This window comes from Prenolepis imparis, unplaced genomic scaffold, assembly GCF_030444845.1.
Source record: "Prenolepis imparis isolate NDT839.2.m4 unplaced genomic scaffold, iyPreImpa1.0 SCAF_6, whole genome shotgun sequence".
In the NCBI taxonomy this organism is placed as follows: domain Eukaryota; kingdom Metazoa; phylum Arthropoda; class Insecta; order Hymenoptera; family Formicidae; genus Prenolepis; species Prenolepis imparis.
The window spans coordinates 19606241-19667188 of record NW_028141164.1 but is presented as its reverse complement, the minus strand read 5'-3'; the positions used below and the strand labels follow the sequence as shown (position 1 = coordinate 19667188).

Sequence of the window (60948 nt, the reverse complement as noted above, 5' to 3'; positions counted from 1 at the left end):
ACAAAGATAGAAACAGTCGACGCTCGAGTGTCGCCCCATTGCAAAGTACTCTCTTATCGTATCTTGCTTGTCACATGCCACGTCATCAAAGATAAAAATGGAATTCGGAAGCGCCTCACTCGGTGGAATGACATCGCTATTATTAGAGAATGTAAAATAACCAATTTCTTCTATCGGTGATAGCAAATTTTCCAAATATCGATATTTCGGTTGTTGAAGCGATTTCGAGTATACGTACACGTTCTCGAAGCAAACGCCGTGCGGGCTTTCTATCAAACTAATCAATGCGTTAGTTTTACCACAATTCGAAGGACCGCAAATGATTCCGCGTATAGTATTCGGCAGTATGTTTCCATGTCTGCGTATTTCTTTATCCGACATCAACCGTGTTTTATCGTCGAAATTTGTAACTTTGATTATCGTCGATTGCTGAACGAACCGCATGTTTTCTCTCGAATGAATGAATGAGTCATGGAGAGCCTATTTATAGCTGCGCGGAACCATGAATCACTCAGTATCGAAAAAATGTTTGTTCTGCTAACAAGTGCTTCCGATATTCACGGTTTAAGCGCCGAACAGCTGCAATTTGTACCAAAAGCATTTTTATTGCGATATGAAAATCACATCCACTACTTGTGGGACAAGCTTCCGGAACACATAAAGGCGGATCCAGAGATTCAGACCTGTCGTCGATGTTTCAAACATTACAATCGACCGTGGCAGCAAACGCACATCGACGGTCCAGCGCCAATGATAAAGGATTGCAGCGAATGTCAACGAAAATAGGTAGTGGTCTCTTTAATCGCGCGATAAACGCGCTTCCGATAGAATTACATATCCCCGGCTATCAGTTTTGCGGTCCGGAGACTCATTTGGAAAAGCGATTGGTTAGAGGTGATCGAGGCATTAATCCATTGGATGCTGCGTGTCGCGAGCACGACATTGCATATTCTCAAAGCAACGCCCTCAGAGAACGACACGTTGCTGACAATATACTCGCTGCAAAAGCGCGAAAACGTATTACTGCGAGAGATTCGACTCTTGGTGAAAGAGCAGCTGCTACGACTGTTTGGGCAGCTATGAAAGCAAAGACAAAATTCGGTATGGGGATGAAGTCGAAAAAATCTTTGGAAAAGAAGAAGAAACGAATACTGCCTGTGGCGAAGCGTGGTGGTATCTTGCCAATTTTACCATTGTTGGGAGTTCTCGGTTCGTTGGCCGGTGGAGCAGCGGGAGTCGCAAAGGCTGTGAATGATAGCAAGGCTGCGCAACGTCAGCTTGAAGAAATGCAACGTCATAATCGCGCTATGGAAGGTCGTGGAGTTTATCTCGCTCCATACAAGCGTGGACAGGGATTCTCAACTAAGAAAAAAAAAAAACGTCAAAAAAAAAACGCTAAAAATGCCTGTGGGTGTAACAACTAATGTACAATTAGAACAACTGGCAAGACGTATGCATATACCATTCTTTAGAGGTGTTTTCATGCGCAATAATTTACCGATAAACGGTGTGCGACAAAATGAGAGCGGTATCGTCAATTTGGACGACGTTGATGGTCCCGGTACTCATTGGGTAGCATATGTAAAGAGGGGAAATCGATCAATATATTTCGATAGTTTTGGTAATCTACGACCACCCAAAGAATTGGTGCAATATTTAAATGTTGCGAAAATAGAATACAATCACACATCCTATCAAAATTATAATCAGAATAATTGTGGACAATTGTGTTTACGATTTCTTCAAACGGTTGATATAAAACCTGTCAATCTATCATCACGATTCAGTTTGACAACATGTCGCTAACACTAACGTTGACTGGCAAAAGTAGCGTTCTCGCTGTAAGCTACTTTCCAGCTATAGATTTATCGAATGGTGATTATGAGCTCGGTTTAACAGATTTTGAAACTTATCATACGATTCCGAATGTAAATTCTAAGAATAATAAATTTTACTTTGATAACGATGACAAGGAAATTACAATACCCGAAGAATCATACGAAATACATGCTATAGATGAGTATCTGAGACGTGCAATTTCACAATATCCTTCCAATAAAGAGCAGAATGAAGATGCAATAGCGCTTCGCGCCAATCATAATATTCTAAAGAGCGAAATCAAATGCATCTATAGAATAAACTTTAATAAACCATACAATATAGGATCGTTGTTGGGATTCTCGTCGAATCGTATATTGCAACCTCACAAATGGCATGATTCGGATTTACCTATAAATATTATTAGCGTGAATATTATCCGTATAGAATGTAGCGTCACCACTGGTGCGTACAGTAATGACAAGTGCGTACACACGATACATGAATTTTCACCGAGCGTGCCGCCAGGATATAAGATATCGGAAACGCCTGCACAGATCATTTATCTCCCGATCGTCGTACGGAGCATTACTGATCTAACGATACGCATTGTTGATCAAGAAGGACGATTGTTGGATTTTCGAGGAGAGGAAGTTACTGTAAGTTGCACGTACGGCGTCGACAAAATTAGCGTGTGATGCTCGTGCTAAATGATACGGAGCACGTGAGAGATAATAATTTTACGAGGGACATTACGAGGGACAATACTTTTGCGAGAGCAGCTGCGGCAGTGAGCGACAATAATCAGAGATCTCGTTACACTAAAAAGAAACTCAGCGCATTGAATCGCGAATTTTTAAAATCATTGGGATTCATCGTACGAAAAGATGATTGATATTTTGAATATTGGTGGTGAACCAGTCTTTGATGATCGTATCGTCAAGGTTGAGACACATACATACAATCCATATGCTAACACATCGCGTGGACATAGCGACGAGATACGGATACCTATACACCACCAGGATTTGTACACGTTGCCGTGCGAAAGCTTTTTGTATGTCGAGGGAAAGTTGATGACATCTAAAATAGATGCAAATGAAACGATGATATTAACAAATAATTGTGTTGCGTTCATGTTTGATGAAATTCGATATGAACTCAATGGTGTGGAGATTGATCGCAACAGAAACGTTGGAATAACTTCAACGATGAAAAATTATGTTTCTTTAACAACCGAGAGAAGTAAAATTTTGAAGAATGCTGGATGGGATATGACACATAATGGGTCATGTAATGAAATTTGTATGTTCAACTTTTGCGTGCCGCTCAACATGCTATTGGGATTTTGCGAAGATTACAAACGTGTTGTGATTAATGCTCGCCATGAATTAATTTTGATACGTTCGCGCAACGACAACAATTGTCTGTATGGACCTGCTGAAGCTGCTATTGAATTACTCAAGATACAATGGCGTATGCCTCATGTACTATTGAATGAGGTTAATAAACTGTCCTTGCTACGAGCATTGGAAAGCGGGCAATTCTTAAACATGAGTTTTCGCGCTTGGGATCTATACGAATTTCCTCTGCTACATAGTACAACCAAGCATTCATGGACTGTGAAAACTGCTTCTCAGCTGGAAAAGCCGCGATATGTGATCTTTGCACTGCAGACTGGTAGAAAAAATATTATGACAAAAGATGTTACTGTATTCGATCATTGTAAATTAGCCAACGTAAAGCTGTATCTAAACTCGGAATCTTATCCCTATGATGATTTAAATTTAGATTTTGAAAAAAATAGATTCGCCCTCTTGTTTGATATGTACTCTCGTTTTCGCAAATCTTATTACGGGTGTGATATTGAGAAAGTACTAACTAACGCGAAATTTCTATATTGCGGTCCTCTCGCAATTATTGATTGTTCGCGACAAAATGATTCTGTCAAAAATTCTACCGTGGACGTGAGAATAGAGTTTGAATGTAAGGAAGATGTACCGGCAAATACTACAGCATATTGTCTCATCTTGCATGATCGTATTGTCGAATATTGTCCTTTGTCCAACGTAGTTCGTAAAATTACATAATCAGCAATTATCCCCTCCTCCGATGTAATATAAATGATTGAGATTTTTAACAATCGACATCAGTCGTCCAACATTCTTGCAACAAAATGGTTGTACCGACGTTTGTGGATCTGCAAGGATTTATTCTCAATAAACGATTTATCGTGAAGGAAGCGGCGATTCTGAGAAGAGGATTTATTGTTTCACATTATTTTTTCGCATGCCCCGTACCATGAGGTGTGCTCATAAAATCGGAGAGACGTCAAGCCTCATGGTTGACTCTAAATCATCATGGATTGCAATGGGAAGATGGAAACGTTCCATACTGCATGGCTCAGCGTTTGATTACAACAGCTATCGCTGGTATGATACAAGAAGAAGAGACATCCTCTTTGTGTACGTAAAAGGCCATGAAAAGAATGGTTGACCAATATAATGGACGATGCGAGAAACGGTTTCATTATTGAGACCTTGGATGCAAACTATGAAGATATTCCTGCATTAAACAACTTAGATACTATAGCCTACGTTGCGATAAACATGTAAAAAATTGTGCTTTAGAAAATGTATTTAAAATATTTAATTGGTGGTCAAATCATCGCAATGATTCGCCACACCCTTTTTTTGAATAAATTAATATTGAAATAATATTATCTTTGTTCGCTCATTTTCCTCATACGCATACAAGTATTATATGTCCACACGTGCTCGTATTAATTTCAGCATGTGATAGCATTCTTATGTTATAATTTTTAAATGTAGTCGATTGAGGTTTGAATGTGGTTGATTGATGTTCGATCGAGATACGAACATGGATCGAAAGTGGTTCGAAGGTGGTTGATTGATGTTCGATCGATGTTTGAACGTGGTTTGAAAGTGGTTTGAAGATGGTTGATTGATGTTTGATCGAGGTTCGAAGGTGGTTCGAAAGTGGTTGATTGATGTTCGATCGATGTTCGAACGTGGTATGAAAGTGGTTCGAAGGTGGTTGATTGACGTTCAATCGATGTTCGAACGTGGTTGATCGAGGTACGAACGTGGTTGATTGACGTTCGATCGATGTTTGAACATGGTTCGAAAGTGGTTCGAAGGTGGTTCGAACGTGGTTCTATTGACGTTCGAAGGTGATTTCAATTTTAAATATTATTCATATGCTTATTCTCATCATGAAATCTTTGTTTCGGACCATCTGTTTTCTTATCTCATGTGCCGAGTAAGCGTTCAAGCTATTATGTCATACATCCCCTACTCTTTTTAACGTGAGCGGGTCTGTCTCCGCGATGTTCGTCATAAAGTTTTTAGCGTTTGACACGTTAGTATCTTGAACAGTTTTAAAATGAATTTTGAAGAAATAGTGCGCCATGACGATCGACCCAGGTGGGTCGATATGATATTTCGTGACGATCGACCCATGTATCGTGACTTATGGTACGAGTCGGTGCGTGAGGTGGTGGCTGCCAGGTGGGTGCGGATAAGTCGGGAGTATGACCGATACTATAACGATCTGCTGTGGGGCGACATAGAGGAAGAGGTCCCTGATGGCGAATAGGATGATGTGTGCTGCCTTCGCCAGTTGTTCAGGGAGGAACCTTATCTTCCCGAACATGTCCCGGAGCCATTATGGGCCTAGTAAGTATTTCTTTTCATTTATAAATTATTAAAATAATAAATTGATTAATAAAATAAATATATTTAATAAAAATTTCTGTTATGCAGGAGTTCCGCCCTGCCGCCTCGCAGCCACCGTCACCTCGCAGCCACCACCACCTCGCAGCCACCACCTCACGCACCGCCTCGTACCACAAGTGGTGATACATGGGTCGATCGTCACGGAATATCATATCGACCCATGTGGTTCGATCACCATCGCTCAACACCGCCCCACATCCCCCTATACTTTTTATATTTTTATATTATTATTATATTTTAAATTTTACACACACACACAAAATTGTATGATTGCACACACACATAGTTATATAATAAAAATTATTTTAAAAATTATATTAAAAATATATAGTTTATTTTAGATTAGATCTTCTCCCCTTCCTCATCCTAAAAATATTAATTTAAAAAAAAATATTATTAAAAAAAGTCTCTCTCGCGTCCGCCTCTCGCGCTCTCGTTCGCTGCATCAGCTCTCGCGCTCTCCATCGCCGCATCGTCTCGCAACATCTCTCTCTCGCTCTTGTGATATCTCTCTCGCTCTTGCATATACGCCTCGCTGCAACACCTCGCGCTCTCAATCGCCGCATCATCTCGCTACCGCTATCTCTCTTTCGCGAACGTCTCTCTCGCGACATCTCTCTCTCTCGCGTTCGCCTCGCGCTATCCTTCACATTCCTCTCTCCCCGCGGACTCCTTACCCAAAAAGTTTCATGCGGTCTTTCGCGGATTCCCCTCTCCCCGCAGACCCCTCACCAACAAAGCTTCATGCGGTCTTTCGCGGACGCCTCCCCCTCCCCGCGGACCCCTCGCGGACCCGTCACCTAAATCGCGGACGCTTCCCCCTCCCGCGGACCCCTCGCGGATCCTAACCTCGCGGACGCCTCCCCCTCCCCGCGGACCCCTCGCGGACCCGTCACCTAAATCGCGGACGCTTCCCCCTCCCGCGGACCCCTCGCGGATCCTAACCTCGCGGACGCCTCCCCCTCCCCGCGGACCCCTCGCGGACCCGTCACCTAAATCGCAGACGCCTCCCCCACCCCGCGGACCCCTCGCGAACCAGGCACAAAAATCGCGGACGCTTCCCCCTCCCCGCGGACGCCTCCCCCTCCCCGCGTGACGTCATTCCCCCTCCCCGCGTGACGTCATCCCCTCTCCCCGCGTGACGTCATCCCCCTCCCCGCGTGACGTCATTCCCCCGCGCCCTGGGTTCCCCTCGCCCCTCACCCTCCTCTTTGCCCCTGAGTTAGAACTCTCCTTATATCACTACTGACACGATCTTTTGATTGATTCGGAATAATCGGAAGTTCGATTTTATCGGGACTCTATCGCGATCTGACTTTAATTGGGCGCCAGGTACGGGAAACCGTACCGTTACTCACCGGGAAATCCGCGACGCGGTCGACGCGTACGTCTCGAATATGGCAACACTCGATCGATTACCCACTCCAAGAGATCGTGGCGATCACAAGCACGGCAGCTCGGCCGACAGAAAGGGTTCGTTTTGCGACCGGAAGAGTGAGAATAACGGGACAAAGCTTTCTGAATTTTCATGAGTGTATTTCGACAAAAAAAATAATTAGAAAGTTAAGCAAGACAAAAGAAAATAAATAAGAATTACAATAATAAAATTTAGGTAAAGACGACCAGTATTCGGTGGTCGTCTCGCGGTCGCCCGCTATCGCTGATGGGTCTCGATTCTCGTGTCCAAGGTCGAAGTCAGGCAGACAACCACTATTCCGAAAACAATAGTTTCGAGGACGATTCCTCGACACCGTCATTTTCGCCCCGCGAGGCTTAACCGGGCCCCGGCAGCTAGAATCGACGCTTCAACGTCGGCAATTGCCTTGTTTCTCCGCGACGATCTTCCCCGACACGAGAGAGAGAGAGAGAGAGAGAGCGGCTCTCATTAGCCGCCGGAACGCTTTACGAGTCAATCGGCGAGATTCTATCTATCGAGATTACGTGGTGTGTACCCGGATCATATCGAAATTTTCGTATATTCGGCCGTCATTGAGACACGTGTAAGCCGCGCGCTAAGCCCGGAATCTGATTCTACAAAACACTTGCGCCCACGCGCCGGGATATCAACTTACACGCGCCGCGCACGTGATCCGTCCGGTACCCACTACCCGCGTGAATCTCGAATCGACTACCTCGCACTCGCACTAATTACAACAGTACGAAGGGTCGGATCAATTTCGCGTCGCCCTTCGCTCACCCTTATGTAAAGAATGCTACAAAAGAAACACACAAAAATCGCAATTACGAACTCACCGACCGTCTGCCAAAGCGGCAGCTAGGGTCGATGCATTAATCGCGTCACACATGCAAGAGATCGAAGGACTTTACATTACTAGAGCTCGGACTGTGGGTTTCGCAGAGAGAGAGAGAGAAAGAGAGATTATCCGCGAAAACAATAGGGTTCGAACGAGTCGTTTCACCTGAGGCCGTCACCAGGAAAATCGCGTAATTTTACTATGTTACGATTACCGTCATTCCGGCAGCTAATTTTATTAATTACGGCTCCGTTTTCTCGGTGCGACTCGTTCGAACGTTCTACCTCAAATATCTGGAGGTGTCGGGGATGACGACGACGTCTCACCAACTCTCGTCCAGCAGGATCTCGCGCTCTCGTTTCGACAATGATCTCCCGATTCCTTGGCTGACGATAGGACCTCTACTCTCTCCCGAGTCTCGCCAGACAGTGACGAGCGGAAGTCCCGCCGGAGACATGCTGGCGCCGTATCGCCGAACTAGGCCGATCGGGGCGCTCCTGTAATCAGGGCCGTGAGGCGGCCTGGAGGGTCCCCGTGGTCGTTCTTATTGCCCTTCGTTTTCGTGTTCCTTTTCCCGTCACCGGAGTCATCCTTCCATTCCCGTAGGATACCGGGCGGGAAATTCTTTCGGCAGCTTACGGAGGACCCGACGTCGGCAGCCGCGGACACCGGATGTCGTCCGCCGCGAGTCTTCAATCGATTGTGAATCGCATCCGGGTCCAGGCGCCGGGTATGCTATCGGGTCCCTTGCCGTAACTCCGTGGCGGGCTCCTGCGCACTCTCGCGCGGAGTGATCTTCCCCTTTCCGCAGCTCTCGATTCCTAGGGAAGAGGAAATTGTCTTCAATGTTTTTATGCGGCAACTACTGTCCCGAAAAGCAATCAAGGTCGCGATAGTTTAAAAGCGGGCTCACCTAGCGTGTTCCGTATGGCGTGGCCTCCCCTCGTCCTGTTTCTCTCTCTTTCGTCGCTTTTTCCTCCGGATGAGATGTCGTCGCTTCCCCCTTGACCTCCGCTAATTTCTGTAATTGCTGCCGCAGCAATCACCAAAAAACCTTATTGGCTACGGCAGCACGCGAAGCGGCGGAATCGCGTCCGATTCCGCGCTCGGATCGCTCTCTCTCTCTCTTATTCTAGAGAGAGCAGAGGCCCCAAATCCTTCCCGGTCGGGTCTTTCGACCCTTGTGACGGACGGATTTTAAAATGAACAATTGTCACGTCTCAAAGTATATAAGTATAAGTATGTTTTTTTTTTCTTTAGACCGTTGGTTCAACGTCTGTGGTGAGCTTTGAGGATAGGTCGGCGTGGCCCATTTGGATGAGTGCGTCTCTGAAGTTATATGCTTGACTGAGAAATTTATTATTATTGTTCATGTGCAGCTTCACAAAGGCTGCTCCTTCTCTTAAAGGGTGGACTATATTTATCCACCCTTCTTGTCCTTCTAGGAGCAGTCGACACAGTTCTCTTGTTTTTCTTTGTTGCACGTTGTTTCTTTGTTACGGGACGTGGTATGGGCTAATCCGCATAATAAGGCTTGCCAAGATAACTTTATAAATCAGTCTTCGAGGTGGTAGATATCGGGCGACGACATACTACCCTTCCCCAATCGCCGAGTATTACATGAACCGTTCCTGTGCTCTCGCTTATGTTTTTAATAAACCCTCGTCGCCAAATTTTGTGATCCTTTACCACAACATCCATATTTTCTTTCATGTGTTCTGGGAATATTAATAACGAGTTGGCTCTTCTCTCCATCCGGAAGTGAAGTTCCTCTTTCATTTCCAGGAGATCCTTCTTACTATTTTTTAACTGCACCCAGAAGAGGAGCGGTGATTCTGCTCTTACTACAGTTACCTTCAGGCGACTACGAGTCAGGAAGTCCGTGTCGATGTAGGGTACTTCCATTTCTGTAGGGATCGAAATACAGAAAAAAAATTTTATTGTGATGTTGATGGGTAACCTGTAAGCATTGCTGTATATATGCGGAGTGAGAATGGGGGTATTTGTAATGGCGGAATACCTTTCTTCTTATATGACTCCGGTTTCTTGGCCGTTGTTAATAAATTTTTTCTTGTAAAATTTTTTTTTAAAATATATTTTTAGTTGTAGGGTGTAATTAGAGGTTTTTTTGGTGGGAAGAGGAGGGTAAGTGCGGTTGTGTTTTGGTTTTATTTCGGCGTAAATAGGTTGTTCCTTTTCGGTGTTTAAGACTGGAGCTGTGGCTTCGTTCGCTGGCAGTGGTCTTTTCAGTTTTAAGTGTAATTGTAACTGTGTGAGGGAATCCCATATGACTAATACTCCCAGCAGGTATAAGGACCATCCATATACCATATGCAAGGCGTAACCGTGTACTATTGTATCCAGTATTAATTTGAAGATTCTTATTCCTAAATAAATGCCCATTATTCCTGCGCTGATGTTACCGAAAATTAAAAATTTGTTCCAAAATTTTTCCCATGTTGAAATTGCAATTTTTTCTACAACGTTTCTGTCTAGTAAATTTGAGAGCGATCCTCCCTGTATAGGCGAGGGTCTTCCCAGTACGCCCCTTGCTATGCTATTTAGCACAGCAGGTTGTTCGGCTGGAAACATTATGTGATCTCTAAGTTCTTCGAGATCATTTTCTGTATATATGCCGCTTGTGTGGCGAGTAATCCTGGGCTTGAGTATTTCCAAGTGGGTTTGGTTAATGGTTTGGTAATTTCATAACTGCCAGCGGCAATGTGTCCACAGGTTTCGGTGTAAATTTATACCAAGGATCTTCTAAGAGATACATGGCAGGCGCAACGCATTGCACGCTGTTTGTATTCCTTGTCGTAACAAAATATGAGTTTGAGGGGTCAAGAAATATGTCTCGTTTCCTCTTAATACTGGTAATTCATCGTAGCATTCTTCTGTTCTTGCGATTCTTACTTCGACAGGTACGCATTTTACTATGTGAATTACTTCTCCCGCTAGCAGGGCCATATATCCGGGTCCTTTCATTAAATGATACGCGAAGATATCCGGCTGTGTCGCTATCGCTAGCGCGTTTTGCAACATTTGTTGTTCTAAATTACATTGTTGTAACAAGATATTTCTGTATAGTTGATTTATTTGCGTATTTAGAGTTCATATACATAAATATATCGAGATTTGCTACGCGCGTTTGTTTTTTAAAGATTGCAATCCCAGGTGCAGTTTCAAAAATAATCAATTTTGGATGCTCCGTACGTGTAAGAGTGTATCCGCAGGTGACGTATTTTCCCTTGCTGGTTAAAGCAAAGATGGTGTTTTGTGTGGTCAATGAGTAGACCACTTGAGCCTGTTGATTTATATTGTCGACGATTTTTTCCGCATAGCCTTCGTATAATGTTCCGTAGCTTGAAAATTTACAAGTGTCTGCAGGTACGGGATCCCAAAAGGTATCCCCTCCTTCTATGTCTGACAAGGAGAGTACCCCAACTTCCACCCGAGTTTTTTAATGAGCTTTGGTGTGGTAGTAGATGAGGAAAATATAAGATTACGCCTCCAACATTAGCCGTAGATATGCAGTAGTTTTCGAGAAATCGAGGATTGAAATTAGGCGAGCACGTTATGTATCTTAAATTTAAATTTAAATTTTATCGCAGCATTCGGTTAGCCGCGCGGCAAACGCGTTAGACTTACGATCTGAAGATCATGCGTTTGCGTCTCGTCGTTGGTTTATTTTATTTTTTTTTATTTTTTAATTTAACTTATTTTTTATTGCAAATGTAAATTATTCTATTTATTCATAATTATTTATTGGCATTATTAATTATTTTAAATGGAAGAAATAATTAAAATCCTTCTAATATAATTATATATTATACAAATTTAAAAGAATCTTTCGAGAAATAATTTGTTTCGAAATAAAATTTTCAACATTTTATAGCGTAACCTCGACTGTTAAAAACATTTTGTTTTTAAAAATTGATAACAATTAAAATATAACTAAAGGTCGGATTCTAACTTGAAACTAATGTTAGAGACGACCGTTTAAACTTAACAAAAGAGCCGACCGTTCTTCAGGTATACGAATTCTCCTTTGTTTTCCCCTCTACTTGTGCCTTCTCTCCTTTATGTGCGAATCTTTTGTGGCATCCTAGAACAGACTGGTTTTGTGCGTAATATATAATTTTATTAGAACAATTTTTATTATTTCTTTTATTTAAAATAATTAATAATGCCAATAAATAATTATGAATAAATAGAATAATGTACATTTGCAATAAAAAGTAAGTTGAATTAAAAAGAAAAAAAAAAATAAAATAAACCAACGACGGGACGCGAACGCCTGATCTTCAGATCGTAAGTCTAACGCGTTCGCCGCGCGCCTAACCAAATACTGCGATAAAACCTTTAAATTTAAGATACATAACGTGCTCGCCTAATTTCAATCCTCGATTTCTCGAAAACTACTGCGTATCTACGGCTAATGTTGGAGGCGTAATCTTATATTTTCCTCGCCTACCACCACACCAAAGCTCATTAAAAAACTCGGTTGGCAGTTGGGGTACTCTCCTTGTGAGCAATGAGTGGAGCTGAGCTCGCACGCTATTCCGGATCTGAATTGTACTTTATTAGTGTTTATACGTACGTCGGCTATGTAGTCCTATCGTCTTGTGATATCTCTTCGACGTATGCGTACTTTCCATTAAATACATCCATAGTGTGAGAAAACATTCGACATTTTTTTATTAATCGATCTATTTCCACTTTACATTGAATTACTTTTACGAATTGAAATTCGTTGATTTGAAGGAGTTGAATATAAACTTTGCTTGAATTTACATTTTGTTGGGGTATGTCACATTCTTCTATATTTAGTAGTGATGGCGTAGTAAGATTTGCGGATGCCGATCCGCAGTCGTAGCCTATTATTTCATGCGCCGATCGTAAGTCACTTATTAAGATTAAGATAATCATTCTTCTGATTCCCTCAGCCATCTGAAATTTCCATTTGAAGATGTTATTCGGTTGTTCCTTTATTTATTTATTGTTTGTGTTTCCTTTTCTTTATTTTTTTTATACCCCACCCCCCCTTTTATATATATATATATATAGGAATATAACTGTAATATTATGAGAAATATTACAGTTACATTTATAAAATGTAAAAATAAAATATTCAGTAATTGTTAGTTTTTCTTCGTTTACTGCTACAACGCTACACAAGAAGTCAATTGTGCACATGCGTAACTTTTATTTCCACGGCTGCGCGCTGCGCATCACTGTACTGTTCATGCTCGATGATATAGTTTTACGTTCTACGTCATCTGCCAGCAGTGCGAAATTTCAAGTGCACAATATAAAGTGATAGTTGATAAAAAATACAACTTTAAATCGAACAGATTGGATCAACATGGATAAAAGACAAGTATATATGAATTATTCGTATAGTATTTCCTTGCTTTTTTGTACAGCATACGTCTTTTTTTTTTTTTTTTTTTTTTTTTTTTTTTAATTAATGTGCCTTCAACCAGTTTAGTCCAATTGTGATTATTTAGGCACTCAGTTCACTTTTTCTTTTCAGTATAGTCTTATACTCTTTGTATCATTAATATTTCTATTTCGTACAGCATACGTCTGTTGTGATTGAGGTTAAGGTAAGATGTTCTTCTCATGGATAGTGATGATGTTATATATTGCTGTTTTCATACACACACACACACACACACATTCGCTCTATTCACAATCTATAATAATATATATTATATAATAATAGATTTGTGGTACTACTGGCAGTTCAGGCCGTGAATGTCGGAATGCAGCAATATAGCATGAGGCTCTGTCACAATGTCCAATGCTTGTGCCTAATTTGTATATATATAAAAAATAATGTCCAGAGGAGGTTTTTCTCATATTTCTTTAAGTGTCCGTAAGTATACATCATATATCGTATAAGTTTTAAGCACTTATAATAACGTAATAATAAAATAAGAAAAGCTACATTGTAGCGAAGAATGAAACATGACATGAGATGAACATGATAAATATTTAAATATATCATTTTAAACAAATAATCTGAATTTCCTAACATATATTGCAATTATAATCATTCAATATAGCAATGTGCAGGTTCTGATATACACTACCAGTATTGAAAATATATAATGTACGTAATGTAAACTATAGATTTCAGTACTAACACAATGTATATCGGAACATGCCCTACATTGGATGATTATAATTGCAATATGTTAGGAAATTAGTATGTATATATTCGGACACTTAGAGAGAGGGGAAAAAATATTTATGCGAACAGTTTTGCTATAGTCTTTGAATTCATATAGATGTGTGATTAAGTTATAAAATGTTTATTAATAGAGAGTAAGATTGTTGTGAAGATAGTTTGTATTATTATGCACTGTATTTGTAGTATTAAAGTCATTTATTGAAAGTACTGAAATTCACACACAGAATATCTGAATATTGTAAATTGCAGATTATATGTAGCCTCAAGAATATTTAGATACTCATGAACAAATACGATTGAATATCAGCATAGAGGGATTGCCTTTGGATAGAAATGGAAAGTTACATTTTTGGCCCATTTTAAGATCCTTGGCTGACAAGACTTGTGAGCCTTTTATTATTAGTGTTTATTTTGGTACAGAGTCAAAGCCCTCAACACTAGAACAATTTTTAAAAGAATTTATTAAAGAGGATGGAGGAACTTTCCACAAATGGTTTTGAATTTAATGATCATATTTATGATGTGTCTATACATAACTTCATTTGTGATGCTCCAGCGAGATCTTTCGTGAAATGCACCATTGGACATAATGGATTATTTTCTTGTGAAAAATGTGAGGTTGAAGGTGAATGGTACCATAACAGGATGGTTTATTTGAATAATGGACAGAAACGCACAGACCAATCATTTATTGACAGAAGAAATCCTGAGCCAAGAATCCATCAAGGATTATCACCATTAGAAGAGCGACTCAATATTAAAATGGTATCCCAATTTAGGCTTGAATATCTTCATCTTGTGTGCCTTGGTGTGATGAAGAGATTTTTAATGCGATTATTAGAAACAAGAAACCGAGGCAAATTAATAGATGAAAACAGAAGCTTTTAAAAATACTTCAGCATGGATTAGACAGTTTATTCCCAGAGAATTCAACCGAAAGTCTTATCGATTTAAGAAGGTTGCTCATCTTAAGGGTACAGAGCTTAGAAGATTTTTACTATATGATGGTATTAAAATAATGAAGGATCATACTCCTAACAGAATATATTACACTTTCTTACTCTTCCATTGTAGCATTTATATTTTAGCTTCTCCTTCACTCGCGCAGAATAATGCAATGAGAAATGCTGCTAGAGAATTTTTGAATTTATTTGTACAATCTAGTAGCCATGTCTTCAGCCGTGATTTTATTTTGTTTAATATGCATGGACTTATTCATCTAGCTGATGAATGCGATGAACATGGATTCTTGGACTTATTTAGTGTGTTTCCATATGAAAATTATTTGAAGACAATCAAGCAATCATTACGATCAGAATATCACCCTTTGCAACAATTAGCAAGAAGAGATGCTGAAATCAATGGACACTTGTCAAAGTCGAAGAATATTATTGAGGGTATACAGTTGAAAGGAAATCATATTGATCCCAATGAAACTGTTCAAGGGGAACACTATAAAATGCTTACAAGCAATAAATTTATATTGAGATGCGTTGCTCCTGATCATTGTTTTAAGACTGAGGACGGATCAGTGGTTTTATTGCGAAATATTGTTTATTCTGAAGACAATGTAGTGATCCTACGTGGATAGAAATTTCAGACACAAAATAATTATTATCAATATCCAATGGACTCATCCTTGATTGGCATCGTTCTTGTTTCCCAACTAGATGAAACAGTTAGATCCTGGGAGATGAATCATACAATTATGAAATGTATTCTTATTCCTGAAAATATAAGGTCGTATGTATTCCTCTTGCGCACAGCTCTTGTGGTATATTATGACTACTGATAAGGGTAAGGTTTGTTCTGTTGTGCGATTATTGTCTGTTTATGTACCTGTTATATGCTACATGGTTATTGTTGTTTTCTACTACTGTCTCACATAGTCGACATTAGATATTAATCTAGTTTATATTTTATGATATGGTTTACATTTCTATTTTTACTTGTGATTTGTGATTAAGATTTCTTTAAAAAATAATCAATTCTTGTTGAGATAAAGTAAAATTATAAATAATCAATTCTTGTTGAGATAAAGTAACATTTCTATTTGGAATTTACTATATATTAATGTTTTATGTTTAGCAATGTGTGTTTGAAGTTTATAGCAATATATATATATATATATAATGTATATATATATTTATGAATAAGTATATTTTTTGAAAAATTTATTGTCAACATTGTTTGTGTAATTTGTTCGATTGTCTTGGATAAAAATGTATGACTTCTCTTTCTTCACTTTATTAAAGTATCTTAATTATATCAAGCATTCAAGAATGTTATTCAAATATTTCTTTAAAATATTAAATATTTATATTTATATGTTATATATTTATGCATTTATATCGTTCTTGTGTAATATATCATTTCTTTGCTGAGCATTATATATAGTACTTTGACATTTGTGCACTGTTTTGAGTATATATGATTTTAAGTTAATTGTATTTTTTTATTTTATAATGTGTGTTATTGTTTTCCAGTATGCCGTGATGGCCTTCATAGGAGAGGAACAAGAAGAAGGAGAAACAATCGCAGTAGTTCATGGATCTGTTACATGGATTAACAAGCCTGACGATAAGATTACTGATATGTTCTGGCCTCCAAAAAATTGGCCTGAAAAAGGATCAAGACCTGTACACTTAAAGAGAGCTGTAAAAAATTGTATTGTACCTAACATTCATTGGCCTCTTCATAAAGGATCAATTCTTCACTTATACCGTAAGTTTGTTAAATATGATATGTCAATTTCTTTTCATCTATTCTTCATTAAATTAAGTTGTATGTAGTAAATATAAAATGTTTATTTATTGTGTTTCTTTCCTGTGATAATTGGAAGTTTAAGCTGATGCTTTAAGTTCTAATCGAATTTTTTAACATTACTATTACATTAAATAACTGTTCTTTAATAGCGCTATATAGTTGAAAATCTGTTGAAACTATTATTACTCTTACATTTGTTACTGCAGGTGAGTATGATGATGCAGTTAAAGGTTTGAAAAGAGCTGAGGATAAAACATCACTTGAAACAGAGGCAAATGATGCTCCAAGAAAAAGAAAGCCATCAAGGCGATACGTAGACTCATCTAATGAAGACAGTGAAGATAAGGAGAACAATATGCCACCTCGAAAAAAAAAGGTCCTCGTAAAGGCAAAGTTAGAAAACTTAGCGATAGTGATGATGAGAGCGACTTCAAGATTTTGCCTCAGGTGAACTCCGACGTTTTGAATGCAGTTAAAGAAAATATGCATCAAATACAAGATAAAGAGAGTGAGACAATCTTCAGAAAGAAACCTGTCGAGGAAAATTTTGAGTTTAAAAGAATTTTCCTTAAGAAGTTCCAAGATAATCCCAGCCAAGGTGAACGAAAACAAAAGCAACTGCAAAAGATTTGCAGTGATCAATCTCCAAGTATTATCTGCAAAAAGAACGAAAATCGGCGAAAAATGGATTATACTGGGCGGAAAAAATCTATGTCAGTGCCAAGCAAAAACTATGCAACATTTTCGAGTAGTAAAGCTTCTTCAATTTTTTCTCCCATTAAGGGGATCCTAAAGCGTCTGTTTTACCGACCAAAACGGTTATATTTTTCTATATCGAGAACTTTTTATTGGTTTAATAGAATAAAAAAAGCTTTTCCAGGATTAAAGTGAATATAGTAATCTAGGGCGAAGTGATCCGAATTTAATGTAAAATGACAAAAAATTAGAAAATTCAAGTTTTTTTATTAGCTTCTCGTGACAGCTCACAACAATACTTATTTAATATAAAAGTTTTACAATTTGTACATTCGAAATAAGAGAACTTCGCCCTAAGGATTGCATGAAGGAGTATCAGTGAACTTGCAGAAATGAGTTTAGAAGTCTAATAAAAAAGATTTCGATATAGAAATATTTCATTTATATGTGTGTGTGCGAGATGAGGCTGAGGAATAAAACAGAGCAAAAAATTAGTTGCGTGATATCGCGATAGAGAGAGCTGTAATCGGTGTAGTTGACAAGGACAGACAATCATATTATCTTCGTCTCTTTCATGCAGAGTTATATACATGTATAGGGTAATATACATGTATACATCACACACACTAATATTACTGCTGCGTGTCTTCTTTCTCTTTCTCACGCATGCACGCACATACGCACGCACGCTCGCACACACACACGCACTATCCACGCACGCACGCACGCACGCACGCATGCACGCACACACACACACGCACGCACAGTCTCTCTCTCGAAAATCACTCGCTTATTTTGAACGAACATTTTGAGAGAGAGAGAGAGACAGACAGAAAGAGAGAGAGAGAGAGAGAGAGACAGTGAGAGAGAGAGAGAGAGAGAGAGAGAGAGAGAGAGAGAGAGAGAGAGAGAGAGAGAGAGAGAGAGAGAGAGAGAGAGATTTGTAAACTTGATATTTATTATTTATAATGTGAGCATGTATCAGAGAGAGATTTATTTTTTAATCAATTTTATTATAAATGCATACATTTTTATTATAAAATGTCTACGCGTTCACATCATTTTTTTTTTTAGAGATTTATTTTTTTTATTTTTTTTAGCGCTTTCTAAAATCTTGTACAAGGCACTCTTATAATAAGAATGTAAGAGGGTAATCGTCATCGCTATGATTGACTCGAAAAATAGGGTAAAAAATGTTGAATTACATGCGATTATATTTTTAAATATTTCTTTTAACTTTTATATAGTTGTGTATAAAAAGTAAAAGAAATATGTAGAAAATATAATCGCATGTAATTCAACATTTTTTACTTCTTTTTTTCGAGTCAATTATAGATGACGATTACCCTCTTACATTCTTATAAGAATGCCTTGTACAAGATTTGTACAAGATTTAGAAATAACGTAGAAATCCTGGCGGAGCGGGCACGTATCCTGGTGCTGCCGCCGGAGCGGGCATGTATCCTGGTGCTGCCGGCGGAGCAGGCACGTATCCTGGTGCTGCCGGCGGTGCGAGCACGTATCCTGGTGCTACCGGCGGTGCGGGCACGTATCCTGGTGCTGCCGGCGGTGCGGGCACGTATCCTGGTGCTGCCAGCGGTGCGGGCACGTATCCTAGTGCTGCCGGCGGTACGGGCACGTATCCTGGTGCTATCGGCGGTGCGGGCACGTATCCTGGTGCTACCAGCGGTGCGGGCACGTATCCTGGTGCTGCCGGCGGTGCGGGCACATATCCTGGTGCTACCAGCGGTGCGGGTATATACGCTGCTGCTGAAGGTGCGTGTACGTATCCCGGTGCAGCGGGCGAAATATACGTACGGCGCCGCTCGACGTATCTCCGCTGCCGCGCTCGTTCCTTACCCACTGCCTTGCGTACAGCATTATTAATCCGCTGCAAGAAAAGAGTAATATTTTAATATTTATATATATTTTGGTCTATTTGTGTACGTTTCGGTCCTGGTATTTTATTGTAACAAACACACGCACGCAATTGACACAATGTATCAGAATGTACATATATTATATATATATATATATATATATATATATATACACACATATAAAATATCTTTACAATATTACATTGCATAACTTGTAAGATTGTAACATATTATTGCTTCAATGTAATTGTAAAATATTCTGTGCTGTAATAGGGTATATAAATCACAAATTGTACCATTAATATATAATCATTTTGATATCAAAATGACATCAAAATGACTATATATATGTTATAATGAGTTTTTGTCATTAAAATTATTATCTAAACATCTGTTTAGATAATAATTTTACCTTTTCACCTTTTCTTATATAATATTTTGTCATGCATGTCAATTATAGATGATGTCAATTTTTCGTCATATAAAACTATTTCCTTGACGCAATGATGACAAACGACGGTTTTGATGTCATATTGACATCACTTTGACTAGATTGTTTTCACTGGGTAGCTCTTATACGTATAGCTCCCAATAATTGCGGGGTCCTTGCGGGGGATGACGTCATGCGAGGAATGGGACCGCGACGCTAGGGACCATGAGAGAGGTAGCGCGAGAGATGATAGAGATAGCGCGAGGCGAACGTGAAGGAGAGAGATGTTGCGGCGAGGTACATGAAAGAGAGATAGCGCGAGGTTAGGGACTGCGAGAGAGGTAGCGCTTAGGAGAGAAAGAGAAAGCGTGAAGTGAACGCGAGAGAAAGAGAGGGCGTAAGGCGAACGTGAAGGAGAGAGATGTTGCGGCGAGATATATAAAAGAGAGATAGCGCGAGATTAGGGACTGCGAGAGAGGTAGCGCTTAGGAGAGCATGAGGTGTTCGCAAGAGAGAATTTTTTCTATTAATAATATTTAATAATAATTTTTAATAATTTAAATAATGTCGCGATGGGGGAGAGGAGAAGGACATCTTATTCTAGAATAAATATATTTTTTTTCTTTTAATATTAATAATAATTTTTAATCATATATGCGTGTAATACATGTGTGTCTGAATATAAGATAATATAAGAAAAAAAATTGAATATATAAAAATAATATATATAAAAATAATTGATATTAAAATGAATAATATGTAAATATAATATAAAAGGGGAATAATATAAGAATATAAAATTTAAAAAAAGAGTATCGAATATAGAATTTCAAATATAATAAAAAAATATATGATTATTAATAATATGATATAAAATATAAAAAGATAATAGATAATAAAATGAATTAATATTATAAATGATAAAATTAATAATAAGAAATAGACTCCCAGCAGTGGATGTGATAACGGCGGTGGGGTGGCCGGGCGGTGGGGCGGCAAGCGGAAGTGCGACGGCGGCGGCATGGCGAGGTGGATGCGGTTTCTGCATAACAAAAAATTTTTTTATATTTTTAATTAATAATTATATATTTTTATTTATATTTTTAATTTATTTAAAATGAGTACTTACAATATAATCTCGGTCCCCTCACATCCGACTCATCGTTTTCTAGGTCCGAATCCGGAATATTATGTTCTGGCAACACATCTGATTTGGATGGCAATAGCAATAGTGGCAATGGTGGCAATGTCATATCCATTCGACCAATACAAACTTTCTTTTGTCCACTTAAAAAATGCAATACTCTTGATATCGACGCTGAAAACACGCGATTCGGTTGTGTTTAGATGATACGACGCAGTATTACATACGCCAGTTCTTATTAATTTCTTTTCATGATTGCAGAAAATGGGTCATATCTCTTGCTTGAGGTTTTTGCACACCAAGTTCGCGATTTCTTAAATAATGCACCATTGAAGTCACTGGAATATTCTTCAATCTTTCCTGAGACGCCATCTTCACTTTCAGAGTTCTCACTTTAAGTGTTTTAATTTTTAAATAGTTTATTGTTTGCAAATAGGGCACAGATTGCACGATACTATTTGGTACACTGAACTTCTACACTCACTGCAAGTTTCCCCCAAAAGATAAACGTATCTTTTACTCTCGTGTTTACGCACAGCACGAGCACGTGTGAACAAGTCGTTTACTTGCAGGAAACACGCTGTGCAAAATTTGGTACCATAATCAGTTTCATAATAAAAATAAATACCACACTTTTTTTGCAATTCATCGATGTCTCTAACGTCGGCCAGTTTTAAATTCTGCACCTTTTTCTCAATATTGCCCTTACTACACTCACTATCATAATCTGAGTCTTGTAAAACACGTATTTCATCGTCATCGGATAATTCTTCCTCTTCATTATTAACTTCAACATTTATATCCATCTCTTCATCACTGTCTTCAACTATAATCACATCTTCATCAGAAGACTCGTCTAATATTCTCTCGAAATTATTATTTTCCATTTCTTTTTAACTCACTACACTATGCCACTGACACTTCGCATAGGACACTTTAACTCGTCGAATGCTAAAGACTTTTTGACGCGGAGACCCATTCTCCATAAGTTTTAGCCCCATCTCCTCAAAATTATCGCAATTCTTCTTAGAAAAAAAATATTAAGGAAGATGTTTCGCTCTCGTTTATGGGAGATTTTCTGCGAGGGTACAAAACTGCCGAACGTCAACGCTTTTACATTTGCACCTATAAAATGGGAAACATAGTTTTATGGCTTCTAGAGTGCACCGGTTACGAATTCGGGTAGCCATCAATCACAAAGATAATCAGTTGTCGAACATGCTTAGGACCCATTCCCCCCCGATTCTGCGACCCCCTCGCCTCCGAGATACCCCCGCGCCCCGTACCCTCCTCGGAGGACCTGAGTTAGAACTCTCATAGTCGTACTACTGCGAACGCTATCTTTCTTAACGAAAAAATGGTATTAAAATTATTAAAATCATTTAAAATTATTAAAATCATTTTAAAAAATTCTTATTGCGTTATCTCTCCGCGATATTTCTTTCTCACCTTGCAGGTCTCTCGCGTTATCTCGCGCTCTCCTTCGCGAACATCTTTCTCACATGTGCCTCTCGTTCTCTCATAAACGCCTCACGCTCTTTCTTCTAAGCGCTCTCGCGCTATCCCTTTCTCGCGTGCACCTCTCTCTGGCGGTCCTTAGCATCGCGTTCCCCATCTCTCATAAACGCCTCGCGCTATCTTTTCTAAGCGCTCTCGCGGTCTTTAAGCCTCGTATTCTCCTTCCCCACATGACATCATCCCCCGCAAGGACCCCACAACTATTGGGAGCTACGTATGAGAGCTGGGGACTTTTAACGGGTAAGAGGGAGAGCGCAGATATTCGGCCACTCAAATTTATTATAAACAGATAGCGCCCGAGTTTACTACGATTTATCTGAGGAGATGAAGAGAGGCCTATGGAGAGAGAGTTTGTCTCTGCGACTTTCGTCACAGTCTCGTGAAGTACGAAAATAATGGAGTTTGAGTATGATTTTTTTGGACCAAGTTTTTGGAGGAACCTGTTTAGAAGGATATTTACAAATGTTCTTTTCCTAGGGTCGAAGGAGATTTTTAAAGATACATTTTTTGAGGCGCGGTTTTTTGAGAGCGTCATTATGACAATATTTTTGATGTTTGTTTCGCCTGTAAGTATTGTTTTTATTGTGTGTATATTGAATTATTAAATTTCCTTATGTTACTTATATAATAAAAAAATTTTTTTTCCAGGACGCTATAACAATGGACTCTGTTAAAATATATGGGTTTATGAACATTGAGAATCGTCAGTGGATACGCATGGTGCGCCGCAATGATAAGTATTGGTTCGATCACATGTGGGGTGATACTGTGGACGCCCGCGAGTGGGAGGAAGACAATCCGTGGATGCGAGTAGATATATTTGCACTTTGCGAGCTCTTCGGATTGGAACCATATCCTGAGGATATAATAGAAGATTGGAATCCCCAGGAGCCCGAGGAGCCCGAGAATTTGGCGGTGAAGAGGGCAAGATTATATTGTAAGTTTTAATTTTATAATAATAAATAAATAAAAATATATATTAATTAATAATAAAAAAAAATTTCTGTTATGTAGAAGTTCCATCACCGCCGCCCCACCACTGCAGCAGCAGCCACCGCAGTCGCCGCCACTACCACCACCTCGCAACATCTTGCAGTCGCCGCCGTCTTATTTTTATATTTTAAATTTTATATTGATTTATATATACCTATTATTTTTAAATTTAATATTATTGATTTTTCTTATATTTTTATTTCAATTCACACACACACACACACACACACACACACACACACACACACACACACACACACACTCATGTAAATACACATTTATAGTAATTAAAATATTAATGTCAATATTAAAAATAAGTATTTAAAATTCCTCTTCTTTTCCTTTGCAAACCTCTCTCGTAGTCTCTAGCCTCGCGCTATCTCTCTCTGTCATGTTTCTCGCCGTGACACCTCTCTTGCGGTTCCTAGTTTCTCTTCTAAGCGCTATCTCTCGCGGTCCCTAGCCTCGCGATCCCTAGTCTCGCAGTCCCTAGCCTCGCGATCCCTAGCCTCTCGGTCTCTAGCCTCGCGGTCCCCTTCCCAACATGACATTATCCCCCGCAAGGACCCCGCAACTATTGGGAGTTATACGTATAAGAGCTAGGGAACTGTTTACGGGTGGGAGAGAGTGCGGATTGGAAATGCGTGCAAAGAAATTACATCATAATTTAAACTTAAAAATTCTTTATTATTCTCTTTTACATATTTTACATATTATTAACTAAAAAACTAAAATTGCCAGCTCGCAATCAATGAGCTGATGCTTGTTGAAGGTGTTGCTAGCGTATTATATTTGATACTTCTTTATTATCCGTTACAGTGGACGCGATATTAGAAAATTGTGTAAACTTGACATCGACTGTCTCTGTAATTCTAACCAATCGATCTAACAAATCGAAAGTTACATTGATATATGGATCGAGATCGAACTTACGATGTAACGTCGATTCGATCATCATCATGCGTACATTTAAAGATTCGAGATTTATGAGTTTAGCGTCGTTAATCGTATGAACTCGCACTGTTAGCGGTCCAACGCTTATAAAATTGTAGACATTTTTAAAGTCGCTCCGAAGGAAATTCTGAATATTGTGACATTGCTCTTAGAGTCCCTTCCATGTTTCGAGAGATAATATCAGTTCCTTTCCTCGATGATCTCCTATAACGGTCTCCACGTAATTCGGTGGACCCACGTTGATACCAATTTCGAGGAATTTGAATTCGGTAGCTGTCAATGCGTATCGTCTGCCTAGTATACGAACCGCACGACGCTCCAACAAAATGCTGTAAAAATAAAATTAGTTTAAAAATAATATAATTTGTAAAAAATATAAAGATATAAAATAGAAAAATAGAAAAAGTTAAACTTACTTGTCGCATTTGTTCTCAAACGATGGAGTTTCATCACAATTCGGTATGTAATTATTCACATGTCTGCCGGAGCCGCTGCTTCTTTCGGCGGAGTACATTTTTTCTATGTTATTAAAGTGAAACCACCAGTACGAACGGCTATAAACAGTTATCGAACGGCTACAAGCGGTTATCGAACGGCTATCAAACTTTAATAAGCGACAGTGAACGAGTCAGAAGCGGCTACGAACGGGTCAAAAACATCTATCAAACAGTTATCTAACAGCTCGAGAACAGGTCAGGAACAGCTGCGATCGGGTCAAGAACAGCTCGAGAACGGGTCAGGAACGGCTACAAACTGGTTAAAAACAGCTACGAACGGGTCAAGTACGGGTCAAGAACGGCTACGAACGTCTACGAACGGATCAAGAACGGCACAAGAACGGCTCAAGAACGGCTACGAACGGCTACGAACGGATCAAGAACGGCTCAAGAACGGATCAAGAACGGATCAAGAACGGGTCAAGAACGGCTCAAGAATGGGTCAAGAACGGGTCAAGAACGGCTACGAACGGCTCAAGAACGGCTCAAGAACAGGTCAAGAACGGCTACGAACGGCGCAGGAAAAACAGTAGCGCGCAAAAATATGGTTTTGTGAAATGGCGGGACGTCACACCTCCCCCCTTATTTAAGAACAATTTGCGATGTATTCGAAGGAATTTGTTCGAGATCTTTTAAACGATCCTTTAAATTCTGATATGTATTAATATCGGAAACATTATTAGTAGTTGCTGATTCGATGTTGGATGAGGCATTATCATTTGTTTTTGAAAACCCATTAACGATTACGGTAGGATCCTTGAAGAGGTCTTCAGGGGCAGAAGGTGATGGTGGTCCCTTGGTTTGTTTTTTGTTAACGGTCTTATCGACAGGTCCTCGTGCGAGATGAAGTAGCAGATGAGTGAGAGAGCTCCAAATGACTCCAAGCAAATGCATGCTCCATCCATAGGCAGAATGTAAGGCATAACCGTGAATAGCTGTATCGACGAAAATTTTTATGATGCGAATAATTATCAGAATGCCAAGGATTCCAGCGGTTGCGGATCCGAATGAAATAAATCCGATCCATACTCGTGAGGTGGCACTTTCGGCAATTTTATTGAGAGAGGCTTCGTCCAATAAATTATACATGGAGATTGCATCGGAGAGTATCCCGTAAATCCTCTTGCAACTGTATTTAGAAGAGCGGGTTTCTCCGCGGTGAACATAATGTGATCCCTCAGTTTTTCTATGTCTTCTTCGGAGTATATTCCGCTGACAGCGAGGGCTCCTGGCATCAAATAATCCCAGGTTAATGTTGTAATTGGTTTTAATTGTTGCGGAGGTAACTGTCTGATTTGAGGTTCATGTGTAAATTGAACTCAGGTATCTTCAATACGGTACATAGTTGGTAATTCAAAACTGCATTCCCTTTGATTTCCGAATTTAGAAATTATTCGGGATTTCGGGGTGAGAAACAAGGAAGTGTTGCGGGTGGTTACAGATAATTCCGTATAACATTCCTTTGTTTTCCTTACTACAACATCTACAGGTATGCATTTGACGACGTGTGTAGTTTCTCCGGTTGTAACTGCCATATAGCCGATTCCTTTCATAAGGCGAAATGCGAATTCATCTGGTTGAAGAGTAACGAAAGACAGGGCGTTGGTGATTACCTGTCTTTCTAATTCGCATTTTTGTTGCATAACATTATAATATAATGAAGTCATTTGTTGTCTGATGTGTTTTTCCACGTACACGAATTTAGAATTCATATACGTGAATATATCCAGGTTGTCCACGGGAATGATACCTCGGCTGGCGAAGGTATCTCCCTGCTTTGTTTCTAGAATAAAGAGTTTTGGGTGCTCTGTGCGAAATAAGGTATATCCGCACAAGGGTTGTTCTTTTGTCTTCGTGAGTGCGAACGTGACTCCTGCGTAGTCAGGCTATAAATAATCGGAGAAGGAGGATTAGTTGTATTATCTGTAATTTTCGTTGCTAAACCCTCATAAAGGACGTCATATTGATGGAAATTGCAAGCAGATGTTGGCACGGGTTTCCAATACGAGTATCCGTTTTCTGAATCGATGCAAAATCTTTCGCTCAAGGGACAAATGGTTCCGGATTTTAATATTATTTTTCCGGAGTTTAATTGTAAGGGGACGTGCGATGTCCTCAAGGAGATCTTGACAACGGCTTGAACGATGGCGTTGTCCCAGGTTCCGTGAGGGTCGGAGTACTGAGTGCCTTTGCAGGTTCCGTCGTTATTAGTATGTCCGGCTAAGGTGAGACTATGATAAGTGGTCTGATTAGCTCTTAGTCCATGAATAATGTTGCCATCCCCGAGGGAGAATGTTCCATCTTGAAATGCCCTTCGGCACACTGTATATCCGGTTTCGTGGATATAATCTGCTTTTCCGTTATGGACTACGGAGACATGCGAGTGCATTCCACAGTGATAGATTGTCCGTGATATTTCCACCTTGCACTGGATAACTTCTGCATCATTGTAGTCCGAGAGTTGTAGGAGTTGCACATAGACGTCGGTTGAATTGGGTTTCCGTATATCAAGATTGCATTCACCAACATCGAGCAACGATACCGAAGTAATATTCAGGTGTTGTCCGCCACAATCGAATCCAATAAGAGCGTGAATCGAATTAACGAGAATCGCGAAGTACGACGACATGTCTGTAATAATGCATAGTGAAGTATATACAGGGTGTTTCATTTTAATTGACGCATTGAAATAAGTGGAGAAAGACACGTGGGATTGAAAAACGTTTCAGACAACAGTTGTATGGTTCGGAGGGGGAAATAAGATGGCCTTATTTCCCCCTCCGAACCATATAACTTTTGTCTGAAACGTTTTTCAATCCCACGTGTCTTTCTCCACTTATTTCAATGCGTCAATTAAAATGAAACACCCTGTATATATGTATATAGATATTCTTAATCTAATTATTTGTGTATATAATATTCCCTTAAGATTATGATTATATTTGTATTCATATAGCTTTGCAATCAAGTAGAATATATATATGATTATAATTGAATATATGTATTCTTATTCTAATAATACGTATATACATATATATTGTTTATTTTGTTGTGTGTTTTGTTTTTTTTTATATATTATATATATATAACTTCTTATGTTAGATATCCTTTTGCACAGGGTAAGATATGGGATTATACTTGAATATATGCACGTTTTTATTCTAATTAAAATTATGAATATGTAAATGAATTTTTTTTCTTTTTATATAATATATATGCACATGTCTTATAACTTTATTTTGCAACTGAGTAGGATATAAGAATTGTACTTGGGTATATGAGTACGTTCAATAATTAAGATATATATATATATTTCATTAAATTTAAAATTACTTAAATAAGATCAGATTAGAACCAATGTATAGATGTTAATCGATGAAAGTGTATTATATTAGCTTACATAGACGCTTAATGATAAAATTAAAAAATTCTCTTCCTTTTTTTTGTTATTTTTTTCGCGAGGACGCTTTAGTTGTAGCTTAGTAGTTTGTTAATTTCTTGGGATCGGGGCCGCTAACCCATGTAGGTCTGATATTGTATCCATATGTGTAACTTTTGCTGGGAAAGGTTGTGTTTTAACGTCTCTGGGTAAGAGTTAGAAAGGGCGTGGAAAGTCGTAAACATTTCATAGGTGAAAGTGTATGTGAGTAGAGAGGGAATGGGAGGGAAAAATAAATGGTTTTCCACATGCGGATCAACGAAAAAGAATCGCACAGTCGCATTTTAGTTTTTGCAGTGGCAAGAGTGTCGCGATAAAAGTTGCAATGGAAGTTGAAGTCCCGTGCTCGAAAAAACAAGGATGGTCATCAAGCGGCTACCGATGATCCTGAAAATTAAATAATGAACAACCACAAGTCTACACTGCTACAGAAGAAAGTGTAAAATCGGCTGGAAAAGGACAAATTCACTTAAAAGTGAATGCGTCAAGTGAAATTAAATTAAAAGAAGCAATCCTGGTGCCAAAATTCAAAAGCAATCTACTATCTGTGTCTACTATGACAAAAAATGGATATAAAGTGATCTTCCAAAGAGACAGTGCAATAGTGAAACGCCCAGATGGATCAACTGCTCTGAAGGCGAGACAAGAAAACGGACTATACACGATAAAAGACACCTCAAACTAAAACACAGTGTTATTGAATAAGCATGAAGAAACTTTAGTGAAGTGGCATCAAAGACTAGGACATTTAAACTTTAATGACGTACGAAAATTAAAAGAGCAAAACATCGTTAAAGGGATTAATGATAAACTAAACACAGAAAACCCGACGTGCGAAATATGTGAAAAATGTAAGATACATCAATTACCATTCAAGACAACAAAAAAAAGGGAAAAAGAGATACTGGGTCTGGTCCATAGTGACCTTTGTGGACCAATGAGTGTATCATCATTGGCGGGAGCAAAATACTTCGCTACATTTATAGACGACAAAAGCAGATATATAGAAATCAAGCCATTGAAGAGGAAGTCGGACATGTTAGAAGCCTTCAAAGAATACAAGAATCGAGTAGAAAAGATGACAGGACATTGCATAAAGAAACTACGAACCGATAACGGGAAAGAATATCTCTCTAAAGAATTCGACGAATTTCTCAGAAAGGAAGGCATCGCAAGACAGCTCACAGTGGAATACACTCCCCAACAAAATGGAGTCGCGGAGAGAGCGAACCGTACTCTCGTAGAAATGGCCAGATACTTCTACAAGCACAAGCACCACTTCTACTTCTACAAGCACAAGCACCACTTTCCTTATGGGCTGAGGCGATAAACACAGCAGCGTATGTACGGAACAGATGCCCGACCAAAATATTAAATGAAGTCACACCATATGAAGAGTGGACCGGGGAAAAACCGTACGTCGGATATATGAGAAAATTTGGAAGTAGAGTAATTGCGCTCGAAAAAAATCGCAAAAATAATAAATTCTTACCAAAAGGCGAAGAATACACATTAGTAGGATACTCACAAGAATCCAAAGCTTATAAACTATGGAAGCGTGGCAAAACAGTGGTAAAAAGAAGAGACGTCCGATTCATCGAAGATCAATTCATACAACCAAAAGAAATAGAGTTATTCGAAGGACCGACAACTCAAGTCGAAACAGAGGAAGAAACAGAAGAGGAAGAAGATGAAAGCGAACAAAAATTTAAAGGAGAAGAAGAAGAAGAAATAAAAATACCAGGACAACTAGACACTCCAAAAACACATCGCACACCGACCAAAAGGGGACGAGGACGCCCCAAATTGATAAAGGATGGAAAACTGGGCAGACCAAGAAAATTGTATAACGAAATAAAGCAAGAAGAAGACTACATAGAACCAAGAAACATAAAAGAAGTAATGGATAGTGCAGAAAAAGACTTGTGACTATCCGCCATGGAAACAGAACACGAGTCTCTAATCGAAAACAACACTTGGACACTGGTAGACAGACCGCAAGATGAAAAGGTGTTAAAGAATAGATAGGTGTTCAAAATCAAAAGGAATCAGGACGGAACATTGGAAAAATTCAAAGCAAGATTAGTGGCACGAGGGGATCAACAACGCGAAGGAATCGACTTCGACGAAGTATTTGCACCGGTAGCAAGGTTTGAAACGATTAGAACTTTTTTAGCTAGTTGCGTAATAAAACAAATGTATATACATCAAATAGACGTGATATCCGCGTATGTTCAAGGAGACTTATTTTAAAATATATATATGGAACAACCGGAAATGTTCGTCAAACATAATAAAGAAAATAAAGTGTGCAAATTAAATAAACCGTTATACGGGCTAAAGCAGGCAGGACGCGAGTAGTACCTAAAATTAAATAACTTTCGAGAAAATATTAACTTCAGAAAAAGCGCGATCAACCCTTGCGTATATACAAATTTAGATAAAGAAATAAACACTGTAATAATAGTATACGTCGACGACCTATTAATTGCCTCTACCGATATTGAAAAATTAAAAAGAGTCAAAGATGCGTTGCGAAGAAAATTTAAAATGCACGATTTAGGTAAAATTAAAGATGTACTAGGCATGCATATAGATAGAGTAGGAGAAACAGGGGAAATAAAAATAAATCAAAAGAAATACATAAAAGATCTATTACAAAGATTTAATATGGAAAATTGTCGCCTTAAGTACCCCACTCGAATCAAATGTAAAATTCACTAAATCGGAACAGCCCGAAACGTCGGAGGAAATAAAAGAAATGTCAACAAAACCTTACAGAGAATTAGTAGGTAGTCTAATCTATTTAGCTAACGCAACTCGCCCGGACATCGCGTTTGCCGCGAGCGCATTGAGTCGCTTCTGCGAAAGACCGCGTTTAATTCATTGGAAGATGGCTAAACATGTTGTAAGATATTTGCAAGGTACACTAGACTACAGTATTAGGTATGTAAAAGATAAATGTAATTTAGAAGGATACGTCGATTCCGATTGGGCTGGAGATTTGGAAGACAGACGATCTTGCTCCGGATATATTATGACGTTGGGAGGCGGTCCCATCAGCTGGAGTAGCAAAAAGCAAAAATCTGTGGCTTTATCCACAATGGAACCCGAATACATGGCCCTTTCGGAAGCTACTAAAGAAGTGATCTATTTGCGAGATTTACTCACACATATGAGATTCAAATGTTTTGCAAAAAAGGAAACAACTCTATATTGTGATAATCAAAGTGCGATTGCGTTATGTAAAAACAATGTACAACATGCGCGCAGTAAACACATTGGCATAAGATATCATTTCTTACGCGAAGCGCTAGAAAGAGGAGATATTAAGATAATTATATATATTTATAATTATAATATATTTAAACACAAATCAAATGATAGCGGACATGTTAACGAAATCGTTACCAAAGATAAAGCACGTCAAATGCGTTGAGTTATTATATTTGAAAGACTAATTAAAGAAATTTGATATTACTTGAATATTTTTTTTTGGTTTTAAAGGTCGATTCTCTTTTGTTATTTCTTTTTGTTTAAACACATTGTCATAGGGGGAGTGTTGAATAATAATGGAATAACAATGCGTTATACATGTACGAATGTATGGACATTTGTATTTGCCCCTCGTCCATATATGCGCACGCTCCGACTACGTAACGAATTCCAAAAAGCCCCACCACTAGGCCTTCTGGCATCTGACTGTAAATAGGATTCTACATTCATATATCGCTGCGTGGTCGTCGACACAAGATGTACGCGTGCTCACACAATCTTTCTTATTCTTTACTTATCATTAATAAACTGTGTGTAAGTTAAACAGTTAAAAATGTCGTTCAATTTATTCAGTAAAACCCAACATTAAAAAATACATATATTCTTATGGTTAGTGTTCGTCAAGCCATATTTGTCTAAGACTAATTATTTGTCGTAATGTAATTGTTTCGCTAGGGTAATTATATTAGTAAGATTAGAAGAAACTAAAGATGCACTTTATCGTATTATTTATCGTATCAATTGTCGTATTTTCTAAGATTAAATAGGACGAGCACTTTAAAGTTTACGATTAGGATTAAATAAATCAGATATTTGTCAACCATATTTGCTTAAAATTAGTTATTCGTCATAATGTAATTGTTTCACCAGAATAATAATAGTAAGATCGAAGGAACCTATAAAGAGACACTTTATCGTATTAGGATTAAATAGATAGGACACTTTATCGTTTATGCATATATGTTAAGGTTACTTAAAGTATAGTATATTTTCCCAAAATGTTTTCATTCAATGTCTTCGTTAAGTATTAAAATGTTTAAGAGTTAAGAGTAGTAATATAGAATATATATTTTTATATAATTTTAACGATACATTATCATTTATTATATATATTATCTCTATAAAATTGAACAATCATAATGATTAAATGCTGCGTATAATTTTTCATATTATTATCATTATTACGTTTTAGACTGTACGTTTAACGAAATGTAGTATAACTAGTTTATTTGTATCTCTTAATTTTAGTTAATTACGCGGAGTTGTATTTTCCTTGGACTTAAGTATTTATAAGGTTACAATTTATAAAGATATAATTTATTCTATACCTTGTTATAGGTTAGTGGTTAATTTGGTTAATAAATGTTAAGATAGAGACTGTTTATAGAATTGTCTTAATTATGACTAGATAACTCATCAAAGGTTATAATATAGATTACATTGGAATATGTAGATGTTAATAAATAGATTATAGAGTTATTAGGTTCTCAGTTCAATTTCAGAGCCAGTTTTGTCATCATACACAGAGAAGTAAAGAACATCCAGAGTAGCAGTATCCAGAACTAAAAGTGCGATTTTGTTAGAATAGTATCTTTTAAAGGCGTTAATGAATTCTACATAAGCGATAAAGCAATCGTCACATTGTAAAACAGAGCGTCTTTCTATGGCTATTTCGCTGCTGCAGATTCGACAGTCGGCAGGGCTCATATCTCCGTCTATAACCCCGTGACCAATTATAAGTCTGTAACCCTTTGGGGTTGTGCGATTATAGCAGTTAATACAAAGTCTATCACCGCCCTCTTCAGCTTGGTAACCAGATATTCGTAGGCATTCTATTTCATATAGTTCTGGAAAATGCTTTAACAATGGATGTCGGTTGTATTTAAAATTCTTCCCGATGCACATTTTGCAATTAGTAAGTATAGCGTTAATTTTTATCGTTGTTAGAGTTCCTTTTCTATGCGTATAAGGTGGAATTGTTTAGTGCGGTTGCTGCATTTAAGCAGAAATTAGGATGGTTTATTAGAAATGGAAATTTTGGTAAGCAGTTAATTAATGAAAGATGTCAGGTGATCAGTAAAACAGTGTTGATAAAAAGGAGAACTGTTTCCACCTAAAGTTGATCCGGAACCTTAAGGGCAGTTCGTAATCACAGACGATGGAGAGCTGTTAAAGAAGATAACTGTTTTAGGCCCTGGAATAATGTTTCGTTGGCGCTGCCAACATCAGTAATCAAAGATGATACGGGTTCCCTGCGTAACTGCAGAGTGAGCCCCACGACCTCTCCTTATCTCGCATGTTATTTTATCCTGGTTTGACATGTGCAATTTTCAACTTATTAACGTGAACAATTCTGGGTTCATTTTTGATTAATAATTTGACTGCGGTAGAACTTCTATAATTTCATGAGATCCGGTATATTGATCGGCGAATTTTCCTTTTGCAGGTTCCTTTAATAAAAATATTCTATTTGCGGGATTTTGTTAAGAGGTCGGAACAGAGGGCGTGAACCAAAAAACGGGATATAAACGCGAATTTCACAGCGGAGTGATACTTATTGTGTTGTGCAAGCACCGACAGGTTCTATTCACGTACAGCTCGAAAATCGTAATTCGCGAGTGGTAATAAGTGCGATTGACCACATACAAGACCAGCCAGAGCCAGAGCCAGAGCCAGAAACAGACGAAAAGAAATATACAACGCTCACTACAAGTAGTAAGTCTATTTTTCAGCTCACCCTACTAAAAGGTATTCTTGGACAAATAATATTATTTAATGTCCAGAGAATTTTGCATTAAACCCCCTCTCCCTCAAGTTCTTCTTATCACCGTCGGGTTCCCTGCATAATTGCAGTGTGAGCCCCTGATTACACGGGTTCCCTGCGTAACTGCAGAGTGAGCCCCACGACCTCTCCTTATCGCGAGGGTTCCCTGCGTAACTGCAGAGTGAGCCCCACGACCTCTCCTTATCTCGCGGGTTCCCTGCGTAACGGCAGAGTGAGCCCTACGACCTCTTCTTATTTCGCGGGTTCCCTGCGTAACTGCAGAGTGAGTCCCACGACCTTTCCTTATCCCGCGAGTTCCCTGCGTAACTGCAGAGGAGCCTCCCCTGACTTTCCTCACCATACTCACAAACAGAATTATAGAGGTGCAAACTTTTCAATAATATATATATATATTAAATAAATATTGAATTTATAAAAAACATATATTAAGTAAATATTATATCCAAGAACTCCCTCGAAGACTCGCTTCTTATCATTGTCATTATTTAGTGAAAACCCAGCAGCATTTAAAAAGGGTTCTAAAACACTTGCGAAATCGGCGGAATCGACGTCTGAGGCGAGAAGTGGTTCGGGCTACAGTCGATTCATTCACGAATAGCTAATCACAAGACTTATTAGAGCGACTAATTACCGATCATATTAAGATAATTAGTCAATATACCGTCGATCTTAACCCTGGCACACCCACTCCGGACACTCTCCGTTTCTCTCCATTTTCCGCGCCGGAACCACCACGCGTTTCCTCTCCTACTCCTCCGAACTATCCTCCCCTCCCTCTCCCCGTTTCAATCGCTCTCCTTCCCCCTCACCGCCTAATATAGAGTGTGGCGAAGGCTGCACGTGTCAAGAGGCGGAAGAAATCCCTCCTTATTACGCTGACGCTTACGCATTCATAAAGGAACACCGCGGGCGAATTCCTTCCCCCTCGAAGATGAATTTTATAAATGGCTACTTTCGAATTTCCCCATCCTAGACCTCCCTCTCTAACGAAGGACTTACTCCTGCGGTCCTGAGGATTCAGACGAAGAAGAGTTTTTCCGGATCATGGCAGGAAGTCTCCCAGGGGCTCTTATCCCCATGTTTACCCCGATCCATCCAAACCCTATAGGATTTCTCGCAGACATCCTCCGCGCCTTCCTTCCCCCCTCCACCGCCGTAATTACCTAATTACCAAACTTCTATGACCCTCTCCCGCATTCACACACTCACACACACGCACAAACCTTTTATGTATCATTTAGTTATTTATTGAACAAATTTTTGTAATAACCAACCGGGACACTAGTTTTTAAAACAATAACCTCTCCCCCTCTCTGTCCCGGTTGATAACCTCCGCAATCATGTATCAGCCGCGATCCACACACACACACTTTCACACTGGCGATAATAGCATACAAATCCTACCAATGTATATTTTATGTATTAAATATTATGGTTCCATTTATTAATTCGAACAGAATGAATTAAAAAATTTATTATGCAACTATTTATTTTATTCTCTAACTTCCCCGCTCTCTTTTCGCTTCCCGAAATCGCACTAGGCCTCGTCCCGCGTAACAAAGATTAAGTTCTTTTACCGAAAAGAGGCCACCGAACGGCCCTTCAAATAGAGTAAGAGCGACCTTCCCGGTCGTTGACCTATTTGGACCTAAGCACGTTCGTTCGGGTCGAACAGACGATTAACCTGTTGTCGTTCGAAACAAGTTTAGTTGTGTAAGTAAGTGCGTCCTTCCTTTCGACTCTTTCTTCCGTGAGTCTGGACGTAACAATAATTTATTCGAGGTCGTTCATTTTAAATTGTCTTCAAACTCAATATTTAATTTAATAGTATAAAAAAAAATTGTTTTAACTGCGGTCTACCCAATCATCATAGCAAGGACTGTCCGACTAAAAATAATGAACCTAAGTGTTTCCAGTGCGGCGAGCGTGGACACATTAGGTTTGTTCTTTTTAGCTGCACTGATGAACTAGTGCAATAAGTTAGAGTGAAACAAAATATATTTGTCTCACTTTAACTTATTGCACCAGTATGCACTAGTGCACCGGTGCAGCTAAAAAGAACAAACCAATGTGACGAAATGTCAAAAAAAAAAACAAGAAGCAAACGACAGCTGCACGGCGACACAGGTAATTACGATGAAATGTGTTAAAGAAGTTGTTAACAGACATAAAATCGTTGCGTTAATTGATACAGGGAATGATTTATGTTTGATGCGCGCGGATCAATGCGTTAAATTAGGGTTTCCTTCGTTAAACTATAAAGAAACTCGTTTTCGCGGTATAGGGTCGAATGATAATGTAATACTCGGAAAGTTTTTCGCGGAATTAACAGTAGACAGACATTCGTATACTATACTAAATTTCTTATTGGAACCGAATTTTTAAATACGGTCGAGTTGTGTATAAAGAGCAGAGATATATCAATTAATTCAGTTAAAGAAATACGACAAATAATGACGAATTGTCTGAATTTGAAACATTTCAAATAGATCTAGAGCACGAGAAAACTAACAAAAAAGATGTGACGCACATTCCAGAAAAAAAAACACCGATTAACTCTTGAAAACATTGTTAATAATTATCGTCCATGCAAGAAATAGACGTTAAAATGACCATTGTTTTAAAAGATGAAGTGCCGGTACATTAAACAGCTCAGCGTTTATCACCAAAAGAGAGAGAAAAAGTTAATGAGCATGTAAGCGAGTGGATTCGAGACGGTATCGCGCAACCTTCCTTCTCCGATTACGCGAGTCCTGTAGTATTAGTTGCAAAAAAAGGATGGAAGTACTAAATTATGTGTCGATTATCGACAATTAAACAAAAAAATTGTACGAGATAGATATCCGCTTTTACTTATAGAGGACCAACTTGAATTTTTACAAAACGGAAAATCTTTAGTACCTTAGATCTGAAAAACGGATTCTTTCATGTTTTAATAGCTGAAAACAGCCAAAAGTATACAGAATTTATCGTTTCTAATGGTTATTTTGAATTTTTAAAAGTACCCTTCGGTCTTTATAATTCACCATTAGTTTTTCAACGATTTATTAATGCAATTTTTCGAGTTGAAATATACAATAAAATAGTGCTGACTTACTTAATGGTCTCAAAAACTGCGAACGAAGCAGGATTAATAATAAATTGAAAAAATGTTGTTTTTTACAGAGTAAAGTAGAATTTCTTGGTCATATAGTAGAAAATGGTCAAGTATATCCTTCTATTCGTAAAATTAAAGCAGTGCGTAAATTTCCAGAATTAACAAATGTAAAACAAGTGCAAAGCTTTCAAAGATTAAGTGGATATTTCAGAAAATTTATACCAAATTTTTCGATTATAGCACGTCCATTGAGTAATTTGTTGAAATCTAACACGAAATTCCGATTTGCAGAAAAAGAAAAGGAAGCGTTTATCCATATAAAAGAAATATTGTTTGATAAACCTGTATTACATTTGTATAAGTTAGGCGCACAAATAAAGTTGCATACCAACGCGTTAGCCGACGGATATGGCGTGATTCTAATGCAAAAAAGCGATGAAGACGATAAATTTCATCCAGTGTATTATTCAAGCGGCAAACTACTTCCGCAGAACAGCGTTATGAATTAAAGTACTTGCCATAGTTAAAGCATTAGTTAAGTTCCGTTTAGTTATTAGGAATAGCGTTTAAAATAGTGACAGATTGTAGCATGTTCACTTGAACTATGCATAAAAAGGATTTGTGCATACGTGTAGCATGTAGCAAGATGGGCCTTGCTTTTAGAAAAGTTTGATTACACTATTGAACATCGACTTGGTAGAAACATGACACACGTAGATGCGTTAAGTCGCAATCCTCTTCCGATATGTATGACGATAGATAAGCGATAATCTAACAAATTTAAGCGTGCGCAATAAGAGGATAATGATATTTAAAAAATGTTCGATTCAGTTAAGGAAAATAAAATTGATGGCTATATAATTAAAATAATTTGCTCTTTAAAAAATATAATAATAAAGATATTCTATTAGTTATTCCAAGATCAATGCGAACACAAATTATTAAACCTAACAAACTGTTGCAACGGATTACCCGATAACGATTATAAATTATATCTTCCCTTTTACTATCATTTCACTTCAGATGGATTACAACAACCAATAGTCTTGTGTAATATTTGCTCTAATTCTATTTACTCTGCATGAATGCAATCTTTGTAATCAAGCTACACTTACAATTTTTAACTTCAGTAGAAATAAATGGAGAAAATATTGATAATTACGGGAACCCTATAATATTATACATATATTAGTGGGTGAGCAAATCGATTTTTAATAATATTATGGGGGGCAGGAAGCCGCAGTTCCTCCGCTACCTCCGTGGGCACGGCCATTCCGGACGATCTGCTAAGGACGATTTGGGTCGGATGACTTCCGACATCGATACAAGCTATCCTCGTGTTGAAAGAAGCGGGACTGGACAAGATGGCTGAGCTCGCTGACGCAATGTTCGACAGACGTCAGATAACAGCGGTATCGGCCAGTAATGATAAAAGGCCGGTTCTAACTCATGGAACTCTAAGCGGGGAGCAGGCACGGGGAACGCTTATCGCTGGTTCGACGAACGGGACATGTTTTATGCGAGTATAAACAAATAGCACTAAGAAGTGAGCGCCGATGTCCGACTGCTCGAATTTATAAACAATATAAACAGAAACCGTTTCAGAACCGACGGTTGAATCATCTGATATTTTTTTGTAGAAATTTTAAGGGGGAAAGGATGGAGGGATCTTGGAGACTAATGCCACGCAGAGCGATCATCTTTCTCATTGTTTTAGAAAGAGACGTTTCACTACCATGTTTTTTGTGGAAATTTTGAAGGGATGGGGATCGTGGGGCTGACGCAACACAGAGATGAATGCGTCGAGACATGTGTTTTGTTTAAAATGTTATATGTTGTTCCCTACTTTTTTCTACCGAAAGCGGGTCTCCGCGATTTTCGACAAAAAGTCTTTAACAGTCGCCGAGCGAAGTAGTTGGTAAAAAAAATGAAATTCAAAAGTGGTGATATATAGGGTTTCTAGCCGCCCTAATCACAAATCTTTTTTCAAGAATGATCCTTTTAGGACTGCGAGAAATATGGACGAATCGTTTTGAGGTATTTGACTAGAAAGTTTCTTAAGAAATCTTTTTTTAATCTTTACATTGCCGATAAGTTTTATTACGTATTATTATTTTATTATTATTATTATTATATCTAATAAATTTGTTAATTTTCAGAAGACGACTAAGGAATCCATCAAAATCGATGGATTCCTGAATTTTCGACAAATACAAGAAGTGCGAAATTTTCGGTGGTGATCGCCAGGAATTAGATAAATTGTAGGGCAACGGAGGAAGCCCGGGAACGGGCATACTTATATGAATCGTGATTGGATGACGTTTTTGGCCTCCACAAATTATTCGGTGGGGAACCATATCCTCCTCAATCTGTCAAGGAGGAATTTGTCTAGCATGTCTCTCTGGGGAGCCCAGAGTTGGGGAGTCGGGGTGAGAATACAACATGAGGGTCTGCGGGAAAGTGGAATATTGGAATGGACCTCAAGATGAACGCTATCAGCGGGAAATGAAATTATTGTTATAGTACTTAACAGACAATTATAATGTAATAAAGAATAAGTTTTCCTTGTTTTACTAAGAGTTTACTTGAGTTATTTTATCGTATTTCTTTGTTTTAGTTTCATCTCGATGGCGTTATCGATTTCTTTAGTTCTCACATACCATTTTATAGGACGACCCTTTTATTAAGGAGAAGCAGTCTACTTCCTTTTATAAATCTATATATATATATAATTTCTTTCCTGTCTGTCTGTCTGACCGCGATTTACTTTCACATTTATGAACCGATTTTCGTGAAACCGGTATCAAAATTTTCCTAATTTTTCGGGGAGTGATCTTACGTAGTTTTTTTTGTTTCGTTTTTTTTTTATTTAATGTTGTTAAGATACTTTTATTGCAATATAATTATATATCGCGTCTATATGTCTATTTTCGTATCGCAGCTGATCGATGTACTACCGAGACGTATTGACGCTTTTTCAGCGTCTCGAGCGTCTCGCCGCGACACTCTTGCGTCTCACCGCGCGCCTCGCCGCACCACGCTGCTGTCAAATAAGCTGGTTGACGATCATAACAAGTGAGACCTTCACCTATATATTTTCCCGAAAAAGGGAGTCAGAGTCAACGTTCGCTTGTCACTGAATACATCGATTGCCTTTCGCTCTCGCTGTTCTCTCGTAATTAGTCGCTGTAATTTCAATCCAATTTGTTCATTATAGCAAGTCATTTACTCCGAATAAAACTCTGTTACTTTAACTTCAGTGTTCTTTCAATCATTATCTGATCTACTTTCTTAATCGCGCTAACATACAACAAATGTCAATAAGCATCCAATTCTGTCTGTTTGGAATTAAATTAATAAAGAAATAAGAAAAGAAACAAAAACAAAACCACATAACTTCCATCCCTGTAACATTTTTGGTACCTGCTTCATAAAAATCCATCCACAAATGTAGAAGTAGTTCACGGTCAAACAGACAGAACACCAAATTTTCTCTGTTTGATCGCGAACTACTCTTATATTTATTGGCCGATTTTCGTGAAATCGGTACCAAATTGTTTCTAATGTTACGGGGATGAATGTTATGTGGTTTTGTTTTCGTTTCGTTTCTTATTTTTTTTTAAATTTAATTCTAAACAGACAGAATTGGGTACTTATTAACATTAGAAAAAAAAAAAAAAAAAAACTACATAAAAACATTCTCCGAAAAATTAGGAAAATTTTGGTACCAGTTTTACGAAAATCTCTTCATAAATGTGGAAGTAAATCGTGGTGAAAGATGATGAAAAATGATTTTAAAAATCAAAAGAAAAAAAGAATAAGAGATATAAATTAAAAAAGAAGGTTATATACAGGCTTTTCGGCCCGCGCTTCGCGCGGGCCGAAAAGCTAATGAATATATATATATATATATATAATATGTAATAATATTTAATAATTAGGCTTGTATAAATTCAAAAATTAATAAGAGAAAGTAAGCCAACTAAACGAGCTAAAAATTTAGATGTTAAATAATTTTATTTTATTGTATCAAACTTGAAATGTAAACGTTTCGACTGTTCTCAGTCTTCTTCAATACAAAAACATAAAAAATATAAACAATTGTGATGATAAACAAATTTAAAATCATATGAAAATAAAATTCAAAACCGATGGAATGAGAAATAATATAACAAAATATATATTATTTAATCAGTTGTATAGTTAAATTGAGAATTATAAATAATATTGTACATTATAAAAAATAATAAGAGAAGATTGAATTGATGATTGGTTATTAGACACATGTTCAAGTGATAAAACTAATAAACCAAATTCGTCATTAGTAAGCGAAAAAGTGATGGTCAGAATTTCTTTTAAGTCAATTTTTTTTAAAAAGTTCGCGTAATCCAAAGTTGACAACGAGGCAAGGTATTGAAAATATATACATACATATATCGTTATATACAGGGTGTATCAGATCACCCGTCCACTCTTTTTATTTTGGAAACAGCTCAAAATTATGAAAAACAACAAAATACGGTGTTTGATTATTTTGAGAGACTAGTCTTTTAAGGGGGTTTCGATGATTGTCTCCCCAAGAGTGCCCCAGGGGGATTCCAACTAAAAAATTTTAAATGGAACCACGCATATTGTATATCGTTTAAAAGTATATCGTTTAAAAGGGCATAAAAAAAGAAAATTTTTGGCACAAACCGGAGGTTAATACGTTGACCCGTTCAGAAATTATTTAGAATTAAAGTTTGAAAAAGGCCAATTTCAAAAAATCATAACTACCATTTGGAAACTCCTAAAAAAACGTGTGAAAGTGTTCATCTTTTTAAGTCCTTTCCATAAAAAATTCAGATTTGACCTTGATGTTATTTTCAGTTCAGAAAAGAAATTCAAGCAACATTAAATTCACGTCTTGCTTGATTTCTTTCTCAAATTAAAAAAGAACCTTCAAAATCAAATCTGAATTCTTTATGGAAAGGACTTAAATAGACGAACACTTTTACACCTCAAACATTTTTTTTAGAATTTTCCAAATAGTAGTAATGATTTTTTGAAATTGGCCTTTGTTAAACTTTGATCCTAAATAACTTCTGAACAGGTCAACGTATCAACCTCCGGTTTGCACCAAAAATTTTCTTTGTTTATGCCCTTTCAAACGATATACTACAATATGGGTAATTCCATTTAAAATTTTTTAATTGGAGTCCCCCTGGGGCACCTTCTTAGAGGAACAACCATCGAAACCCCCTTGAAAGAATAGTCCCTCGAAATAATCAAACACGTATTTCGCGATTTTTCATAATTTTGAGCCGTTTCCAAAATAAAAGGGGTGGACGGGTGGTCTGATGCACCCTGTATATATATACGCGTAGTGTTAATTGGTTTTTCTTTATATTCTTTTTTTATACGTATGTAATGTCCTCTACAATTATTGTAATCATTATGATATATGAAATTCTTATTATTTTATACCTTTGGATTTGTTACGTCCTGTGGATTCCACGATTCTTTTCTTTCAAAGAACGCAAGGCGATGATTGAAAAATCACAGGCGTGGGAATAAGACTATGATCTGGCAAACGAAGAAGCTGACCGGAGACGGTTAATCGTAAAAATAAAAAAAAAGAGATATATACATACCAGATGTAACTCGCGGTGTCCGAAATTCTTGCTTTGACTAGTTGACAACTCGCGCTTGAAAAGCAATAAAATTTTTCTTTTAAAGGAAAATTTTACTTAAAAAGTAATAAAACTTTTTAGAAGGAAATCTCCACTTGAAAATCAATAAAAATTTAGAAGAAAACTTCCACTTGAAAACGAATAAAATTTTACCAGACTAACAACGATAACCGAATCCAAACTAATGCCGCCTGACAGATCAAGACGAGATAATCTCGAGAGGATAATAAAAATATCAACCTCAACAAATTCTCCATTGGTATAAACCTAGGGCCCTAACCAATCCCGGTAAACTTTTAAAGTCAAGAGACGTCTCCGGGACTGAAAAGGCATTATTGAAAAATTCCCTATTCGTCAGGAAATATTAACAAACTAACGGGAAGGAGGAGCAAGAAGGTATATATACCCGCGACATCTCTCAGAGAATCTCAATCTTTTTCTCAAACCTACGCACGCGGATCATTCGCGAAAAGTTATACCACCATCCTTCGAGTCCGTAAATTGTTCGAATCTCGAATTCGTGAGCATTCGCAGTGACACTTGTGAGATCATTGTGTGCTCAGTGCTCACCGATTACGACAATTTTCGCGAGTGAACAACCGTGAGTGGAACACCATCCTCACGGAGGAGTCCTTAGCCAGATTCACACCTGGGATAATCAGAATAGCTAACACCTACCTACGCACTCAATAAGTAGTAAGTGACCCTCTTAATTTCCTAATTTTATTTTTTTTTATTTCTTTATTTTAAAAGGAATAACTCTCGGATCTTTCAATTATTCATTTATCTAATTTTAAGCGCAATCATTTACTTCTCTGAAAATTATCTTAGAATCCCATTAACTCTCCTCTTTTTCCTTTCCCAAAATCACTCAGGATTCTTTGTGTTAGCGAAGTAATCCGTGATTTCTTCCCTTTCCCAAAATCACTCAGGATTCTTTGTGTTAGCGAAGTAATCCGTGATTTCTCCCCTTTCCCAAAATCACTCAGGATTCTTTGTGTTAGCGAAGTAATCCGTGATTTTTCCCCTTTCTCAAAATCACTCAGGATTCTTTGCGTAGCGAAGTAATTCGTGATTTTTCCCCTTTCTCAAAATCACTCAGGATTCTTTGCTTTAGTTAAGTAATCCGTGAGTTCTTTTCCCCACCTCTCTTCTTTTCAACTTTATTTAATTTAAAGAAAAGAGAAATAAATGAGGAAACATTTATATAAAAATATTCTACATTATCCCTTGATCTAAGAATTTCCGAGAAATATTCTTGATAAATCCCCCTCAATTATTCCTTATTTCGTTCGTTCCCATAGTGAACGAACTCCGCAAACGACCCTCGCGAGCGGCAGCTAAATCAGCGCGAAACCGTCGAAACCGTCGGTTGAGGCGAGAATTGGCTCGGGCTACTGCGGGACTGCGCGACGATCTCCATCTAACTCGCGAGACACTAGAAAGATGGACTCAGGAGCACACTAGCATATCTAATAAATTTTCGAATACCACATTTAATATAAACACACCCATATCTCCCTATCAACCTAACACCTCCCCCATTTCCAATCCGGAAATCCAAGAACCTCCACGAATCCCTTCCCCCTCCCCTCTCGAACTAACAGAAGGAGACTCCCGATTTTCGTTCCCTTCTTATTCTCCCGTACCACCCGCTAAATTTCAGCGCATTCCTTCCCCCTTTTTCCAAGATCCACCTGAGTCCCCCGCTGAGTTTCAGCGGAGTCCCTCTCCCTTCTTTCGCGATTCACCCGAGTCACCCGACGAATCTCAGCGGATCTCATCCCCGCTCCCCCTTGTTTCTCCGAACCACCGAGGTCCCCTTCCCCAGCTCCTTCCACTATCATCCTCGGGGATTCTCCTCCTCCCTCTCCTACTTCCTTCGAAGCTCAGGAAGAAACCAAAGAACTCATGGAAGAAGAGTTCCGAGACTGGTTAATTGACCAGTTACCAGAATTAGCAGATGTCTCCGAGGACTCTTTCGTAATCGGACCGGGCCCAGTAGAACATGAGGTCCGTGATCTAGATGTAAAAATGTCCTACACAGGTTTGAATAAGTTACGCTCGTTTATCCGCGTGCATAAAGACACACTGCAGAAAGACTGGCATAATAACGTTGTATACAAAATTTCATGTCAAAATTGTAATGCCTCTTATGTCGGTCAGACCAGCAGACAGTTGAGAACACGCATTAGGGAGCACAGAAATCACATAAAAAGAAACACCGCGCAAAAATCCGTGATCACGGATTACAGGCTGAATAACCACGAATTTGATTGGGATAACGTTGAGATCTTGGATGAGGAACCGTTTCTAAGAAAGAGACTTGTTTCAGAGATGCTGTTTATCAGGCGCCAGATAAATGGCCTAAACCGACAAGAAGACACTGAGTGTCTAAGTCAAGCATATATATCTGTTGTGACAAATATGCCTCAAATTTCCTGAAAGACGGTCTTCGTTTAGTTGTTATCGAATTCCTTTAGAGAGCCATAAATCATTTGTAACATTAATTTCCATACATTGTATGTTTGAGAGAGGGAGATAGAGAAAGGGGGGTAGCGAGAGGAAGGGGGGACAGGGATAGAGGGAGAGAGACGGAGGGAGGAACGGGAGAGAGGGGGGAGAGAGAGGGAGAGAGAGAGAGTAGAGAGAGAGAGGGTTAGGGAGAGGGAGAGAGAGAGAAGGAGAGAAATAAATTCCACACATTGTGTTTGACATTGACTTCCATAACAGGCTATGAGCCATTGTATGGCTCCTTATAAATAGCATCAAACCGAATATCTTCTTCACTCGTGCATCGGACGCGTCCGCGTACGGTCGTGTGAACGTGCGATGGATGAGTGTGTGAGTAAGAGTGAGCCCCCTGTCGGAAATTCCTCACTATACTCTTCATTAGAGTCCACTTTTGAGTACCTCACGACATATTATTTCACTTTGTCTATTTAGTGGGGTATCGATCGGGGGGCTCACGGCTTTTTGCGCTGCGTGCGTCAGTATGTAGAGTCCACATTATAATTTATTGTATTAAATTTACTGAAGAAGGTCCAAAGAAAGGACCGAAACGTTTAGATTTAATAAATTTGTTATTCCAACAAGTTTGTTTTTAGTATTTGCGTACCTACACCCTACGCGTGGCTCCATATAGCCTCCTTCTGAATTTGTAATTTATCAATGCAGGGAGCCTACATTGTTGACTTATTATAATATGTGTCCCCATCGTCACGTTTCTGACAGTCTTGAATGTAAAATGGATAGAGAAGTAATTGTAATTGATGATAGTGATGAATACATGGATATAGATGCCGAAGAAGTAAATGATGAAGAAATTATAGAAGAAGAATCTGAAATTGAAATATCATCGACAGCAGATTCTGATTACGATAGTAAGTGTAGCGATGACTTTAATGACAAATGTGTACGAGTTTTAAAACAGGCTGATATAAATGATTTTAATGAACTGACAAAAATGTGCAATATTTTCTTTTATTATAAAACTAATAAAAATGAAAAATTTTGTTCTACATGCTTCCTGCGAGTAGCAGACTTATACTCGCATGCTCGTGCTGTGCGGTTGCATGAAACTGTAAGATATACTCTAATTGAAGGGAAAACGTGTTGCAACTGTAGATGCTCCTTAAATCAAATTGTATCGTGCAGTGTGTGTCCTATTTGCACACATTAAACTGTTAAAAATTGGAACACTTAAAGTGTGAATTCTGCAAGTGCTGTGAAGATGGTAACTCTGATTAAATATATTGCATCATTGGAAGAACTTATGTTAAAAATTGCTGCTGCGATGGAAAAAAACATTTTAAGGGGAGGAATGCGTCCGACTGAAAGTGATAAATTGAGTTATCTGTTCTGGGAGTTAGATGAATGTATCGACTTGTTAGAAGGACAATGCTCACAAGAACTATTGACATTTGTAGACCTGACAATAAACCCGAAAAACTTTTTAATTAAAAATTTGCAATCACGGACAGCTTGAATCACGCGACTTGAAAGAAAAAGAAAATTTCTACGCAAATGTTACTTAAGCGTAGATACCAGTGTTCCTGCGCTTTCGACACACATTCCGGTGAATTCAATCGTCCAGATGCTACATGGACGAGAAATAGGTTTGAGAAAACGTTATACAGCTACTCTACATAATCAAATATCTCATAATTTATTTAATGGTTGATCCAAGATATTGCAATTTCCTTGTGAGCATAGAGACTTCTTTGAAAAGGAATAATTGTTGTATTTCTTTTTAATTTTTAAAATTATTAAAATAATTAATAAAAAAAAAAAGAAAAAATTTTCTGTTATGCAGGAATCCCACCATCGCTCACCATCGCCCTAATCCCGGTTCTACTGCAATCGAGTTTTCTTGGTAATCTGTGTACGTTTTTTATTTTAGAATAAATTAAAAAATTAGGAAAATATTAATAAATTTTTATGTTACAGAAGAAATCGTTCGCGGGCTCAAATTCAACATCTGAGCCCATTTCAACGTCCGATATATCATTAACGTCTGATATATCGTCAACCACCATCACCTCATCATCACCATCACCATCGCTCAACACCGCCCCACATCCCCTATTTATATTTCATATTTTATATTTATATTATATTATTATACTGAATATTTTATATATTGTATATTTTATATTTTAAATTCACACAAACACACACACATTTGTACAGTACACACATATGTATATACATATATATATTAATTAAAATTATTATTATTAAATAAATGTATTTATTTAAAATTCCTCTCCTTTCAACCTATTAAAATCTTATTATTATTAAGAAAGAAAAAATATCTCTTGCGTAGGCCTCTCTCATTCGCTCTCCTTCGCCGCGTTACCTCTCTCGCATCATCTTGTCGCTATCTCTTTCTCTCTTGCGCTCGCATGCGCCTCGCGTTACCTCTCTCTCCTTCGCGAACGCCTCGCGTCATCTTGTCGCTGTGCTATCTCTCTCTTTGCGCTACTTCTCTCTTGCTATATCTCTCTCACGTGCGCCTCGCGCTCTTCTTCGCGTTGCCCTCCCCCGCGGACCCCTCGCCCGTACACGGTCCTCCGCGGACCATCGCGGACGCTTTCCCCTCCCCCGCGGACCCCTCGCCGTCAAACCTCCACGCGGGCCACCACCTCCCCGCGGCCCTCTCGCGGACCCAAACCTCGCGGACCATCTCGCAGACACCTCCCCCTCCCCGCGGCCCCCTCGCGGACCCTAGCGGACGCTTCCCCCTCCCCGCGGCTCCCTCGCGGATGCTTCCCCTTCCCCGCGTGACGTCATTCCCCCGCGCCAAAGGTTCCCCACGCCCCTCTTCCCCCCTCAGAGGACCTGGGTTAGAACCGGCCTTATACCACTACTACGAGGATTCGGCGTTTCTGCGCAACGTTGAGGTACGCGCCACCGAGCACGAGGAGGGACGCCTCGGTGCCTGCGTAAACGCATTTATGCGAAAAATTGTGTTGCGCGCAGCCAGCTACCTCGACACTGATTGTGAGACCGCTCGCGGCGGGGCAAGTTACGCTCGGCACGATGTCGGGCGTAACTTCCCCATCTTTCAAGGGGATTTCGCTCTATTCGCACGAAATTTAACGGCAGCGATCGAATCGGTCGATTTGCGGGAGACCTGCGGCATCGCGTTTGCCCGGTTTTTCATTGCGCACCACGGGCTGCGGTTAAATAAACGTTCCGGGCGCGCGCTCGTCTCGCGTATCGTCCACGTGGACCACCCCCACGTGGACGTATTACAAGTACATCGCGCCGATACGTTGTGGTGCGAGGTAGCGAATGAGACGCTGCTTGTCCGTCTAAGCGGGCGCGTCCGCCGCGACTACGAGTCGCTGGCGTCGCTCTTCCGCGGATGCGTCCGCTTAGACGACAAAATAGATCGATTCCGTATCGGTCATCTGACCGATTACGGATACTTCTGTCGACACGCCTCGCCGCCCTTGGAGGAGCACGCAATTACCTTTGCGCAGTGCTACAACACCTCTGCCAAGATGGCGCGTCCGGCCGACTCGGGCTACGTGCCGTTGTATCTGGTGGCTGGCGGCTATTACGCCGAGGGGGGCGTGAAAAAGATGCGCCAACTGCGCCACGACGCGCAACAATATGTCCGCGACATTAGCGCGTATTGTTTGTATTACGCGCGATGCGGCCACGCCCTCCGGGTGGAGGAGGTGATAACAACGGACACGACGCGACACCGGTCGGTGGCCGCCACCCTCGAGCGACTCGGCGTGTTCGCGCCCGGCGAGCCGACTCTCGTATTGCGCGATTTACTCGCGCGTCGGCTCGTAACGCGCTTCTCGAGGTGGTTCGCCCATTTTGATCAGACGGTCGGGGAGGATCTAAGGATTCTTAGGCGCAGCGTTCGCGACGCCGAATTCACTTGGGAGACTTGCGCGTGGCCGGAGCGGTACACGTTGGCACGCGTGGCGCGCGCCGAGCTACGCCTCCAATATTTTATTCACGGCCTAGACAGGCGTTTCAATTACGCGCTAATGCGCACTGTATTCGCGGGCGGGAGCGAAGCAGCGTCTCAGCAAGCCGGGGTCGTTCTATTAAAATCGTGCGCGCAGCTCGACGAGGGGAACAAGGTGCGACAAGGAGAGTTTCGTGCCCTTTCATGCCCCGCGTCTATCCAAGGACATGCCCGAGGCGGTGCGGCACGTTGCGGAGACGCAACGGTACATGCCGCCTGAATTAAACGCGCCCGAACACGCAGCGGTATATTTGGAGGTGTGCGTTGCCGCGTGGGCGTTCACGCGGTGTTGCGGCCTCACCCAGACAGCGCAGAACGGCATCGACCGCGCCAAACTAGTACGCTTGTTGGCGAACGCGGCCACGGAAGGCTGGCCGGCTTTTGACATGAACAATTTTTTGTCCATGTACGCCAACCGTGCCGTAAATTGCACGGTAAAAATTATTAAGACCGTGTCGGCCGACGTTGTTCTGCGGGCAATGTCCACGTGGCCTGAGACCACCGTGGCCAACATGGTGCGCTCGAGCCTCCGTTGGCCTCGGCACGGGGAGGAAGTGGAACGACGACTGCGCGCCGCGGTGGACACTTATCGCGTCTTTCTGTTCCGCTTCCTCTCCGCGCAGACCCAGCTGAACCACTGGGTGGTTATCGCGCGAGAGAAGACCGCGCCGCCGGGGGAGCGCGTCACCGTGGAGAGCGCGCGAGAGAGGATGCGCCTGGCGAAACTCGCCGCTAAACAGGCGGGCCGCGCGAGAGCCGTGCGAGAGGCTACAGAGGCCAAGGAGGCGAGAGAGAGAGAGAGAGAGAGAGAGAGAGAGAGAGAGAGAGAGAGAGAGAGAGAAAGCAAATATTTATTGAAAGCGCTCTGGGACTACGTCCCCTCAAGCGCACAAAGTACTAGATACAAGCAATAAGAACAAATATATACAAAAGTCATGCACAGTGTGTCGTGTAATATAAGTAATTCAAGTAATTCTTACTACCACTAGAGATAAGCAATTAGGTATGAATGAGCATTCGTTCGCTTGGCGCATGCATCCTCTACATTTGTGTGTATATTTATATAAATATATGATGACGTAATTCATGGTCATGATGGGATGAAAAATACAAAATATTATGCATGAGTGAAGTGTACATGAGGAATGAGTGATGTCATACGATAATCGATGATTGCAAATTAGCAAGATAAAGAGCCAAAGAGAAGAAATAATGAAAAATGAAAATAAAGAAATGAAAATAAAGAAAAAATTTAAAATGAGGCAGCAGTATCCCCCGCCAGAAACTAAAATAAGGTCGTTCTGAGCAGATAATCGTATAGTTTACATTTAAACTCATTTATAGTTCGCGCTTCGCGTATATCAGACGGCAAGTCATTCCAGAGCTTGGATGCACTGGATTTGAAAGAGCGTTTATACAACTCTGTCCTGCACAGAGGCAGAGAGAGTAGGTCCCCCGAGGCCCGCGTCTCCCTCAATGCCGTTGTAGATTTGAAGGTAAATTCGCTGTAGATGACTCTTGGCTCCTGTGTGCAGATGATATTGAAAAGCTGACAGCCTATGAAATACTTCTTTCTGGCCTCTGTTTTAAGCAAGCGAAATTCTCGGTATTGCGGCGTCACATGCTCCCTCCATCTTATGTTGGCCGCAAATCTAATACAGGCGTTAATTGCTCTATAGAGCTGCACATTCTGCTGTTCAGTTATGTCCGTGAGCGCCGCACAGCAATAGTCGAGGTATGGAAAAACTAGTGAGACGATCAGGCGCAGTCTGAGTTCCTTCGGTAACAGATGTTTAGTTAATTTAAGCTGATATAATTTTGTACGTACCCTCTTGACTACACTTTGAACATGTAGATTCCAAGACAGTGTGTTGGTAATTGTAACGCCAAGATATTTAATACTGGTGGAGAGTTCGATGGCCTGTTCCTTGATGCTGATCGTAGGTAGTATGTCTTGTTTGATTGTATTCACGAGTCTAGCTGTGCCAAAAATAATAGCTTGCGTCTTCTTTGAATTGAGTGTCAGTCCGCGATTGGTAGCCCATTGAACTATGGAATCGATATCATCGTTTACCCTCCGCATACCGCCGGGTAAATCCGATGGTTCGCAGTGGTAATAAATTTGCAGGTCATCCGCGTAGAAATTATATTTGCAATACTGCAATTCTTTGCTAATGTCTGCAACATAAAGAGTAAACAATAGCGGTCCCAGCACGGAGCCCTGAGGAACACCTGCGGTTATGCATGCCGGCGATGATGTGGTGCCGTTAAACCCGTCTCTAACGGCCTGCGTTCTGCCACTCAAATACGAAGCCACCCAGTCCAGCGGGATGTCAGAGAGCCCCATTCTTTTTAGCTTCATGAGAAGGATTCCATATCTTACCTTGTCAAAAGCCTTGGAGAAGTCGAAGAAGATAGAAATAGTAACTTTCCTTCGATCAGCAGCCAGGCGAATGTCATCCAGCATTCGAATAATGCATGTCTGCGTGGAGGAATTGCGTCTATAGGCAAATTGGCACGGGTCTAAAAGATCTTTCTCTCTCAGATACTCCGTCAGCTGATCGAACACTACCCTCTCCAAGATCTTCGAAAGAAACGGCAAAATGGAGATCGGCCTGTAGTGCTGCACCAAGGTCGGTTGGCTAATCTTGGGTATGGGTGTAATGACTGCCGACTTCCACACCGCAGGTACCACTCCATGCATAAGAGAAAAGTTGTATAGATGTTCAATAACTGGCAATAAGTATGGCAGTGTCATTTGAATGAGCTTGGAAGAGATCCCATCCAAGCCCACGGCATTAGATCTACAGCGAAATGACCTTAATAACACCTCCGGCCCGACATACTTGAAATAAAATTTGCTGTCATCAAAATCCTCCCGCTCAGGGTTCCTTCCGTTCCATTCATCCATCATGAGATCCTGCAATCCTGCATCCGCATCAGCAAAGTATGAGTTGAGCTCTTCAACATTGTGAGCTAGTCTTCCGTTGGAATTTTTGGCCCTGATGAGACCAAGATGTCTTAGCCTACTCCAAATCACGGCTGGTTTGTCCTTCTGACCGAAGAAGTTCTTGTAGTAATTCTTCTTGGCCGTACGAATCAGATTCTGCACATGATTTCTCTTTGCTTTAAAGCACTCGTGGTTGAAAATATTTTTCGTTCTCCGCCATAACCTTCTTGCGGCATCTCTCGCACGCATCGCACCCCTAATTTCATCCGTGAGCCATGGTGCCGGGAGATACCTGAAGCAGACCCTCTTCAACGGCGCATGGCATCCAGGCTATCCAGGCATCCAAGCAATTTTTCATTGAAGATCTCTATCATATTCTCGATGTTTTCTAACGCCATTAGCTCTGACCAGTCAAGCTCCCTCACCTCAGCAAGGAAGTCTTCCTCGTTGAAGCTTCTATAATCCCGGCAAAGAACACGCCTCTCCATTCGCTTCTCTACACAAATACCGTAGGTGATCTCAACAAGATCGTGCGCCGACAAGAACGGCACCGCTGCTTTATTATAGTTGATGAGTTTATCTACATCATCCACTATGCACAGATCGAGGAAGATGTCAGAGTCCGTCAGATGATGAGTGGTACCATAAGGTATTAAATACATACCAGACGTGGAAACGAAGTTCTCGATCTGTGTGCTGTCAAAGGTTCTAATATTCATATCCGCATTAAAGTCACCCACGATCACAGCATGTTGGTAATTCGTCTGTAAATCTTGAAAGATATCCATAAATTCATTGAGGTATCCGCAGTTCGGTGGTCGATAAACCACCGCTAGAAGCAGCTTCCGTGCATTACTGAAGATGATTTCGGCCGCAAGGAACTCAGGTTTACGATGTTGCGGGTCAACCGCGGACCGCTCCAGAACAACGGCACCAATCGAGTCCCTGATATAGAAGGCAACTCCCCCTCCTCTTCTGCCAACACGATCATTCCTCACCAGATTATAACCCGGCATTCTTACCATGCCGTCCGGAACTTCTGGTCTCAGCCACGTTTCCGACAAACAGATGATGTGATATCTCGAATTTCCAAAGTAGTGACTGAATTCATCAAAATGCGCCACCAAAGATTGACAGTTAGCATGACAGATGGACAGCCCGTCGCCCCTCTGACACCGTCTATCCATAATTGATCATTTTAATTTTGTCCATGATTTTGTCGCGAAGCATTGGGCATTTATCCGCATCCATGGCTGAATGCAATCTGTCATTCCGTGTCCCCCTGGATGCCCTCACACAGTTTCCACAGCAAGGTGATCCCTCCTTGTCGCAATCCTTCATCTCATGAGCGTTCGAGCAACGCCCACACACCGCCGCTGATTTGCAATCCTTTGCGATGTGTCCGAAGGCCATACATCTAAAACATTGGAGGACCCTAATATGGTCCCCGAAATTACACGCCGAATAACCCAGATAGATCCGGCCATTCGCAAACAATCGTTTCCGTACTCCAGGTGTTACCTCGACAATGCAATTCGAAAAACCCCCTTTAGCCTTGCTCTGATATCGGTATACCATTTTGAGATCATCACCGCTTACCTCACCGCCAAGATTCTGCGCAATCAGTCCGCTCTCGATTTCCTCTCCAGACATGTGAGAGGGCACTCCCCGAATAATAAGCCTCGGATTGATTTTTTCTCGTTGTACTATTTTGAAACCGGCGCGCGCCAGGTTTTGATGCGCTTTGATTTTTTCCAGATCAGGAGAAACGGCTTCGATCCTGATACCATTATTTTTTAGGTTGATGATCCTAGTCACCTTCAGAGCACAGTCGGAGGGATTGAGAATCCCGCACATTGCCTCTCTGGTAGCCTGCGATGTTGTGCATTTAACCGATTCTTCTTTGTCAGGTACAATGTCAAAAGACGTAGTCGCGGGCACCTCGTAAGTACCGCCACGCGAGACATGCACCTTGGAGGACACGCTTCTCACCGCCGCTGAGTACGTTTTCTGCAAATTAGTCTTCGAATGCATAAGTTGATAGTCGCTGTCCCTCTCGTCAAGGACCTCCCTTAGAGCTCCCTTGATCGCCTCTAACTTCTCGGGCGAGCCCTCCTCTAGAAGATTCGCAAGTGCTGAAGCCACTTCAAAGAATGATTCCTTGCAGAACCGAAGGATAGACTCGATTTGATGTTTTCTATCCGCCGTTTCCTTACTTGTTAGGAGAATTTTTACTGCATTATCATAACGTTCTTTGATTGTCGATTTTAGGGCACTAATTTTAGTCAGATTTAAGCTACCCTTCGAAGATACGCTCCTGTCTGACATGCCAGACAAAGATAATTGCGAAGACCTTTTTGTGATTGTTTTCATTTCTCCTGTATTGTCAACAGTAGGGTCAATGCCCAGACGCGCGCTGCTTTGTTTTGACATATCGTCACCCACTCCACGGTGACTCTAACCGTTATGAAATCTCTCGACTCCCAATCTCGGTTCTTTCAACAGAACATGTACAGAAGATATTCACACACTTCAAATGCAATTAGCATGCAAGTCGTGATGGCCCTTACGAGTCCTTGAGTTGTTGCTATAGTTGTGATTACGTGATATATAAATGTGCTAAAGATTTCACTCGAAATGACAGAAATACTAGAGAGCGACACACAACACGTCTGATCGACTCGACTCTCCAAGAGAGAGAGAGAGAGAGAGAGAGAGAGAGAGAGAGAGAGAGAGAGAGAGAGAGAGAGAGAGAGAGAGAGAGAGAGAGAGAGAGAGAGAGAGAGAGAGAGAGAGAGAGAGAGAGAGAGAGAGAGAGAGAGAGAGAGAGAGAGAGAGAGAGAGAGAGAGAGAGAGAGAGAGAGAGAGAGAGAGAGAGAGAGAGAGAGAGAGAGAGAGAGAGAGAGAGAGAGAGAGAGCAATATTTATGGAGCGCCCTGGGAGCAGAGTCCCCTCAGGCGCCATTTCTTAGAGTATGTTGAATACAATTATATGTGATCATAGTAGCGGTTTTCAAAAATATAAGCACAAAGTAAATTAATTAATACAAGTTATGTATATTGCAGATAGATAGATATCAGACTGTAAAGGTCCCGGTGCGTCAGAGAGAGAGAGAAAAGAGTTAGAGTTAGGCAAGGCGAGAGCGCGTATGGTCCATCGAAGTCAGATCAAGTAGGTGTGTGTAGAGTCCCTGCTTAAATTCGTGCAGAGAGCGCGCCCCCTTGATAATTTGAGAGAGACCGTTCCAAAGTCCAGCAGAGACGGATCGAAAGGATCGTCTAAAAAGTTCGGTTCGACATTGAGGTATTATTAGTGTGTCCTTGGAGCTTCTCGTATTCCTCACAACTTGCTCCGTCCTGAAGTTCAGGTTGTCGCGGATGTATGCTGGTTTCCCGGTTCGTAATATTGAAGAGGAGGCAGCCCACAAAGTACGTTCTTCTGGCGTTCAATCTTGAGCATACGTAGGTCTCTGTAATATGGGGTGATATGCTCATCCCATCTAGCAGAGACAATAAATCTCACGCACGCGTTGAAGGCTCTATGTAGCTTGAGATTTTGTTCGGATGTCATCCGTCAAAGCGGCACAGCAATAATCGATATAGGGTAATATGAGAGTAGTCACTAGCTTTAGTCTGAAAGCGGTCGGGAAGAGATGCTTGCAAAGTTTCAATCTGTAAAGAGCGGAACGGATTTTGTTTGTCGTGTTTGTGACTTGCTTATCCCACGATAAGTTGTTAGAGATAGTCACGCCCAAATATTTGACTGATGTTGCAAACACTGCCGTAGTCGCTCCAATCGTGATCTTTGGAAGGACGTTCAGATCAATTGAGTTTATATACCTTGAGGTACCAAAAATTATTGCTTGTGTTTTGTCAGGATTTAACAGAAGGCTGTTTGAGGTCGACCATTCAATAACATTCTCAATGTCTTCATTAATTCTGCGTATGGCGTCCGACAACTTCTGCGGTTCGCAGTGGATGTAAATCTGCAGGTCGTCTGCATAGTAATTATATCTGCAGTACCTCATCACGTCTTTGAAATCAGACAGGTACAACGTGAAGAGCAGCGGACCCAGGACAGAGCCCTGCGGCACGCCCGCCCCCACGTATGACAGTGACGACACCGTGTCCGTTGCACGATCCTTTACCGCTTGAGTACGACCCGACAGGTATGAATAGATCCATGACAGTACCGAGTTTGAGAAGTTCAAATTCTTTAGCTTCCTTATAAGCGTTAGGTGGTTAACTCTATCGAAGGCCTTGGAAAAGTCGAAAAAGATTGACACGGTGACCTTTCTCTTGTCAACCGCATGCCTCACCTCATCAAGCATTCTTCTGAGGCATGTCTGCGTTGAGTGTGACCTACGGTAGGCAGATTGGCAAGGATCTAGTAGATCAGAATCCTCAAGATAATCACATATTTGCTCACTAACCACCCTTTCCAAAACTTTAGATAATATAGGCAATATTGAGATAGGTCGATAGTGTTTTGCCGTTGTAGGGTTCTTGATCTTCGGTATCGGGCAGACGAGAGCCGATTTCCACGCCGTAGGAATGACACCATTCGCCAGAGAGAAGTTAAAAAGGTGCTTTAGCACAGGTAAGATAGAGTACTGAAATCGCTTCACAAATTTCAATGGAATGCCATCAGAGCCAACCGCGTTAGATTTGTTGCTTGAAATTACTTTCGTGATTAGAAATGGCGCAACGTATCTCCAGTGGAACTTAGTATCGTCGTACGTGTTATCCATGAGTTCCATAACTGAGAGTTCTTGATTCCCGTCATGAGACACCGCCATTTCGCCCACGAAACACTTGTTCAGTTCGTCCACGGGAATAGACAGTTTTGCATTTAGATCTTTGGTCTTAATCAGTCCGAAGTGCCTCAAGGTGTTCCAGATTGAGTTTGACCTTTCCGAATCTTTAAATAAGTTGGAATAGTATGCTCGTTTCTTGGTTCGTATCAAATTTTGCGTCATATTTCGTAACTTCTTGTAATGGTCGTAATCCTGACTATTTCTCCTTCTACGCCAAGCTCTCCTCGCAAGGTCCCTCTTACGCATGGCATGGCGAATATCATCCGTCAGCCATGGTGCTGGCAGATTCTTCAAATGTCGTCTTCTTAAAGGCAAGTATGTGTTGAGTAGCTCCAACAATGTAGTATTAAAGATGTCGATCTTCTCATCCAGACTACCTGCTGCGAAAAGATTGCTCCAGTCAAGATCATTAATGTCAGAGAGCAGAGAGGCCTCGTTTAGATTATGCCAGTCCCGACAGACCATGAGCCTGTCACGCCGTCGCTCAACCCTGACAGCATATATAACATTAATCAAGTCATGAGCAGAAAGGAAGGCCACACCATGCTGACCATGCTCAACGAGCTTATCAGAGTCATCAATAATGCAAAGATCCAGGAGTGTACTAGTGTTCCTGAGATGATGTGTCGGACCGGACGGAACGAGGAAAAAATCCGACGCCATCACGAAGGAGTGTATCTACTGACTGTCAAAAGTGACCCGAAGCAAGTCAGCATTAAAGTCACCCATGATGATCGTATGCCTATAGTCCGTCTAGAACTCCAAAAATAGTTGTAAGAATTCTTCGATATATCCAATGTTTGGTGGTCTGTAAACCACGGCCAAAAGCAACCCGGCTGCATCCTCGAACGCGATCTCCGCGATGATAAACTCAGGTCTCCCGGCAGTAGACCCCGCGGAACTCGCCAGAACAGTTGCCCCTAGCGTGCTTGACAGGTAGAAGGCAACCCCTCCCCCGCCTCTACCCCCCCAATCACACCTGAAAAGAGTATAGCCAGGAAGCCTGATCATGTCGTCGGTGACTTCCGGCCGAAGCCACGTCTCAGACAGACAAATGGCATGATAGTCGGCTCTGCTGAAAAAATGTTGGAACTCATCAAGGTGCGCATATAGCGATTGACAGTTGACATGACATATCTTGAAGCCCTCAGAATTAGTTGATGATCTATCCATAATTAATGTTCGTGATTTTATCCTTGATCTTTCTGCATAGAATAGGACACAGTTTGCCGTCAGTGGCCATATGCGCAATGCCGCTGTTAGGACCCTAAAGACGCTTGCAATTTACGCACACAGGAGGTAGAACTCTCGCCGTGCAGTCCCTCATCTCATGGTCTCCCGCACAATGCCCACAAGACGGCTTTTCTTTGCAATTTCTGGCCAGATGTCCGAATTGAAGACATCTGAAACATTGCAGGATTCTGATATGGTCCGCGAAGTCACAAGATTCATATCTCAGGAAAATCCGTCCGCTTCTTAGCAACGCGGCCCGAATATCAGGCGTGACTTCTAGTATGCAGCTGGTAGAGCGTCTATTTTCTTTAGGCGAATAGATGTAGATGACCTTTAAGTTTTTGCCAAGTTCACCATCAAGATTTTGTGCGATGACTTCTTCTCGAATTTCTTCAGCCGTCATGTTTATAGGTACGCCGTGTACGACAATTCTAGGGTTCAGCTTGGTGTCCTCCTGAACCATTAAGCCCGCCTCCCGCAAGCCAGGATGTGCCTTGATCCTTTCCAAATCCGGCGAAACGGCTTCAATCTTCACAGCATTATTATGCGTATAGGATATCCTGTTGACCCTCAAACTGCAGTCCGATGATTTGAAAACATTGCACAACATCTCCCTAGTCGACCTCGACGTTGGATAGTTACCCCTATGCTCCGCATCAGGAACGACCATGAAGCTCATTGACTCTGTCAACTCGACGGTGGGCCCCCCGGAAACGCGCACCTCCGCCCTTGCAGAGCTCGCAACCGATGCATAGGATCTTGTCTCGACCCCCGGCGCCGTCGCAGGTACCTTCCCCCCCGCAATAGTCTGCGTGCTAGGCGAGTGCAAACTCCCCCGTTCCCCAAAAGATCTCGGAGACCGCCCGCTTAATCTCCCCGACCGACACGCACCCCCCCACGGATCTCTCCTCCAACAAGTTCAGCAAGACAACCGAAATCTCCATGAAAGCATCCCGACACACATGAAACGCGGACGCAATAGTGCTTTTTTTCAAGCGATTCTTTACTCGAAAGAAGTGCCCTCGTGACAGACTCGGTGTGACGATTCACCGACGCTCTCAACGCATTCACTCTTGAGGAATTTATATGGTCTGACGATCTCTCTGACCCACCTGACTAATTTAAAATCGCCGCGCTCGAAGACTGCCTCACAGGTCCCCTCCTTCCTACGCCACCGTCATCGTCGTCCCCTTGCCTGCTCACGCCAGTATCGTTGAATTTATCATTAACATCCATCTCGACAGGTTAAAAGTCAAGAAAATAAATAAACAGGGTCGCCCACAAGACGGAGCGCCGACAGCTAAAAGTTACTGGAATCCTTTCCGTACTCAAGTCCTTAGAGCGGTCAAACGTCCAGTGAAAACAGAAAGGAAAATTGGACCATCCAGAATAATCAAGCAGGTAGTGCTTAGATAAGACTAGTCTAAAAAAGAAACGCCCCGAAGGGCAGATTACGGCAGAAAAACAGCACGCTGGCAGGAGTGCTCAAAGAACACGTCTATACACAAACTCCAAGAAAGAGAGAGAGAGAGAGAGAGAGAGAGAGAGAGAGAGAAAACTTCATTTATTGAGCGCTCTGGGACGGAGTCCCCTCAAGCGCTAGAACAATTTTACAACAGTTAACGCTAGATTTATATAACAGTATGAAACAAAGTATAAAAATGTAAAAAAAAAGAAAAAAAAACAATAGCAAAAAACAAAGAATTTAAATATGTATATCCATGCTTAACAGGAGGATTGCGTAAGAGTGTGTGTGTGCATGTGAGCGTGTATGTGTATGTGTGTTTGCGTGTATGAGTGTGTTTCGTATGTCAAATATATGGAATCAGGGGATGCTAGAGAGAGAACATGTACTTGACACAAAGAATTTGTGTTCGATATTGACCTTGATTATGAACCGGATGGCTAATGAGTTAGTAAATGCACATAAAGCCCCTGCTTGAATCCTGATGGCGACTCAGCATTTTTGATTGACGAAGGAAGACTGTTCCATAGCTTTATCGAAGTGAGCCTGAAAGAACGCTTAAACAGCTCGATCCTGCATTGAGGTAAATAAAGCATGTCCTTACGAGCTCTTGTTGTACGCTCAGTAGTTGCCTCTTTATAGTTGAGGTGCCCACAAAGTAGGTTCTTCTCTCGACGATCTTCAGCCAACGTAATCTCTCATAATATGGCGTGATATGTTCGTCCCTTCGTGCGTTAAAGATGTATCTTATGCGTTTATAGCTCTATGAAGTTTCAAGTTATTTTCTGCCGTCATGTCCGTAAAAGCTGCA

General features: G+C 40.4%; 1 protein-coding gene across 1 annotated transcript; it reads left to right on the top strand.

The window, feature by feature from the left end:
• The first annotated feature begins 13196 nt into the window (after window positions 1-13196).
• LOC145937950 (uncharacterized) lies at window positions 13197-17247 on the top strand. The gene is made up of 3 exons (XM_083041296.1): window positions 13197-13211; window positions 16517-16754; window positions 17003-17247. The coding sequence occupies exons 1-3, from the start codon at window positions 13197-13199 to the stop codon at window positions 17245-17247; spliced, it is 498 nt and encodes a 165-aa protein (XP_082897422.1).
• The last annotated feature ends 43701 nt before the right edge of the window (window positions 17248-60948 follow it).

Excerpts from the sequence above, each read along its gene's own strand:
- LOC145937950 (XM_083041296.1), top strand. Across the intron at positions 16,755-17,002 it reads ATCAATTCTTCACTTATACC|GTGAGTATGATGATGCAGTT; the intron begins GTAAGTTTGTTA and ends TTGTTACTGCAG.